Source organism: Sarcophilus harrisii, chromosome 3 (genome assembly GCF_902635505.1).
Source record: "Sarcophilus harrisii chromosome 3, mSarHar1.11, whole genome shotgun sequence".
Classification (NCBI taxonomy): domain Eukaryota; kingdom Metazoa; phylum Chordata; class Mammalia; order Dasyuromorphia; family Dasyuridae; genus Sarcophilus; species Sarcophilus harrisii.
Genome location: NC_045428.1, coordinates 534,374,555 through 534,446,643, shown reverse-complemented (window position 1 = coordinate 534,446,643; position 72,089 = coordinate 534,374,555). Strand labels below are relative to the sequence as shown.

Here is a 72,089-nt window from a genome sequence, read left to right as displayed (position 1 = left end):
ATTGGTTGGTTCACTTTTTTTTTTTTTTAATGAGAAGTATTAGTATGGGCACCTCTAATCATGGGGTAATATTGCCTCTAGCTTCACTTAAACTCTCTCATCTGACTTGGAATCCCAAAACAACAACTCTATCCTCCTGCAGAGCCAGCAGCATCCCTGCCTCTCTGCTTTTGAACTAATGGTTCTCTCTGTAGTACATCTGGGACTGATGTTCCTGATCAGCAAAGGTTCCCTTAGTCTTCCAGCTCTCAGACCTGAAAACAGTTCAGGAGGTGAAAGTTTCTGTGGTTCTAACTGAAGCTCTAGTCAAAACCAGCCACCCCTAGTGTTCCCATTTGCTGCCTTCGTGGAACTATACTGGAGATGTTTGCATTTCACATGGGGTTAATCCTCAAGTCTTCTTGTCTTGTACTAGCAGAACCTCTGCTCTGCCCCAAGTCTTCTTAGTTTTTCCCCAGTCTATGTTCACCCTGAGGTACAAATTTATCCTGTTTTGTAAGAAGTCTAGATAATTAGAAATGTATTGACCTACTTTGCCATATTCCCAGAATCCTCCTCTGATTAGAAATTTCAAAATAATTTTTCCAAAGAAACTATTACCTTCATCACCTAATTTTCCAGATCCACTCTATTCCTCATATGTTTTGTATCAATTCCAATTCCCTTTAAACTCTGAATTTCCTTATTCCTTTGATTGAATCATAGAACTTAAAGTTGGAAAGAATTCTAGAAATCATTGAATCCAACATATACCAAACAGAATTCTCTCTACAACTTTCCCAGTAAGTATCATAGTATCCTAGTCATTGATGGAACACTTCCAGTGATTCAGAAAATAGAACATTGAGCAGGAGTTAAGAACTCATGAGTTCAAATCTAGTGTCAAATGCATACCAGTAGTATGATCCTGAACAAGTCAATAAACCAATCTGCCTCAATTTCCTTATTTGTAAAATGGAGATAATAATAAAACTCATCTCCCCATGGGTATTATACTCTCTTGAGATATCTACTTCTCACAAGATAGCAGAAAATGCTTATGAAGTACTTTGTAAATCATAAACAGATATAAGAGCTATTATCATATTCATTGTAATAATAGTTACAATAATAATAATAAATAATATATCCTGAGGCATCATATTCCATTTATGATAACTTGAATTGTTAGGCACATTTTCCTTCTAATGAGTCTAATTCTGCTTCATTGCAATTTCCATTCATGATTCCTGTTTCTTCTTAATGCTAATCTTTATTACACATGGCAAAGCTTTCAGTAACTGAAGAGTTATCATGTCTCTCCCTAAATATTTTCTGCCCTATGTTAACCTCCCTAGTTCGTTTAATTAATCCTCCTATATAGTAAGTTTACAATCCACTAAGCATCCTATTTGACCTTTTCTAATATACTCTAATATGTATTTCATTCTTAAGCAAGGATGTGAAGATAATACTCAGATGTGCACTGGGCAAGGTAAAATACACAAATTTCCAGAATTACCTTATTCATTTTCTGCTCCACAGTTTTCTTTATATCTTCTAAGTGTATATGATACTCTTGACTCCTGTAAGACCTCGGTTTCAATTAAATTTAGACATTATTGCCTACTATATTTTATTACTAAAGTAATGATCATGATAAAGTATGATCATGATTTTTCTTTGTAAATGAATTACTATCTCCTACTTTTCCTATTCTCTGCTTATAATAGTTGATTTTTAACCTAATTATAAGCCCATATATCTCAACTAAATGTAATTTTATTAATTCTACCCTCTTGTTCTAACTTTTCAAGTTCAGTTTGAATTTCAACTCACTTGAACTATATATGCTATTTTCTCTTGGTTTTATGTCACCTGAAATTTCATATGCATGCAATTTATATCTTTATCCAAATCATTAATAAAAATGTTGAACAACAGATAATTTCTTGCCTTTTTTTCCCATTCTCCTCACTCTACTCTCACATAATTCTTTCCCCTACCTCCTGAGGTATCCTTTCCACTCATATACTCACTTGATCGCAGTAAGATGATTGTTTTGAGCCAAGTTAAGTATATCCTGAACTGTGGATTTGGTATATATATATATATATATATATATATATATTTTTTTTTTTCCTGGGAATCTCAAGAGAGTATAAAGTCATGATAGAATCCCAAAGTTGTAAGTAACCATAAATCAAGCATAACTTACCTTTCTTATCCCAGAGGGGAGAACTTTCTATAGCAATATTGAGAGAATAATGGGGAGCTCTTACTGAGAAAAACTCTTATTGAGTGTTTATAACAACACTCATCTCTATTTCTCTTTTCAGGTTCTTATTCTCAGTTAACCATACTTTTGCAAGGGGGCAATTATTATTAATCATGTACTGAGATTATAACATAAAAATGAAAGTCTCTTGTCTCTTATACATTATATTGGGGAAAACAAATTCATAAATATGTATATGCAATATAGATATAATATTCATAAAAGGTGATTTAGAAGAATGGCATGAACAGTGAGGGAATAAGGAAAGGAATTATATTGAAGACAGAACTTCAATAAAGTCTTGGGAATTCTAAGATTTGAAAGTAAAGAAGGAATGCACTTTATGTAAGATTTTTCCATATAAAAGCAGGCACATGGAATTAGAGTATCATTTATGAAAAGAAAGAAGGTTAATTGGAGATGACCACAAGTAATATGAAATGTGCAATGTTTAATAGGAATAAGAATATTAATAGGTGTCAGATTTTGATAATCTTTACATACTAAACAGAACAGTTTATATATTGTCTTAGAAGTAACTGAAAGTCATTGAAGTTTCTTTTTGGGTTTTTTTGTTTGTTTGTTTTTTGGAAAAAGGTTAGAACTACAATTTAAAGAAAATTATTCTGGCAGCTCTAAGGGAGATAAACTAGAGTGTGAAGAGATTTGAAGCATAGCATTCTGGAGGTAGGCACTCAAAGTCTAAGGGAAAGATGATAAGAACATAAACTAGGGTGGTGATTATGTGAATGGAGAAAAGAGATATCTTGTAAGAGATATCATAAATGCAGGAGAAAAAGATCTAGCAACTGACATGTACCCTAGAACATTATAATAGAATATCACATTGAGCTAGGTGATACCTTAGAGATTATCAAGCACAATAAGTGACTTATGGAAGGTGACTGATGCATCCACAAATAACAGCTGAGTTTAACCAAGTTTTCTGATTCTAAATTCAGTTTCCTTTTCACTGTATAAAGGTTTCTGAAATCAATTTTAAATAAGCATGTACTATGTGCCCAAACCTGAGTACTGTGATGGGAGCAGAAAAAGCATCACATAGAGTGTGTGAAAGAGACAGGTATTAAAAATAGATTTTTCTTGACTGACTATATGGCTAGCTTTTTTTTCTCTCACTCAATTCTGCCTTTTAAATACATGATCCTATTAGATAACTGACAAAAAATAAAATGGAATAATATTTATAAAGGACTTTGCAATTGCAATGGCCAATTTGAATGTTTCTTATTAAGGAGAATTTAGAAATCATAATTTGCATAAGTTACAGTGTAATTGTCACAGAATCCCATTTATGATAAGGAATTTGATCCAGATGTTGGCAGAGGTTAATGGAAACAAATTGGAAACAAAGAAATTCCATTTCAAATAACTGTTGATAGTATAAAATATTTGGGAATCTATCTGCCAAGGGAAAGTCAGGAACTATGAGAAAACAACAAAACACTTTCCACACAAATTTTATAGACCAATCTCCTAATGAGTATTGATGCAAAAATCTTAAATAAAACCTTAACAAAAAGATTACAGAACATCATCTCCAGGATAATACACCATGCCCAAGTAGGATTTATACCAGGAATGCAGGGCTGGTTCAATATTAGGAAAATTATTAGCATAATTGACTATATCAATAACCAAATTAATAAAAACCATATGATCATCTCAATAGATGCAAAAAGCATTTGATAAAATCCAGCATCCATTCCTATTTAAAAAACACTAAGAGTGTAAGAATAAATGGACTTTTCTTTAAAATAGTCAGTAGCATCTATTTAAAACCATCAGTAAGCATTATATGTAATGGTGATAAACTGGTACCATTCCCAATAAAATTAGGAGTGAAACAAGATTACCCACTTTCACCATTACTATTCAATATTGTATTAGAAATGCTAGCTTTGTCAATAAGAGTTGAGAAAGAGATTACAGGAATTAGAGTAGGTAATGAGGAAACCAACTTATCACTCTTTTGCTGATGATATGATAGTATACTTAGAGAACCCCAGAGATTCTATTAAAAGCTATTAGAAATAATCCACACCTTTTAGAAAAGTTGAAGGATACAAAATAAACCCACATAAATCATTAGCATTCTTATATATTACTAACAAAATCCAACAGTTAGAGTTAAAAAGAGAAATTCCATTTAAAAGTAACTACAGATAGTATAAAATATTTAGGAATCTATCTGCCAAGGGAAAGTCAGGAACTATATGAGCAAAACTACAAAACACTTTCCACATGAATAAAGTCAGATCTAAACAATTGGAAAATATCAAGTGCTCTTGGATAGGTTCAGCAAACATAATAAAGATGACAATAGCATCTAAAATAATCTATTTATTTAGGGCCATACCATTCAGATTCCCAAAAACTATTTCAATGACCTAGAAAAAATAACAACAAATTCAACTGGAAAACAAAAGGTCAAGAATTTCAAGGGAACTAATGGAAAAAAAAAAAAAAACATCTAATGAAGGTGGCCCAGCTGTGCCAGATCTAAAACTATATTACAAAGCAGTGGTAATCAATTGGCTAAGAAATAGACTAGTTGATCAGTGGAATAGGGTAGGTTCCCAGGATAAAATAGTGAATAACTATAGCAATCTAGTGTTTGATAAACCCAAAGACCCCAGCTTTTGGGATAAGGAATCACTATTTGACAAAAACTGCTAGGAAAATTAGAAACTAGTATGGCAGAAACTAGGCATTGATTGACCCCACAAAACATTATACCAAGATAAGGTTGAAATGGATTCATGATCTAGACATAAAGAATGACATTATAAACAAATTATAAAAATATAGGATAGTTTACCTCTCAGAACTGTGGAGGAGGAAGGAATTTGGGACCAAAGAAGAACTAGAGATCATTATTGATCACAAAATAGATAACTTTGATTATATTAAGTTAAAAAGCTTTTGTAAAACAAAACTAATGCAGACAACATTAGAAGGGAAGCAATAAACTGAGGAAACATTTTACATTCAAAGGATCTGATAAAGGCCTTATTTCTAAAATGTATAGAGAATTGACTCTAATTTATAAGAAATCAAGCCATTCTCCAATTGATAAATGGTCAAAGCACATGAACAGACAATTTTCAGATGAAGAAATTGAAACTATTTCTAGTCAAATAAAAGGTTCTCCAAATCACTATTAATCAGAGAAATGCAAATTAAGACAACTCTGAGATCCCACTACACACTTGTCAGATTGGCTAAGATGACAGGAAAAGATAATGACAAATATTGGAAGGGATATGGAAAAACTGGGACACTGATACATTGTTGGTGAAACTGAGAATGGATCCAACCATTCTGAGAGCAGTTTGAAACTATGGGCTCAAAATGTTATCAAGCTATGCATATCTCTTTGATCCAGCAGTGTTTCTGCTAGGCTTATATCCTAAAGACATCTTAAAGGAGGGAAAGAAACTCCCTGTGTGCAAAAATGTTTGTGGCAGCCTTTTTCATATTGGCTAGAAAGTGGAAATTGAATGGATACCCATCAATTGGAGAATGTCTGAATAAATTGTGGTATGTGAATGTTATAGAATATTATTGTTCTATAAGAAATGACCAGCAGGATGAATTCAGAGAGGCTTGGAGAGATTTACATGAACTGATGCTAAGTGAAATGAGCAGAACCAGGAGATCATTATATACTTCAACAACAATTCTATGTGAGGATCAATTCTGGTGGATGTAGCTCTCTTCAACAAGGAGAGAATCCAAATCAGTTCCAATTGATCAGTAATGAATAGCCAGAAACATTTTTGAACATGTGTGTCCCTTTCCTTCCTTTAAATCTCTTTGGATATAAACACAGTAGAAACACTGCTGGATCAAAGAGTATGCAGATTTTGATAGCCCTTGTGCATAGTACCAAATTGCTCTCCAGAACAGTTGAATCCTTTCACAACACCACCAATAATGTATTAGTATCCCAGTTTTCCTACATCCCTCCAACAAACATCATTATCTTTTCCTATCATCTTAATCAATCTCAGAGGTGTATAGGGATACCTCGAGTTGTGTTAATTTGTAATGCTCTGAACAATAGTGATTTAAAACATCTTTTCAAATAACTAGAAATTGTTTTAATTTCTTCATCTGAAAATTGTCATATCCTTTGACCATTTATCAATTGGAAAATTCATCTTGAATTCTTATAGATTTGAGTTCATTTTATATATTTTAGAAATGAGGCCTTTATCAAAACTTTTAAAGGTAAAAATATTTTGGCAGTTTATTGTTTCCTTTCTAATCTTGTCTGCATTAATTTTGTTTGAACAAAACTTTTAACTTAATATAATCAAAATTATCTATTTTGTGTTCAATCATGAACTATAGTTCTTCTTTGCACAAATTCCTTCCATCCTCACAAATCTGAAAGGTAAGCAATCCTTTGTTATTCTAATTTCCATATAATATCACTTTTAATATCTAAATCATGAACCCATTTTGACCTTACCTTGGTTTATGATGTTAGGTATGGGTCAACGTCTAGTTTCTGCCATACTAGTTTCCAATTTTCCCAGCAGTTCCAGAGCTCCTAGTGAGTTCTTATCCCAAAACTGGGGTCTTTGTGATTTTGAAACACTAGATTGCTATAGTTATTGACTATTTTGTCCTGTAAACATAATCTATTCAACTGATTGACTACTCTGTTTCTTCACCAATGCCAAATATTTTGATTACCACTGCTTTATAATATAGTTTTGGGTCTGGCACAGCTAGGCTACCTTCACTGACATTTTGTTTTATTAATTCCCTTGAAATTCTTGACCTTATGTTCTTCCAGATGAATTTTGTTATTTTTCTGTATCTGTAAAACAATTTCTTGGGTTGATTGGTGTGTCACTGAATAAGTAGATTATTTTAAGTAGTATTGTCATTTTATTATATTTGCTTGGCCTATCCACAAGCACTTGATATTTTCCAATTGCCATGTAAGCAGAGCTAGGAAAACAATTTGCACAATAATAGCAACTCTAAAGAAAAACAACTTTAAATTCTGAATCCAGGCCAACAATAATAAAAATATGAATCATAGGGACTGATCATGAAACACATAGCCTACCTCTTGCCCAAGAGGTGATAACTTAAAATGAAGATGTTCATTTTTTCACAATGCTAACGTAAGTTTATTTTAATGATAATGGATATTTGGTATGGTGATATATTTTTCTTTTTCTTAGTTTAATTTGAAGTGGGTATGGAAGGCAGAAGTAATTAATATTTGCAAAATAAATATACATATATTTTATAACCTTTTATTTTGTTTAAAGACTTGTTAAACTGAGCTAGATTAAGTAGAGTTGGATTTGAATGAGATCAGCAAAAGTGTTAACCTTTTACTGAAATTAAGAGGCCAGCAAATAGATTCACTTAAATACTCAGTCCCATATTTCTCACTCTGAACATGCAATTCTCATCTCTCAAGAGGATAGAGGCAATTAGTATGACAGGATATGGAAAAATTTTCAAGAATTTTCCCTTAAGGGTCTGAGATTCTCGATTGCTATAATCATCTGAAGGTCCACCTCACACAGTCCAGAGTCAAATTAACATCTGCAGTCAAATGTGCTCCCTATGCCTGAATTCTCCAGATCTTGGATGTCTTTCAGGGCCTCTAAACCTCTTGGCATTAAGTCCTGAATGAAGGTGAGTCCCTACTGATATTTGGCAGCCTAAGAGTAGATATTATTTGCCAATAGGGCAAGAGGAATGGTATGTCACCAAAGTGGTTTATTCTTTGTTTTCGACCTATATAAGGAAAACAAATGTGGCTTTGTAATGTTATATTAGGTCTAACCATCAAGTTTTTTCTTCCCTAGATATCTCCTTCATTGGCCTAGAAAACATGATTGAAATTCCACCATTAGAGATCAACTTAAGTTTTTTTTTTCCATTTGGTTGTTTTGTTTTGTTTTTGTTTTGTTTATTAATTCTTTCCATTTTCTCTTGGTTTTATATAGAATGATACCACATTCAGTTCTCCCTTTCAGTCAATTTTCAAGAGATTTTCCTTGCTAACAACAGAAAAAAGAAGGACCACAGGAGAAAATCATCTGAAAGGTAAGACTGAGAAGGTCCTGTGTGTTAGTATTTATGGAGAAAGGGCTAGAACACTAAAGGAAAATATGCATTCTTTCCAGAAATGATCTCATTTTGAACAAGAGATATCAGCTTTTTATGTTTTTAAATTTTTGAGATAATTTCTCATGTACTTCCTTGCACCAGTCTAATGTCAGAAGCTGTGCCTCAGAAGAAACCTCCTGTCACATAATACAAAGAATGTATATTAAACATATTTTCTTTGGTCACAGAAAATAGGAGCAACATATGAAAGTTAGGAAAAGAAAGTTTAAGTTTGATACAAAGGAGAAAATAGAATGGACTCAAAAGCTAGCAGGTTTTTGCCATTGGAGATAATCATCACCAAAACTTGAATGGCCCCACCTTAGCTATGTTATTAAAGGGATTATCTTTCAGGTATGGGTTGTTCTTAATGTCTCTGTTGTTCCTTGCAACACTGAAATTTTATTTCCGTGAAAATGAAAAAAAACCCTATAGTTTGTGAAGGATCATTTGTAAACCATTTATTAAACATTTTTATTCTGTGTTCTTTATCTCCACCTTTTTACATTTACTTTATAAATCCACTTTATACATTCTAAAAGGTTGGTATAATATTTTCTAGAAGAAAGCTAAAATAGGGTGAAGGAATATCTTCATTCTCCTTTCAGAGAATGTGTACCCTAGTACATTTAGTTTAATCCTAGTTAGGTTCTGAAGTGTGAAAGCAATTTGAATTTTAAATTTTGTACCCTGTGACCTATACCAAGGGCCATTTGGTCTATACCTAGCTTTCATTCTTTTTTTTTTTTTTAATTTTCAACATTCACTCTTGCAAAACTTTGTGTTCCAAAATTTGTTCTCCCTCCTTTCCTCCATCTTCTCCCAGGTGGCAAGTAACAGAATATATGTTAAGCATGTGAAATACATATTTCACAATTATCATAGTGCACAGGAAAAATTAGATCAGTAAGGAAAAAATGAGAAAACAAAATGCAAGCAAACAATAACAAAAAGGTGAAAATACTATGTTGTGATCCACAGCCCTCTCTCTGGGTGCAGATGGCTCTGTCCATCATAAGACCATTGGAACTGGTCTGAATTACCAGTTATTTAAAGGAGCCACATTCATCAGAATTGATCATCACATAGCCTTGTTGTTGCTGTACTCTTGCATAGCTTTCTAAGAGAAGAGACTAAATGAGTCTGGATACATGCCATGGGAAAATAAGCTGTTGCAAGATACTCACCACAACTATTAATTCAGTGAAATTAAATAGTCTCCCTCTTCTATATCCCTCTATTATTATGTTCTCTCCATCCAGTATCATGCCCATTTCCAGAACTGAAGGTCTTTTATTTATTGTCCTGCACAACATTCACATCAATTCTGAGGGTAATCATTGATTCCTGAATCCCATTCAGTGGATTTTCCCTCCAGAGGCATCAACAAAATCAAAACATTCATCTTAAGGAATGGAATTTGGGATATCAGTTCATGTATAGAGATGGCTAGATTCTGCGTGGGTATGTGTGTGTGCATGTTGAACATTATGACCTTACTAATAGTAAACATCATGTCAGTCAACAGTGTAGATTAGCTAAGGCTTGGGGTGTCTTGCTCTAAAGGTATACTTATATGCATAAATTAAACCCTTTCTGTTGCCTCCCTTTTTAAATGGTTGTTGCCACAGTGTTGGGTTGCAAGAAATAGCTAGATCAAGTGGAAGCCAATTGTTCTTAATTTTCTTATATAGTAGTCATGTATTGATTCAGACTTATGTGTCAGATGCCTTCTCTACAAGTGAGATAAAATATTCAAGTGGGCAGTACTAGTCTGGACCTCACTTGATTCCAATGCACTGTGTGGAGAAACCTAACCAAAATTGTGAACTGAAACTGATCTTCATAAGTGCCTCTGTGAATCATAATGAAAACTTAAGGGATAGAGAATTAAGCCAACAGAATATACCCACCATATAACAATTTCTTCCAGCTCAATTTGCATTCACTCAACTTCTCTCACCAAGCAATGGTGGGTTTGATACAAGATATTGGGTTCCTTTAAATATTCTAAAATTAATAGCAGAAAAATCAACTGCCACTAAGTTCAACTGGTTTCTAGAGGTCTAAGACTTATAAGGGATTGTTCTAAGAGAATCTCCCATGAAAGGAGAAAGCAAGGGATTCTATATTCTATTCTATTTTTTATTACTGATATTTTCAGGGATGCTTCTCCAGAATGTTTTTTTTTCAGGGAAAAGTATAGCAAATCATCTTAAATCTGAATTTTCACTCCTCATTTATCCCATTCTCAACCATTTCACTCTCTGGATGCTTAAGGCCTCCTTAAGACATCTCATATTCTGACAGGATGAAAGAACAGAGTTTTTGAAGTAAGAAGACTTCCTAGGAGTCTTCCTTTAGACTGTGATCAGCCTCCAAGAACTACTCTCAAGACCTAAGACTATCAAACAGCTGACATGGCTAATTTTCCAAGTATTTGTTCAGTGGCTGAATGATAATTTCTCAGGTATATAAAACAAGTAATTCTGCTTTCATTAGGAATTGTACTAAAATACTCCCTTCATACCTCCCTCATTTCTTCATCCCTTATCTGTAATTTTTCAGTTTAAGGAATATCTAATGTGGAAATTCCTTCTCCCAATATAGATCAATAGCATATCCATAATGTATGCAGTCATGGAATGTTTCCTGGAACACTGAGAGGTTAATAGATTTTTCCATACTTATAATGTTAGTAAACATCAGGGAAGGAAGTGAACTCTGTTTTTCTTATGCTAAGTTCAATTGCATATCCACTATACTATAATGCCCACACTAGCTCCTGGAGGGCCTCAGGATCAACCAGAATCAGGATAAATCAAAGTTCTTGATCTTTAGGGGAGAAGTGAAAGAAGCAAGCAAGCTGCCATGCAGCTTGCCAAAGATATATCCTGGATTCTGAGTCTGGAGTCTCTAGCCTCTCTCCTCCTCATCCTGCCACCAAGTGACTCTGACTTCTCTCCCCAGCCCTCCAATCCTTGCCTATGATCTCAACACAAACATTTAGCAAGCACCAATGGTGAGGAGAGCCATCACATCACCATCTCATCTAAATATGTATAGAGCCATTATCTCACATCTAATAGTTTATTAGTCTTAAGTGCTGGGTTGTCTGATTCAAGCATACCTTTTGGAGTTTCACCCTCTACACTATACCATATTACATCTTTTAACATGTCTTGTCAATTTAAAATAGCATTTATTCCTGGAAGGAAAGTCAGCAGTGGGAAGAGAAACTCACTTGCCAATTGTGCTTATTTCCTAAGGAAGAATTAACAGCAAATTACTTAAAGGGACTGCACGCACACATACCCCTTCTCCCTCTCCCTCCCTCCCCATCCTTCTCTCTCTCTCTCTCTCTCTTTCTGTCTCTCTCTCTCTCCTCTCTCTCTGTCTCTCACCTCTCTTCTCCTATTTCCATGTATTGCCAGAGTCAAGTAAAACAAAGCAGAAACAAGAAAGAAGATTGGATTTGATCCCTAGATTGGTTCTTGCTTTAGTCTTTTCAATAATTGTGAATTATGTGAAAGTCTGTGTTTAGAGAACTTACTTTCCAAATGGACTGGAAGATCCAGTAAACAATGCATAAGGAGAAAGATATGCAGTCAGTTGTCCAAATGTGAAAAGGATAAATGAGGAATAAGAGAAAGTGAGCTGGGAAGCAGAATATGTCATAGAAAACATAGACATATGTCTATGTCTATAGAATCTATATGCCATAGATTCTAGCAATCTAGAAGGGCTTGGTAGGCAATAATTGATCTGGGTAAGTTAAGTATGGAGAGGAGACAATTGTGAGAGGGGAACCAAAAGAACTTCTAATATAGTCATGTTCCTGATTGGGGTAGAGTTAACTTGAAATATATAGAAAGAGAGTTGTTAAGAATAAAAAAAACCGGCTTATTTTGATTATTATAATCTCAGGGATCAGCATGGTTATAAAGAAAACTAGGAAAAACTATAAACCCAAGAAATTTCAAGAGAAATTAATATGGAGGGTAGGACCTGGATTTAGGGGTACTTACTATAGGGTCTTTGACTTATTCATGTCCTGAATGAGAAAAACAGATCTTTTGTTTACAATGCTTTGTACTCTAGTAGTTGCTAAACCAATTAGATCAAAAGTATGTCACTTCTTATGAGTACAGAGAAATCCATATAAATGAGAGGCCTGAGCATAATTATGCTATTTAAGCATTACTATAGAAACAGATAAAAGCAATAGAAAAGGGTAAAGGGATAGAGGTAATTAGACTAATTTGATGAGGGAAATGAAGATGAACTATAAAATAAAGGAATTTGAGGATGAAGGTCTAGGACAATAGAATAAAGGACATGGTAGCATTGATAATATGGCAGATGAAATGATGGATAAAGATGAAAACTGGAGAATATAATAGTAGACCAAAGATATAAGGGATATTCTAGAAGTCATAGAACTAAGGCAGCCCACTAATTTCCATAATAATGGCAGCAGAATAATATTGGAGAATTTTGGAACTAAAACTTCAGTTATACAGGGAATGATAGGCACTAAAGAAAAGTTAGACAGGACCAACTAGATCAAAATGTCACTTCTTATGAGTACAGAGAAATTTATGTACATCTAATAAGACCTGCAATTCATATGTAAAATGAGAACCTCTTATTTTTAAGTCAACAGATCAGACAAAGAAAGAGAAAATTATAAAGCAATCCCTCTTAGAAGTTGTGGTTCTTCAGTTCAAGCTTGACATTAACCATGGTAATGACCAATGGCACAGTCTTTATGCCATCCATACTGATACTGATTGGATTCCTGGCTTGAGTCTGTGCAGTGCTGGATTGGGATTCCATTCTGTGGTATATATGTAATTGCCCTTATTGGGAATTATGTCCTTCTGGTGATCATTAAATCTGAGCATTCTCTCCACAAGCCCATGTACCTCTTTCTGGCTATGTTGGGAATCACTGACATAGCTCTTAGCACTTGCATCCTTCCCAAGATGTTGGGTGTCTTTTGGTTTCATATGCAGGAGATCCAATTTGATGTATGTCTACTACAGATGTGGTTAATTCACACATTCCAGTGCATAGAGTCTGGCATCCTCTTGGCCATGGCTATGGACCGCTATGTAGCCATCTGTGACCCCTGAGACATGCCACCATATTCACTTCTCAACTCCTCACTCAGATAGGAATTGGGGTCACTCTAAGAGCAGGTATCCTAATGGCCCCATGCCTTTTGCTCATCAAATGTCAGCTAAAATATTACCAAACCACTGTCATCTCTCATTCATACTGGAACATATGGCCATTGTGAAGCTAGCTGCTGGAGACATTCAAGTTAACAAGGCTTATGGTCTTTTGTGGCTTTTTCCATCCTGGGATTTGATGTCATTTTAATTCTTTGTCCTATATCCGGATCTTTATTGCAGTCTTCCATCTGCCCCAGAAGGAGGCTCGACTCAAGGCCTTCAATACTTGCATTGCCCACATTTTTGTCTTTTGGAGTTCTACATTCTTGCGTTCTTCTCCTTTTTACTCATAGGTTTGGGTTCCATATTCCTCCCTATGTCCACATCCTTCTCTCTAACCTCTATCTCCTAGTTCCACCTCTTCTTAACCCTATTGTTTATGGAGTAAAGACCAAGGAAATTAGGGATCAGGTAATGAAACTCATCACTTTCAAGAACCCAGCATAATTCTTTGCCTTTCAAATAGTGTAAAAAAATAATAAAAGGTAGCTAGATAAAAAGATAGATAATGTTCTAAGTCTATTCTTTCCTTAGTTATGTGGATCCTGAGATATATTACTTTTGCCAGAGTTTTCTTGCTAAGAGTAATGAGCACAGTGACTATCATGTTTAATTACTCCAAGGAAACTTGATGGTTAAATGAATATAGAGCTATAACTTCATGCATGGGTTGGTCAGGGCTCATACCAAATTATCATCATGGTTGTTGTTTGCCTTTATATTCCAGATCAAAAGGTTCCTGTTCTCTCTTGTAACTGATGATAACATGGATACTTAGGGGTTGTCTCAACTAAAAATATTGGCCTCCAAGAACCAATATCATCTCTCATGGTACCTTGCAGAATTCATTTAGTCCAGGGTTTTGACTCATAAATCTACTCATTATCTTAAAACAGAGATTTAGAGCTGACACATCATCCTGACACTGAAAGCCCTTCTCATTTAAGCCCCCGCTACTTTTTTCTCTTTATGAAATCTCCATTTTACTTTTCCTTAAAATAATCAGCAGTATCTATTTAAAACCATCAGTAAGCATCATATGTAATGGAGACAAACTGCAACCATTCCCAATAAGATCTGAGTGAAACAAGGTTGCCCACTATCACTGTTACTATTTAATATTGTATTAGAAACGCTAGCTTTAGCAATAAGAGCTGAGAAAGAGATTAAAGGAATAAGAATAGGCAATGAGGAAACCAAATTATCACTCTTTGACGATGACATGATGGTATACTTAGAGAACCCCAGAGATTCTACTAAAAGTTATTAGAAATAATCCACAACTTTAGCAAAGTAGCTGGTTATAAAATAAACCCACATAAGTCATCAGCATTCTTATATATCACTAACAAAATCCAACAGTCAGAGTTACAAAGAGAAATTCCATTTAAAGTAACTACTGATAATATAAAATATTTAGGAATCTATCTGCCAAGGGAAAATCAGAAACTTTATGAGCAAAATTACAGACCACTTTTCACACAAATTAAGTCTGATCTAACCAATTGGAAAAATATTAAATGCTCTTGGATAGGGCGAGCAAATATAATAAAAGATGACAATATTACCTAAACTAATCTATTTATTTAGCGCTATACCAATCAGACTCCCAAAAACTATTTTAATGACCTAGAAAAATAACAACAAAGTTCATATGGAAAAACAAAGGTCAAGAATTTCAAGGAATTAATGAAAAAAACCAAATGAAGGTGGCTTAGCTGTACCAGATCTAAAATTATATTATAGAGCAGCAGTTACCAAAACTATTTGGTATTGGGTAAGGAACAGATTAGTTGATCAGTGGAATAGATTAGGTTCAAGGGATAAAACAGTCAACAAATATAGCAACCTAGTCTTTGACAAACCCAAAGATCCCAGCTTTTGGGATAAGAACTTACTGTTTGATAAAAATTGCTGGGAAAATTGGAAACTAATATGGCAGAAAATAGGCATTGATCCATACTTAACGCCGTACACCAAGATAAGGTCAAAATGGGTTCATGACCTAGGCATAAAGAATGAAATTATTAATAAATTAGAGGAACACAGGATAGTTTACCTCTCAGACCTGTGGAAGGGGAAGGTCTTTATGACCAAAGCAGAACTAGAGATCATTACTGATCACAAAATAGAAAATTTCGATTATACAAACTGAAAAGTTTTGTACAAACAAAACTAATGCAGACAAGATTAGAAGGAAGCAATAAACTGGGAAAATATTTTTACAGTCAAAGGTTCTGATAAAGGCCTCATTTCCAAAATATATAGAGAATTAACTGTAATTTATAAAAATCAAGCCATTCTCCAATTGAAAAATGGTCAAAGGATATGAACAGACAATTCTCAGATAAAGAAATGGAAACTATTTCTAGTCATATGAAAAGATGCTCCAAATCATTATTAATTACAGAAATGCAAATTAAGACAACTCTAAGATACCACTACACACCTGTCAGATTGGCTAAGATGACAGGAAAATAATGATGATTGTTGGAGGGATGCGGGAAAACTGGGACATTGATGCATTGTTGGTGGAGTTGTGAACGAATCCAACCATTTTGGAGAGTAGTTTGGAACTATGCTCAAAAAGTTATCAAACTGTGCATACCCTTTGATCCAGCAGTGTTACTACTGGGCTTATATCCCAAAGAGATTATAAAGAAGGAAAGGGACCTGTATGTGCACGAATGTTTGTGGCAGCCCTTTTGTAGTGGCTAAAAACTGAAACTGAATGGATGTCCATCAGTTGGAGAATGGCTGAATAAATTGTGGTATATGAATATTATGGAATATTACTGTTCTGTAAGAAATGACCAACAGGATGATTTCAGAAAGGCCTGAGAGACTTACACGAACTGATGCTGAGTGAAATGAGCAGTACCAGGAGATCATTATACTTCAACAACAATACTATATGATGACCAGTTCTGAGGGACCAGGCCATCCTCAGCAACAAGATCAACCAAATCATTTACAATGGAGCAGTAATGAACTGAACCAGCTATGCCCAGAAAAAGAACTCTGGGAGATGACTAAAAACCATTACATTGAATTCCCAATCCCTATATTTATGCACACCTGCATTTTGATTTCCTTCACAAGCTAATTGTATAATATTTCAGAGTCTGATTCTTTTGTACAGCAAAATAACGTTTTGGTCATGTATACTTATTGTGTATCTAATTTATATTTTAATGTGTTTAACATCTACTGGTCATCCTGCCATCTAGGGAGGGTGGGGGGTAAGAGGTGAAAAATTGGAACAAGAGGTTTGGCAATTGTTAATGCTGTAAAGTTACCCATGTATATATCCTGTAAATAAATAAAAGTCTATTAAAAAAAAAAAAAGAAAAGAAATGACCAACAGGATGATTTCAGAAAGGCCTGGAGAGACTTACACGAACTGATGCTGAGTGAAATGAGCAGGACCAGGAGATCATTATATACTTCAACAACAATACTATATGATGACCAGTTCTGATGGACCAGGCCATCCTCAGCAACGAGATCAACCAAATCATTTCTAATGGAGCAGTAATGAACTGAACCAGCTATGCCCAGAAAAGAACTCTGGAGATGACTAAAACCATTACATTGAATTCCTAATCCCTATATTTATGCACACCTGCATTTTTGATTTCCTTCACAAGCTAATTGTACAATATTTCAGAGTCTGATTCTTTTTGTACAGCAAAATAACGTTTTGGTCATGTATACTTATTGTGTATCTAATTTATATTTTAACATCTACTGGTCATCCTGCCATCTAGGGGAGGGGTTGGGGGTAAGAGGTGAAAAATTGGAACAAGAGGTTTGGCAATTGTTAATGCTGTAAAGTTACCATGCATATATCCTGTAAATAAAAGGCTATTAAATTAAAAAAAAGGAAAAAAAATGAAATCTCCATTTTAGTCAAGTAGGTCTGATGGTTATTTCCATAAATGAGATTCCTTATTCTGCCTCCTTGATTTTTTGAATAGATACTTTAAAATGTACTTGTTCCTCCCCTGTGATGACTGCATATTTTAAAATCAGCTGGAGTCAGGAATTCAGGTTAAGGGAAAATCTTCAATCTTTATTCTCAGTAGAGATGAAGGAGGATCAGAGGTGAAGGGGGATCACAATTGCAATGTGTGCAGCTGAGTCAAGAAGCCAGCCAGACCAGAAGCCAGACAGCCTTCTCTTTCCGCTCCTCTCTTCACCCTCTGCCTCCACCCACCAAAATCGTCAATTCCTATACAACACATCAGGACTTGCACAGAGAGTGGTGGGACCATTCTTTCTCCAAGCATATATATTAATAGAATATGGTCCAATTACTATTTAGCTTCATGTGCTTGGGACCTCAGTGCATCAACTCAAGCTTCAGCCCATTACACTCCCTCCTAATCCCCTTTAAAGTATCATTCTGGTGTTATTTCTTCCATAAGGCCTTCCCTCTTAAAATTACTTTGTTTAAACTTCTTTTTGTGTTATTTGTTTACTTTTCTAGCTTCAAGATGTACCCTCTCCATTAGAATATAAATTCCTCAAAGAGAAAAACTCTTTCTTTTGGCCTTATTTCTCCCATAATGCATCATTCCTTGTCAAAACAGACCCTTGAAAATTCAGATCATAGATTTGCATATAGAATCATAGATCTGAAGAGGTAAGGACTTCAGAAACCATTGCTCTCTCATTTGCACAAATAAGAAAACTGAGACCCAGGGAAGAAAAGTGACTTGAATAAAGTATTAATTATTAATTAATTAATTAATACCTTAGAAGCAGACTTTTAAAGCAAGCAGAAGGACTAAGAAAATGAGCACTGATTTTGAAAGATCAGCTCTAAATCACTTTCAAAAGACCAGAATTAAAATTCTACCTCTCGTTGTCTACTATAGAAAATTATTTGTGAAAGTCTGTTTCTCTTTCTTTTTTTTAATAACTTTTTATTGACAGAGCCCATGCCAGGGTAATTTTTAGACATTATCCCTTGCACTCACTTCTGTTCCGATTTTTCCCTCCTCTCCTTTACTCCCTCCCCAGATGGCAAACAGTCCTAAACATGCTAAATAGGTTACAGTAGAAGTTGGATACAATATATGTGTGCAGAACCGAATAGTTCTCTTGTTGCTCAGGGAGAATTGGATTTAGAAGGTATAAATAACCCAGGAGGAAGAAAAAAATGCAAGCAGTTTACATTCATTTCCTAGTGTTCTTTCTTTGGGTGTAGCTGCTTCTGTACATCCTTGATCAATTGAAACTGAGCTAGATCTTCTCTTTGTCAAAGAAATCCACTTCTATCAGAATACATCCTCATACAGTATCGTTGTTGAGGTATATAATGATCTGCTTCTGCTCATTTCACTCAGCATCAGTTCATGTAAGTCTCGCCAATCCTCTCTGTATTCATCTTGCTGGTCGTTTCTTACAGAACAATAATATTCCATAACATTCATATACCACAATTTATTCAGCCATTCTCCAATTGATGGGCATCCATTCATTTTCCAGCTTCTAGCCACTACAAACAGGACTGCCACAAACATTTTGCCACATACTGTTTCTCTTTCTTGTATTTTCATTAAGGATAGGATTACAGGTTATTTCATAAAGGTTCTGTGAAGATGAAAAAGTAGGCATAGGAATAATTAATTATGGATTAACTGGCATATCTCTTGTCTACCTCATATAGTAGTAATATAGTCTATATTTTCCCCATTTCTTTTTTTTTTTCATTTTTTTGTAAGGCAATTGGGATTAAGTGACTTGCCCAGGGTCACACAGCTAGGAAGTGTTAAGTGTTTTATACTAGATTTGAACTCAGGACCTCCTGACTTCAGGGCTGGTACTTTATGCACTGCACCACCTAGTTGTTCCTCTCCATATCTTTTGTACATTTGTGTTTCTGACACCTCTGTAAAATTACCTCATTATGTTGCCAAGACTATGTGACATTAGCATGAATTTACTTCATGTATGTTTAACCAGTCTAACTGGGGAGAACAGAAAAAGATCTCCTTTCTAGAAATTTCTTCTATGAATGGAGTTGGAAAGATATAGTTATATTGCATGTGTCATAGATTTCTTTTCCATTGTTTTTCACTATTATGTGAAATATTGTGACTCATTATCTTCTGTCAAATTCATTCAATGTAATTGATGAATGAGTCTATTTTCACTTGTACATTGGGTTTTGACTAATGCTTACTTGATTCTTTTGTCCTTCTTATGAAAGTGACTGTTTTTTAATGGTTAAGTTTCAGAAAGAAATAGTGACAAACAGCATAAATGTCTTAGTTACTTTTCAGGGTTTTTGCATCAATAGTTTGTTTAAATAATTCTGTTTGAAACAATTTTGTACAGTTTCCTCTGTAAGCCTTTTTCTATTTTTGTGGCAATTTCCCCTTTTGCTTCAATAAATTTTTAAGTCATGCAAAAATATTTTCATATTAGTCACATTGCTAAAATAAACATATATGTGCCCTAAGAAAAATAAAGTTTAAAAATAAATAGCAAGTTATATTTTTTAAAGTATGGTACCAGTAACTGCATTGATTTCATTTTTAACAAGTTTGTTTTCTCTACAGATAGGAAGCTGTTCTGTTCTGTGGGAGGATCATAAAATAGGCTGGGTGAACATTATTTTTGCAAAATAAAAAGAAGCAATCAAGATTAAAGCAAAAGTCAAATGTGCATAGCAAAACCTCAAAGGTTATAATTTACTAATGTGTGTTACAGTTATGTACTATTAAGCTTGGCAAAAATCTTGTTCTGATCACAAAGAAAAGCTTCAAAGGAGTGGCAACACTTAAATTATGCCTAAAAAGTTCATAATATTTTGATAAGCTGAAATGGTAATGGAATTCTGAGGAAAAGAATGACTTGAGCATTCTTGAGCATTGAGACTTGAGCACTGAGAATGGGGGAAAATAATGTTCAGGGAATTACTGAAGTATGGCACACTTAGAATATTGGGCATACACAACACCAGATTATGTAAGGAAGGTTAGCTCTAATTCTGACATTGTAGATCTTAATCAAATAGCAACCTTTTGGGGTTTTGGAATCCTCTTATATAAAAAGGAGAGAAAAGGGGGCAGGGGACAGAGAAAATAACAGGAAAGAGAAGGAGGGAAGTGGAGAAGCAGGGAAGGGAATCAATTAATTGGTCAATCAATTAATGATCTAGCACAGGCAATGGAGTCTGATGCTTCCATGCCCATAAAACAGTTATTTTTTTTTCCTCTGTGAAAATCAATTCCCTCTCTTCATGCTATTGCTCTGTACTAAGTAGTACCAAGGATACCAAAAATGGTCCAAAATGTCCTTATCTCAAAGAGCCTATAGTTTATTGGAACATACAACATCCAAAATATATGCAAACAAGATTTTTTAAAAGAATGAATTGGGGATAGTCTTGGAAGAAAGGTGCTAAAAGATAAGGAAGGCTGAAAAAGTTACTGCAGAAAGCAGGACTTGAGCCAAAATTTGAAAGAAAAACAGGCAAGTTTGAAGTAGGATTGAGGAAGAGTAGCACTTTACAGATGGGAAGTAGCTAAAAAAATTTTTCGAGTTGGGAGATGGAATATTATGTTTATGAAACATCAATAGCAGTGACATCACAGAATACATGAAAAATTGTAAGGCCTAAGAATATTTAAAAGGAAGGGTCTATGAAGGCATTTAAAAGAACAAAAATATTTGATCTTGGACAAGTAAGTGATAAGAAGTCATTGTGGTTTATGATTCCATAAGAAGGTGATATAATCAGACTTGCATTTTAAGGAGATCAATATGATAATTGAGTAAATGATGGATTGGACTGGGAAGAGACATGTGGCAGGGTAAAATGTTGCAACAGTTCAGGCTTGAACTGCTAGGAATCTACAAAACAGTGATGGAAATGTCAGAGGCATGAAGGAAGCTTATATGAAAGATAATATCAATACAGAAGCAACCAAACATGACAATTTATTGGCTATGAGGAGTAAGAGTAAGGAGTTGAGCATTTTACTCCATTTAGCCCTCTCTCCTCCCCTTTTTTTTTTTTTTTTTAACAATGAAATCAATGATATCAGTGATATCAGTGATAATCAATGATAATAAATATAAGCACAAATACACACATTTTAAATGATAATCAACTCCCCACACCCACCACTCTGAAGGCTTCTGCTTCAAAGTAGAATGATATGCAAAATTCAGGGCTTAATTCAAATTTTCCAACTCCTTCTGGTTTGGGAAGAGGAGATACTGACTAATCACAATGGCCAAAGACTAAAACCTAAATTGGATTCAATTTTGAATATTCTCTTTACTGCTCTTTCTTGCTCAAAGACAAGTCCAGGTATCCAGAAGATAAAATCTGTGAGTAGTCCAGACCCACAAGAGCAGGCAGGGCCAGACTAGCATACAGGCAATATAATGATCAGACATAATCATAAATCCATTGCTGGAAACATGGCCAAATTAGTAACTACATAGCCAATATTCTACCCAGCAATCAAAATAAGGGCCTGAGTAATCTATACCCAAAATTCCGTAGGAGTCAAAACAATATCCAGGGACCCAAGTACCCATGTAGACATGCCCAGACCCCAGAAGGAGCTACAGAAGGAGAAAGAACTGCAGAAGTGAATAATGTATGGTAATGTAAGGTGTTGCAATCAATAATATCTAGTTGGCACCTATTAGCATAGTAGCTATTCTAGGTAGGTTCAAGACTGATCAAGGAAAGGGGAAAGGGACAGGATGAATGTCAAAACCTAAGTTTGTTGACTAGGAGACTGAGGAAAAATATACAAAGTTCTGCAGAGTATGGGTCCTTAGGTGCTGAAATTAGTATAAAGCAGGATTTGTACACACACACTCACACACACACACACACACACACACACACACACGTTGGAAGGAGAATTGTAGAAAGCCCCAATTCAGAAACTGAGACAGTAGAAAATGTCTACCACATTGAAGAAATATAATAGACTGAGGACAACTAACTAGAAAAAAAAAAAAAAAAGCAAAAAGAGAAAAATAACAGAAAAGAAGCTCAAACAAAGGCTCAGCAGGAAAGTGGCCAAAAGAATGCCTGGAAAAAGTGAAATAAGAGATCTAAAATGAAAAGTTAAATGAAATGAGACCTAGAGAAAAAAGAAGAAAAAGAGAATAAATGGTTTAAAGAAGGTTATAAAATTTACTTAAACTGGACTCTTTTTTTTCAGAGGTCTATCATTTTATTTTTGAACTGGACTTTTAAAATTAGAATTTTGCCATCTTGTTTGAGAGTCATGATACTACCAGCTGTGGACAGAGTCCCAGGTCTACTAGCCCCAAGAGCCAAGACCTCTCAGGCTTGTTTTCTTCTTTCTTTCTTTTTCATACACAGATGCCTTATTGTAAAAATTAAGATAAGTCTTTGAGCTTCAGTTAAAAATAAACTAGGTAGTGAAATGGGATAAAAATCTGAAATCAACAGAAGCTTATACTATATTCCATAATGGTAGTGACAATTTTCATAGATCCTAACAGAAAATAGAGAATAACTGAATATTTTTATTCAACTTTGATGACAGGGAAGCTGGAAAAATTCAGGAGAGCAAGACTAAAACTACAATTTTATTGAAATCTTTAGGAGACATAATCCCTTATAAAAGGCCAAATATTATTGAATCATTTCATTCAGAAAATCTATAGCATGAAATTTTTAAGTAGTATCCATGGACGTTAGCAGGATATCTAGACATAACTATACTTATGTTTCTGGAAATAGTAAATAAATCAGAATGGAAAGAAATCACAAGGTAACAAGCATTCATAGAATCCATTTTAAAAGTCCTGAGGAAAATAAATGAGATGAAAGAAAACATCACACAGAAAAAGTCACTGGTATTTTGGAAAACAAAAAGAACCCTTTTTCTAATAAACTGAATATAGACAATGAGTTATTTCAGTTTTACAAAACAATCCAGGAGCTTGAGAGTGAAAAGATAATTTGGAAAATAATTGTCAGGATTTTAAATTTCCTCAGGAACAATTTATTTTATATTATAAAGACCATTGCAATAACAATTTAAAGTCTGATGAAGAAAAGAAAGATACTTGGTTTAGTACTATACCTTCACCTCCTGATGTTTTAGTAATGAGCCAGTTGGTTGGAACACTGACTACTCAGTTAATGGACAAGTGGAACCTATATTTTATTAACAACCTAGTTCCTTTCTTTAGGTCTGAATAGCAACTAATAGAATACTTTTTAGTTTCTCATGGACTTTTTCTTTCTGTGTTCAATTATCATTAAAATGTTCAAAGATTTAATATTCTATCTCCACCACCAAATGTTTTCCTCTCAAGATGTTAAATTATGAGACATGTACAATGATATAATGTTAACAGTGGCAACACAAATTGGAATGTTCTAATATTTGGTCAGACTAACTAGATATTTTGATTTTAGTGGGAGAAACAGTAGCATACAGGCCTCTAGAACTGGCCACAATGAATAAGTTGGATTAGAAAGTAATAATTTATGTGAAACAAAGAAGAATCTTGGGAAGACCATCTCTGTTCCAGATGGAGAAAACAGACAGGCTTATAAACGAGCAATTCCAAAAGAGAAGCTAAGGAGGCTATTTATTCTTTTAAAGAGAACTACCTGACTAAGGGAAAGAACACTGGTTTTCTGCTTGGTCAGAATCACAATGACATTGTCTGCAATACTGATGATTATTTTGGCATCAAATTGGATACACATGTAATGTTAGACAACTTGAGTGATGCCTTTGACTGGAACTAGAGCAGAGCAAAGAAAGCTATTGGTCAGCGAAGATCTCCAATTATAGTAGATAACTATTAAAGAAAATGAAACCTATGTGGAAAAAGGATATCGAATGAAATTCAAGAACCTAAACATAGCAGAAATTTCGTCCTAAGGAATTAGAAAAGAGGAATAAACATGGGGTATCACATGAAAAGATTATTCAGATGTTGGATCATTACAAATATAAAATGCCTATCTCTATTGTAATGAATTGAGTAGAACCTCCAATACAAGGTCTGAGAGACTCCAAAGACAGTGCTAGGGAGGTTCTTTACACTCATGGAATTACTTTGGTATTGCAAAATAACTAATATTCAGTCTACTTTCAACTAAAATGAGCTTGTGGCTAACCCTAAAAATAAGCATTGAGATATTCTGAAAGTTTTTAAATAGATTCTAGTCTAATAAAAAAAATCACTATCACAGTAATTTTTTATAGAAAACTGTTTAAATATTAAAATGTAAATAAAAATTAGTATATGAAATTGTACATTATTTTAAAATAGTTTTATTGTACTAATTTTGGTTTTAATAAAGCATCTGAATAGTGAAAAAATAAAGATTTGAATCAGAGAAACAGAAAATTATGACTGTGAAACAAATAGTTTAACCAAGAAAGAATGAACAGCTAGAAGAAAACACGTTATAGATTTTTTTAATTGCCTAGATGAAGCTTATAGAAAATAATATAAGAATCAATGTGCTCTGAAATTTATAACCAAAAACATTTTTTAAGCTTTTAACTGTCTTTATGTTAAGATCAATTTGTAGAAATTTCTTTGCAGAGAACAGGATTTCTGCAAGTGACCTGAATCAGAGAAGAACTGCTCTGAGATCATGAAAAACTAAATTGCTGCATTAGATATATCCACAGAACCAAAGGAAAGAGACTTTTATTTTACCATTGTATTTTCCCTATGTGCTTATCTGTAACATCCACTTATTAAAGGATTGCCCCATTGAATTTGTCAAAATGTTACCAAAGGGGATTGCTCCTCTCTATTTTGTCAAAGAACCTGTACATCTTTCTGATTTTCCCCTTTCATTGTTTTCTCTTCATAAGTCCTATATTGAGGAGCCCTTGATGGGATGTTTGTCATATCAATTAGTGATTTGTTGAGAATGCTACACCTCCCAAAGAATGAAATGGGGAATTAGAGAAAGTATTATATAACCAATGATTTGGGGATATACAGATTTCTTCTTGGCCCTAATACCTTTTTCAAAAGTCCTGATTTTAAAAACAGCTTCTTGAAGGGCTAAATATCCTACCCAGTGAAGATATCAATTGTGTTTTTCTCAGAGTTGGCTGGAGCATTTTTTTTTTTTTTTTGGTCTTAATTGCCTAATGCTGAGGGGAGTCCAAGTATAGATATAATCTCTCTGTTCAAGAATGAAATAATGTCATTTTCAGCCCCTCTTTGTAATATCCAACCTTTATTAATTATTATCCAATCACACTTTTCCAATCACTGCCATTCTTTTGAACATTTTCTTTCAAAAGAACATATGACTTTGAGCTCAGCTAGTCCTGTTGTTCTGGTCTAAAAAGAAGACTAGGGCCAAATGATCAGCCTTTTATTAAAATGCTGACATGGATAATAAAGTGATTACATTGCCAATACACACACAAAAAATTGATGTAAGATCACTACAAAATCAGAATGCTATGACTTATTATAACCTACCAAAGTTATAAGCTACAAAACTGAGAACATAAAAGAAATTAAGGAATACTTCAAAAACATATATGCTTAAAATTAAAGAAGGTAAAATAGAGATCATAAGAAAGCTAACATCAAAATAAGAATTAGAATTGGCTGAAATTCAACAGTCCAAAGGGATAAAGGAAATTCCTGGTCCAAATTGATTTGTAGGAGAATTTTTTTCTGAATTTCATTCAGATAAGACCTTTAGTATGTCACAGATATGTAATGTTTCTTTTCACCTCTATTTAAGAGATAAAATTCATTGTCTCATCTTGTGGTCCCTTTTATATGTGCCTCTTGATATGATTTTCATTGTTTAATTTTTATGAAGAGTGATACTACTCATCTTCTTATATAATCACCTTTTAGGAATTAATGAAAAATAAACCACTTGATTATATAGTTAGATGTGTTTTTCATCCATCAAACTTCTTACTTTTCTATGTGATTTTGCATTCTAACTTCTCTACTTGAATATTTTATTTAACTTTAGTAAAATTTTACTTGACATAACACAGTGACTAGTACATAGTAAGCAGTTCATATTTATTGATTGTTTGAGGTAATTCTTTGGGACTAAACTGAAAGGGGATGTAGGCTGTGGTGTTAAGTAAGTGGAACAATACAAATAAAGGAGAATTATTATGTGGAAGAACAGAGAATTATTCTTTAGACCTAGATTATAATATAGAACTCAGGTCACTAAGAAAAGTCTACATGGTTAGGTGAAGTGAGTTGGCATAGTTGTATTAAGCAGAATAATGGAGAGAACATCAGAATTCAAATCCTGGCTTGTTCCAGTGTTTAATACCTTTTGAAAAATCATTTACCAGAACTAATAAAATTATATATACAATGACTAGAATAGTTAAATGGAAAGACAGCAGCAATAAAATTTTATTTAAAAAAACTATGAAGGTTGTTTAAGTGTGATTAGAGCAAAACAATTTTCTTGTGTATTTCTTCTGACAGTGTTTCACCTATACTGATCTTGGCCACATTAGCAAATAGATTGACATCCCTGGAGGTAATTTATTGGGCTTCTGGTCTCCATTTAAGGTTTTCTTGAGAGCTTGAATTTATCCCCCTCTAAGCATCAATTGTACCTATTTCCCCCTCAAAAATATTATTTTATCTATTCCCACATTACCAGACCCCATATGAAGCTTTGCTGACAACTTTTCATTTCCCCATAGATTTCTATTATTCTTGTAAGGATCTTTATGCATTTTGGCCTATTGGGCTACCATCATATTCCCCAAAGGAGTTTAAACTCCTATGCCAACCTGGACTTGTCCCTGAGGCAGTCAGTCCAGAATGACAGAAACAGCAAATTAAGTAGACACCAGGGAAAAGAGCTGTTGGATAAACCTTGGACTCAAAGAATTTACAGTTGCAGGAAAGCAGTCTGGGGCTATCATACCTATTAGTCTGTCTTTGATTTCCAGCCTTATTTCTTCTTCCACCTATAAGTTGTTCCATGGATGTGAGAAATAGAAGAAACAGCACAGGATCATCCTGTAGTCAGCAAAATGGCTTTCAGGGACAATTCCCATTACAAAGTATACTCTTCCCACTTGGGCTGTCCATATAGAGTTCTCTGCTTAGTGATTGGCTGCTCCCTTAAGTCTGCAAATGACACTTGGGTAAGTAAATAGATCTGAGACTGGATGAGGATGGAGCATGTTAGGAAGAGCCAGAATATTCAGAGATATGTCATTCCTATAAGCCAAATGAAGACACTGTATTTAAAATATGCTTTTTAAAACATAGAATAGTAAATGCTCATGTTTATTTGACATTAGAGGTCATATTGCATGATGAGTAAAGAATCCGTCTCTTATTCAGGAAGATATAAATTGAAATTCTGCCTCTCAGGCATCCTCTGTCATCCTGGAACATTGACTTAATTTCTTTGTGCCACAGGCAAATCTCTAGTATTTTAAGGTGTACCCAGAAAGGCTTATCTGCATTGATAAAAAGATTTAATTCAGATGGAACTCCATACACACATATATACATATTCTGTATGCATATTCATATATAAATACTCATATTCATATTGATATTCTATATATGCATACCATACATTTTTGTCATAAGCATATATGTATATGTAAATACATACAAACATATATATATACATATATATATGTCTATATACATATATGTGTATATATATATATATATATATATACACGTCTTTACAATACAAATATATTTGACTCTTCAAGACTTAAAAGTGCTTTTTTGTTCTGCTCAGCCCAGAGTACAAGAAGAAAAGTGAATGGAAGCACAAAGCCAGGTGTCATGAAGAATTCTAGACAATATGAGCAGACAGAAAATAATTGAGGGAGGTACTAGGTAGGGTGGTAAGGATGTGTTCAAGCAAAAGCTAGATTAATTCTTCTTAGCATCTTGGTGAATTTTATGGAAGACAGCACCTCTATTAGATGTAGGAGTTCCTCAGTGTAGTTGTGATTGGGTTCTCAATGAATTGACCAATAATTGTTTATTGTTCATGATCTCTGAAACTAACCGGTGCTTAGCTGTGCTGCAAAGAGATGATGCTCCTCCAAGTATTCAAATATTTTTTGGGGAGGTGGATAAAACAATATATGAGGTGACAGAGAAAACAGAATGTGCCCAAAACCATAAACAAAATGGTTCACACTGAGGAACAGCCCATAAATGATATATAGGAACTATTTTTGTCCCTTTTGCTTAGATGAATTTGTGTGTGATTTACTCAAAGACCATAGTGCAATGTTCTTTTCTTTCCTGATATCTGCCAATAGCACTCAATCTAACACTCTAGATAATGTAGGTTAAGTGTAAGGAATATAGCATGCCAAGATGATGGTCTGTTGAGCAATCATCTTTGACAAAACAATGTACAAAGAAAAACAGAGTGTGTCAGGCAGTCTCATTTCTCACACTGAACAGGTAATCATCCTAAAATGGAGAATTCAAAATAGGGAGATTTCTTTTGTTCAGTGGCAGAATGAATAGGATACTTTCTATCCAATATTATAAGGATCCAGTTCTTTGAGTACAGGTGAAAATCGATCCATTGAAAGAATAAAGTAAGTTGGATTAACAGGATAGCAAGCTCTGAGGTCTAAGGTATGATCTAAATGACAGTCCAGGAATTAGAATAAAAGATCTTAAATGATTACCAATTAAATGCTTTGTAAACTCTAAGATGTTTTTTTATAAATATCTCTTAATGATAATAATAATAACATAACCATCAAGCAAGCAAATATTCATTAAGCAACTATTATTTTCCAAGCATTATCCAAGTATTAGGGATACAAATATAAAGAAGGAAAAAAGAATAAACCATTTTATCTCTCAAGAAACTTACAATTTAATGGAGGAGCTAAAAAGTACATATACAAATATAAGCATATATAATAGATATAAATATGGATACATTTAAAAAGTGTAATTTACAAAGTACTTAGGGAATGAAAGCATGAATATTTGGCAGGGAGAAGTCAGAAAAAATGTCTTTAATGTCATCAACACCTTGCGGATCATTAATTTAAAGAAAAATGGGACCTTGGATGTCATTAAATTCAATCTCATTTTATAAATGAGGACACCAAATCAGAAAATTTGAATGACCTGTTCTGTTACATGTGTGACATGACATATCAATGTTTTCTGTTAAAATCAGCACTCTTTCCTGTGATCACATATGTGAATTTTTCATAAAAATAAGCTTATCCTCTTCTCGTAATTGCATTTAAGTTTTAACTAATTTGGAATCAAATCTTTGAAAATTTCTCTGCCTTAGGAAATAATGAATAATTAGCATATTTATATTCTTTATAGAGACTCTTTTCCTCATTATAAGCTACATTTTCAGACTCTGTGATCTATTTATGATGGTGGGGCTAATAAGGATAGAAAATGCACCTTGAGGGAGCCAATGAAGTATTCATCCTCTGCATAAGGATCAAAAGTTATTTCAAAAGTGCAGAAAACAACTATTTGACAAAAGATCCCCAGGTTACCATTACTGAGGCATACTTTTGGATGCGAAGACTTGAATTTCAAGGGATAATTTATGACATCCTATCATAATGAGGCCATAGTGGAATGGATCTCTATAGTTCCTTTTTCACTGTCTTTCCAGCTCAGCCTTCAAAATGGACAGCTATCAGGCTGTTCTTAGGGCTACTACAACCTCTTACCCCAATGCACCAAAATTCAGCCTTTCCTTGGGAGTACTATTTTCCAACCCTCCTCACCTAAATAAGTGAATTTTCCCAAGACACTAGTTATAAGCTCTGATGGCTACGAATACTTTTTATTCATTAATTCTAAACAGTTGGGTATTTAAGGTTCTTTTGTCTGCTTTTTTATACTGCTATTTATTGTATTGAGCTACCATTTTACATCTTTTTATAAGAGTTTCCCTGACATCAACTACAGTTTCCCTATGGTTTTCTAATTCACTCTCTCTGCAATTCATTCTCTGCCATAATATGATATCATTGTGTATATGTGTTAGTTCTCCATTCCTCTATATAGGTTACAAACATTAAAGATTGTTGAAATATGATTGATCTTTCCTCTAACCAAATGTTTCCCCATGTTCTAAAAGTCCAGTCCAACTCAATGAGCCTTTGTTAAGCACCTATGTGAAAAGCAGAGCATAGTATAATATTTAGGGACTTGGTCACAAAGCTAGCAAGACCTGGCTCAGTTCTCTTTGTGCCACATAGCTAACAGTTAGAGTCTGGGCAACTCACCTAATGTATTGGTGTTCCAGACATACCTCTGAGACTAGAAGCTGCAGAGAAAGTACCACCTGAATTGATGGGAGGAGTTTCTTATTTGGAACTTTTCTGTCTCAATAGAATCCAAGTCTATTTTAATCTTGTTTTTACATGGAATATTTGATAATAGGTGCTGGGATACAAAGAAAAATAGTTATTATTCTGAAGTAGCTTACAATTCACTGAGAGAGGAAGGGGAACAACATCACATGTAAACTATATGTTTTCATGAAGTCAGATGTGCACCTATATATGTATAAATGTATGCATAAACATATGGTACATATGTGTACATATGCATAGATATAAATATATGCAATTATTGGAAAAGAGAAAAAACTAATAAATGCATTAAGGAAAACAACAGCTTAATAAGAAAAGAAGACAATGATACAATGTCTTGGAAAAAAAACATTGGAAATAATTCATCCTGTCAATTCTTTGTGCATTACAACAATGTAAAAATTTAACTAAGAAATCAGAGATCCTGGTTTCAAATATTAGTTATAATCTTTATTTCCTGTGTGACTAGAACATCCAATCTCAAAGAGCCTCAGTGTTATTGTTTGTAAAATGAAAAAATTGGACTACTACCTCTGAGAACCTTTCCATCCCTCTAGCTATGATCCCATAGCTATAGAGGAAGATACAGTCAATTTGCATTGTGTCATAATATTCTATGTACCCAGAATGCTTTTTTCTACAATAGTATGTTTCATTAAAATTAAAGTAGCAACTGAAACAATCATCCCCTGAAGAAGAGTATTTTGAAAAACTACACATAAGGAGGAATTTGTGAAATACATGTTTTTTGTTGCCTTTATTTCAAGGTTGATTAATCTTTACAGATTCATCTTCACTTTCATATTTAGGAAGAAAAGTCCTGAGGGTCTCTCTCATCATGGGGCTCTGAAAAGTGTAATAACTAGTCAATATTTTCACAGGCTTCAAGGACATTGGTTCTAACCCAACAGACTCTAATATTTTGTTCACCTATGTGTCTGTTTGTGTTATTCTCCATCCTTCTGTATAGTACTGAAATCGTACCAGATACATAGAACCTGAGCATGCTGTCCCTGAAGTCTCATCATGATAAAAAACACCACAGAACGCAGCTTCTCAGCTTTTTTCCTGGTGGGGATTCCTGGCCTAGAGGCCTTTCACTACTGGCTGAGTATTCCCGTGTTCCTCCTGTATATTATGACTCTCCTGGGGAATGCCCTCATCATCCTCACTGTCAAGCTGGAGCCTACTCTTCATCAGCCCATGTTTTACTTTCTCTGTATGCTGGGTCTCAATGATGTGGCTGTCGCTTCAGTCACAGCCCCAAGATGCTCAACATCTTTTGGCTGGATACTCACCTTATTGCATTTGATGAGTGCCTGGCACAGATGTACTTTATCCATACTTTCTGCATCATCTCATCTGCCTTATTGGTCTCCATGGCCTTTGACCTGATATGTGGCAATCTGCCACCCACTACACTATACCACTATTCTAACCAACCCTTTGGTCATTAGGATGGGATTGGCTGGGGCTGCCAGAGCCATTGTCATGGTCCTTCCTTGTCCACTTCTCATATTAAGACTACCCTTCTGCACCAAGTACATCATTAAACATGCCTATTGTGAGCACATGGCCATAGTTAAATTGGCATGTGCCAACACCCTCATCAACCGAGCATATGGCATTTGTGTTGCACTTTCTGTTATGATACTAGACCTAACACTTATAACCATATCCTACATCAAAATCCTCCAGGCGTCTTCAGGTTGTCCTCTAAGGATGCCCGCTCCAAAGCCCTGGGCACATGTGCTGCACATGTTTCTACAATTTTGGTCTCCTACATACCTAGCCCTTTTAGCTTCCTCAGTCATCGTATTGGCAAGAAAGTGCCCTATCTGTTCACATCATTTTTGCTTGCATATATCTTCTGGTACCTCCTGCAGTAAATCCCTTAATCTATGGTGTGAAAACAAAACAGATCCGTGATCAAGTAATAGAACTTATGGCCAAACCAAATGACTGAGAAACATTCATGGATATAAGTAGGAATAGATGATAATAGAGATAGTGAAAGGATAAACATCCCATTTAGTAAATATTTATTAAAGCTCAACTAAGTTCAAGTTATAGTGTAAGGTGTAATCTCAGATTGATTTGAGATCTCTTTGCATTAGAAATTCTTTCTAGAAGTCCAGGATGGAACTCAACTCTATTAACCTATTCAATGTGACTCTTCTACATGTCCTCTCATATATTTGACCCATTGTTTAAGGGGTTTTGCTTATATATTTTCATACCACAAGCTTACTAGTGGAACCCTCTGAGACGTTGCATTGGTCATCCATCACCCTTCCATCTAAACAATTCAACTTCTTTTCTATCATGCAGCTAAATTATGATGATTTTTACTCCTGTTCTTCAGAAATCACTGAATCTAGATTGCAGCCTGTTCACACTCAATCATGTGACTTTCCATTGTACTCTGAATGATATACATTTTTTATTCTTTTTTTTATTTTTATTCTTCACAAATTATTGGATTCCATGTCTTCCTACTATATGGAAAAATGTTGGTATTAAAAAGATGGGTCTTTATTTTCATGAAAAGTTTGGAGTCATTGAAGGAATTTATCAATTGTCTAAAGGCAATCTAGCCTATGCTCCTCTTGTATCTCCAATATAGGCCCGATTCATTTTCTGTCTATAAGGTCCATTACAGATATAGTTTCTGATAGATACATTTCATGTTTTTATTCAAATGTTGTTCTATTGTGGGAAAAAGACATTCTTTATCCCTTGGTATTTATTCTGTGGATGAATAGGTCAAGTTTTTCAGTGAATATTCATCTCTTCTCAGACCCTCTGAAATGTTCTAGAGATTCATGGAATCAACATTGTACCATTCCTAAAAAGGAGCATCTGGAAGATTGGATCATTTACAAAAAAAATCTTCCCCAACTTGTATCTGGACCCTTCCTATATTTCCAGTCTTCTTGCCAATAAATCCCACAATGATTAAGTCCAGTGTATACCTCCTTGCTCTTCATTACATAAATCATTCTATCTTCTCACTCTATGATTTTTAACTGATTATTGACAATGTTTCAAATTCCTTATTACTCTTTTCTACTTTCTTGCTTCCTTTAAATCCTCATTAAACTCCTACTGCCCACAAAAGCAATTCCTTATCCCACTTAATTTTAGTGTTCCTTCTGTTGATTATCTTCAACATCCTATTTGTAATTAATACATTCTAAGTTTCCTTCCCCATTTAGTTAGTAAGCTCCTTGAGATCATAGACTGCTTATTAAACCTTTTGTTTTATTTTGAATTCATTTATTTTCCCAGTGATTAACACAGTGTCTCCAACACAGTAGTGCTTCTTGACTTGACTTTATTTGACATGTCTCTTCCTTTTATGGTGTCACTGATATCTATGAGCAGAGTCATTGAAGAGAGTATTGTTATACCTTTCAATGCATGATTTTGATTTATAAATGGTATGCATAATATTGTAAAAAGAACTTGCATTTTTAATGTAGATACTATTAAATTTTTCATAACAAATAAACAATAATCACAGTGAGATCTTATATTCCCTACATCTTTCATTTAATTATGAAGTGCTTAATATATTCTACTGCTGAATATTATTTACAAAAGTCTGTTCTCTATTATTTCACTTGTCAAGGACTCCTTTGATTTGTATTTAAATTATATAGGTTAGAAAGGGTATAGACTGATAATTATTGACAATCTCTTACTCTACATTCCCTATGTATGGGAGACATAGAAATAAAAGAATAATCTATTATTTAAGAGATGTTCTGTTTCTGAGCCTCTCTGTTTTCTCAGACTTTTAAATATAAATACAAACCAGTAAGAAAATATACTTCTCACCCCTGCTCACACTCAACATGTGCCAATTCATATGCCACCCCAATCGACATAGAATAAATCCTATAGCATTATACTTGATAGATTTTTATGCCTGAGTAGAAAGAGTCCAAAATCAAAACTTCCATGAGTAACTTATGTGAAAAGTCTTAACTAGACAAGAAGAGAGAGTGCATCTGTATAAACATATTTATAGCAACTATTTTTTTGTAGTGGCAAAAAAACCTACAAGCTAGTTAAGTTGAAGACTGGTGGAAGAAGGCATGGTATTTGAATGTATTAGAATATGTTGTGCTGTTAGAAATAATAAAAGAGATAATTTCAAAAAAAGTCCATTATTTACATAATCCAGCAAGACAAAGTCCCACATTGATTACATACAAGTGTTTAAGATAGAAAATGCAAATGGATAGAGAATTGCCTTTGCTTTTCTTGCCATTGTCTAAGGTCACATTTGAACTCAGGTCTTCCTGACTCCAAACTTAGTGCTCTATTCACTGAGCAACCCCATTGCCTCTAATCTGCAATATCTAGTTACCTCTAATTGATACCCCAAACACACATTGAACTTCAAATTTCATAAGACAAATGAACAGATTACATTACTTCTCTCACAAGTAAATGAACTTAAGATCACCATTGGTATTTCTCAATCACCTGTAACTTGACCTTCACCATTATACACTAAGTTCTACATCTAGAAATGCTTGTCATTCATATTTTGAAACTTTTTGGATGCATTGTCAAGTATTCTTGTTGATTCCCCATATTTTATCAAAGAATTAGCTCAGTACAAGAATTCTGATGATTCTCCATAATTTATCAAAGAAGTATCTCAGTACAATGAATTTTTCTGTGTTAACTAAGGGATTTAAAAATATGTATATAAGAAGAGAATTTGATTAGGACAGATAATTAATTTTCACAGTCAGTATCATGTGCTTGCTTCTTATTCCCCTTTTGGCAGGATTCAAAGTTTCATTTTAAGAAAGGTAGATAATGCTCAAAAAGTTATCAAACTGTTTATACCCTTTGATCCAGCAGTGTTACTTCTGGGATTATATCCCAAAGAGATTATAAAGAAGGGAAAGGGACCTGCATGTGCACGAATGTTTGTGGCAGCCCTTTTTGTAGTGGCTAGAAACTGGAAACTGAATGGATGCCCATCAGTTGGAGAATGGCTGAATAAATTGTGGTATATGAATATTATGGAATATTACTGTTCTGTAAGAAATGACCAACAGGATGATTTCAGAAAGGTTACACGAACTGATGCTGAGTGAAATGAGCAGGACCAGGAGATCATTATATACTCCAACAACAATACTATATGATGACCAGTTCTGATGGACCTGGCCATCGTCAGCAACGAGATCAACCAAATCATTTCCAATGCAGCAGTAATGAACTGAACCAGCTATGCCCAGAAAAAGAACTCTGGGAGATGACTAAAAACCATTACATTGAATTCCCAATCCCTATATTTATGCACACATGCATTTTTGATTTCCTTCACAAGCTAATTGTACAATATTTCAGAGTCTGATTCTTTTTGTACAGCAAAATAACGTTTTAGTCATGTATACTTATTGTGTATCTAATTTATATTTTAATATATTTAACATCTACTGGTCATCCTGCCATCTAGGGGAGGGGTGGGGGTGTAAGAGGTAAAAAATTGGAACAAGAGGTTTGGCAATTGTTAATGCTGTAAAGTTACCCATGCATATATCCTGTAAATAAAAGGCTATTAAATAAAAAAAAAAAAGAGAGGTAGATAAGAATCCAGAGATATCTATAAATGACTCCCTGAAAGTCACATTTAAACAACTCAGGTGAATATATACACAAAGTACGTAAACATCACACAGCTCATATATATATATATATATATATATATATATATATATATATAATTTGTATGTAAGATAAATATATATGTATGTATTTATATACATATATACATCTAAATTTTAAAAATCCTATTATCCTTCTGAAAAGATCAAGTGATCAAAACTAGTGAATCACACAGTTAAGGATATTCAGTACAATTTAAATGACTTAACCCAAATTATATTCATTAATATATTCATATCAATCTGAGGAGAAATTGCTCGAGAACCATAAGAGATATATACAGATAAACAAAGAAATACATAGATAGATGATAGATAGCTAGAAGTGTATGTATATGTGTGTGTATGGGGATGTAGGTGCATATGTTATATGTGCATGCATATGTTATGTTATGTATTCATGTTAATGTATATATATATATCTATATCTATACATCTGTATGTTTTTTGATCATGTGTTCTTCAGCATTTTTATCAATGATTTGAATGAAAACTCATTGCATCCATATTAAACCATGTGGTTTAAATCGTTTAATGTGATTTAAATCATATGAAAGGAAGTTTGAAGGCATAGTAATTAGTTTTTGACAAAGTTAAGATCGAAAGAGATCTTAAAAGACTAGCATGTATGTCCATTTATATCAAAATAATATTTATTAGAGATAATTTTAAATCTTTCTACTTGAATTCTAAGAATCAGGATGGGTGAGGCATGAAAAGATGTATGTAAAAGACTGGTAGACAACAAGTTTCAAGCTTTATGAGATTTAGATGTGAAATGACAACCAAAAAAAAATTTCCATCTTAAACTCTTTTTAAGAGAAAGCAAGGCCTAGAATTGGAAAGGAAAGAGCTTCTTTGTATTTATGCTAATCACACCATATCTTGAATAATATATTCCATTCTAAAAGCCATTAATATGTATAGCTATTTACAAATTATACACATTTAGATGGGGATGACTAAGACAATAGTATTGACTAGAAGAAGACTAGCTCTGTTCTTTATTACATGCATGATCTTGAGGAAATGATAACTTCTCAGTTTCCTTTTCTGTAAAGTGGATGGTCTCTGAGAATGCTTTAAGCTCTTTGTCTCTGTAACATTAAATGCTATGTTGAAAGAATCTGTGCTTCCTTTATTAAAGTCACCAATTTATAAGCCTGTTTGGACACATATGTGAGAAGCAGAATTGTGGGACATTTAGGCAGGTAATTAGGTGCCTCCATTCTTTAGTCTAGAATGTAGTCCTGAACCAAACATGTTGAAAATATCCATAGAGTTGTGTGTTTTAGAAACATTTTCCTTTCTTAATGTGGATGTTAGCAATCAAACATACATTTATTACACACATATGTATGTTTTGTCTACTTGAGCTGTGCTAGAGCCAGCTCATACTAGCTGGAGGAAGAACAAATTATTAAATTCTCCATGTAAATATCTGAAAGTTTAAAAATGTTACACATTAGAGCTTGATTTATTGGTTTTTAGACACTCAATAAAACAATTTGATGGAAGATGAACCTATTTAGAGTCTAGGTAGCAATTGAGGCAAAGAATCTCCTCTTTCACCTAGTCAAAAAGAAATAAATAAATGAATCTGGAAGGGGAAGATCCTGGGTGATCTGGGTGCAGTATCGGCAATGAGCCCATTGCTCAATACACTATGAGTTCACAACTAAATATAGTTAACCCGTTTAAATTGTGGAGGATTTGGGGCATGATTTCTCCAATGATCAAGGAAATCCATGTAAAATGGTTTGGTACCTCCTGTAAAATAGAGAAAAAAATATGATTTTTTTTCTTTTATGAGTTGTTTAGAGTACCTCGTTATAAAATTTATGTTGATATTATATAATACTTTACATTTATTTTATGCATTTTTGAGTTTTTAAATTTTTTTTTGAGTCATTTGATACCTTTTATTTCTCATCTACAGCTTTCATAAAACTCTAAAAAAATTCACATATCCACATATATCTGGAAATTGTAATGGGGAATGTAGCAATGGGGAAAGAATGATAGTATTCCTAATAGGGGATAACACCAAGTTTAATGACAATGAGGTTTAGAACAGTAACATTATTCTGGATTAGTTTTAATGAGAATAGACTATGAGTATTAGGACAATAAAAGGGAAACCATGTCCCCTTTCATCCTTCACCAGAGGTTCCTGAATCCCACACTGTGAACCACATGGAGAAAGAGAGGCACTTGGTACTAGGGAAAGATTGCTGCATTTGGTATTTGGGGACTTGGGTTCAAACCCTTGCTAAGTCACTTATTAGTCTTGTGATCGCCAGGTTTTTGCATGGACCTCAAAGATGATCTAATGCATGCCTCCTTTTTCATAGAAGCAAAATCAGATTCAAGAAAGACAGTGCATTTGCCCAAAGTATAAGATGAAAAAACCAGGATTCAGACACAAACTTTTGACTACAAATACTGTTTCTTTTAAAAACTCCAACCACTTCATTTCATTTTTCTCCTTCATAAAAAGGAAGGTATTAATAACTGTGATGGTGGTACAGTGGAGAAAGTTCCAAGACTCGAGTCAAAATGACTCATTTTCCTGAATTCAAATTTGACCTCTAACACATACTAGATGTGTAACCCTGAGCAAATGATTTAACATTATTTGCCTCAGTTTCTTCATCTGCAAAATAATCTGGGGAAAGAAATCACTGGCAGAGACAACATGGCAGAGAGAACACATGTTTCTTTCTGATCTTCTCCCTTGACTCTCACACTAATTACCAAATCCAGCCTCTGAATTAGGTCTGGACTGGCAGAATCCACAAATATTGGGAATTTAACAAATTCCCAGCAGAAGATAATTTTGAAGATCACCAGAAAAGGTCTGTTTCAATCGAGTACAGAGGGAGGCAGGCCAAGGCCAAGCAGGCCAAGCACAGATACCAGTGCCAGCAGTGCAGACCTGGGGTGGTGCAGGTTTTGTGTGCTAAGAGAATCTATTGAGAGGAATCTCCAATGTTGGCTCCTCTGCACAGGCTCAGATAGCCACTGCCACTTGTAAAGGAATCTTGGAAAACCTCCCCTGCCCTAAAAGCAGATCTCAACTTTTAAAAAATAAGTAAAAAAGCAAAAAGAACTCTGACCATAGTTTGAGAGAAGAACAGATTTCAGACCCTGAGGAGACTAAAAGCAGATAGTCTTCAGATGAAGCCTCAAAGGATGATATAAATTGGTTCCTATCACACAAGGCTATTCTAGAAGAAATTATAAAAAAAGATCTTAAAAGAGAGCTGGAAGAAAAATGGGAAAAGGAAATGAGAACTTTACAAGAGGGTTTGGAAAAGAAAACACAGAAATTATCTGAAGAAAATTCACTACAAAATAGTAATGAAATGGAAGCATATAACTCCTTTAATAATAGAGTTGACAAAATGGAAAAAGAAAACAACTCTGAAAAACAGAATTTATGAAATGGAAAAGGAAATTAACTACTTAAAAAACAGAATTTGTGAAATAGAACAAAGCAACTCATTTAAAAATTCAATTGAACAAATACAATAAGGAGTAAAAAAGTAAATGAAGAACATAATTCACTAAAAATCAGAACTGCAAAATTGGAAATGAATGACTCAATGATACATCAAGAATCAGTCAAGCAAAACTAAAAAGTTGAAAAAATAGGAAAAAATGTAAAATGCCTTCTTGGGAAAACTACTGACCTGGAAAAAAAGATCTAGGAGAGACAATCTTAGGATTATTGGACTTCCTGAAAATCATGATTAAAAAAAGAGCCCAGACATTATACTTAAGGAAATCATTAATAAAACTGCCTTGATGTTCTATAACCAGAAGGTAAACGTGCCATTGAAAGAATTCACCGAACATCTCCTAAAAGAGACCACAAAATTAAAACTGCAAGGAATATTGTGGCTAAATTTCAGAACTATGAGACAAAGGAAAAAAAATACAATCAGCAAGAAAAAAAAAGCAATTCAAATACCAAGGAGACACAATAAGAATTCCTCAGGATCTAACAGCTTCCACCTTAAAGGATTGAAGGGCCTGGAATCTGACATTCTGAAAGGCAAAGGAACTTGGAATGCAGTCAAGAATAAACTACCTCACTAAAATGAGCGCTTTCTTCCAGGAAAGAAGAGGGACATTCAATGAAACAGGTGGATTCCATTCACTTCTAATGAAAAGACAATAGCTAAAGAAAAAAATTTGACCTCCAAATATAGAACTCAAGAGAAGCATAAAAAGATAAAAAGAAAAGAACTCTTGAGAACTGTATTTATGTTATGGGTATATATTGAGAGTGCATGTATAATTTGATTTTACTGTTATCATATAAAAAAGAAATTGTAGATGGAAAAGTGATTGTACCAGAAAAAGGAAAAAGTGGAGGTAAAGTGAGGGAAATTACATCACATTAAGAGGAAAAGAAAATCTATTATATTTGAGGGAAAGAAATGAGGGGGATGAGCATTGTGTGAATCTTACTGTCATCACATTTGGCTCAAAGAGAAAATATTAGACATACTTGGTTTCACAAAGAAACTTCTCTCATAGAAAAGTGGGAGTGGAAAGGTAAAAAGGAAAGTGGTAAGCTACGTAGAAGGGAAAACAGAAATAGTAGGTGAAAAGTACAAGAAAGGGGGGGAATTCTAAAGGGAGAGGGCAGGTTGAAGCAAGTGGTGCTCATAAGTAAAATGCTTGGAAGAAGATAAAGGGGGAAAAGAAAAGTAAAATTTGGGGTTAATAACATGGCAGGAAATAAAGAATTAGTAGTTTTAACTGTGAATGTGAATAGAGTGAACTGTCCCATAAAGTGGAAGTGGATAGCAGACTGGATTAAAAGCCAGAATCCTATAATATGTTGTTTACAAGAAACACATTTAAAGCAGAGCAATATATACAGAGTAAAGGTGAAAAGTTTAGAGCAAAATCTATTATGCTTCAGGTGAAGTAAAAAACAACAACAAAAAAAAGCAGGAGTAGCCATCCTGATCTCAGATCAAGCAAAAGCAAAACTTGATCTAATTAAAAGAGATAAGGAATGAAACTATATATTGGGAAAGTATACCATAGATAATAAAGCAATATCAATACTAAACATATATGCACCAAGTAGTATAGCATGGAAACTCCTAAAAAGAAATTGAGAGCTGCAAGAAGAAATAGACAACAAAACTATAATAGTGGGAGATTTCAATTTTGTTCTCTCAGAGCTAGATAAGTCAAATCACAAAATAAATAAGAAAGAAGTGAAAGAGGTAAATAGAATACTAGAAAAATTAGGTACAATAGACCTTTGGAGAAAATTGAATAGAGACAGAAAGCACACTTTCTTCTTGGAAGTTCATGGAACTTATACAAAAATTGACCATATATTAGGACATAAAGACCTCAAAATCAAATGCAGAAAGGCAGAAATAGTAAATGCATTTTTCAGATCACTATGAAATAAAATTGCCTTCAATAAAAGGCCAGAGGAAAATAGATTAAAGAGTAATTGGAAACAAAATAATCTCATCCTAAAGAATGAATGGATGAAATAGCAAATCATACACACATTGAGAACATAACAATGAGATACCATACCAAAATTTGTGGGATGCAGCCATGCAGTAATAAGAGGAATTTTATATCTCTAGAGGCTTACTTCCATAAAATAGAGAAGAGAAAATCAATGAATTAGATTTGCAATTAAAAAGCTAGAAAAAGAACAAATTAAAACCTCCCAATCAAATACCAAACTTGAAATTCTAAAAATAAAAGGAGAGATTAATAAAATTGAAAGTAAAACTTATTGAATTAAAAAATAAAACTAAGAGTTGCTTTTATGAAAAAACAATAAAATATATAAACCTTCAGTTAATTTGATTAAAAAAGGAAAGAAGAAAATCAAATTGTTAGTCTCAAAAATGAAAAGGAACGTTCCACCAATGAAGAGGAAATTAGAGCAATAATTAGGAGTGACTTTGCCCAACTTTATGCCAATAAATTTGATAACCTAAGTAAAGTGGAGGTACCTACAAAAATATAAATTGCCCAGATTAACAGAAGAGGAAATAAATTACTTAAATAGTCCCATTTTAGAAAAGAAATAGAACAAGCTGTGATGACCGTATTTTAAAATCAGCCAGAGTCAGGAATTCAGAGTAGGGGAAAATCGTCAATCTCTATTCTTAGCAGAGATGAAGAATGGTCAGAGGTAGAAGGAATAGGCAATAGTAATGAGCAGCTGAGTCAGGAAGCTAAGCTAGACCAGAAGCCAGGAGACCAGCAGCTACCAGAACAGAACCCAGACAACAATCTCTCCCAGCCTCTCTTCCTGTCTCTGTGCTTCCACCCACCAAAATTGTCATTTCTATACAACACATCAGAACTTGCACAGAGAGTGGGTGGGGCCATTCTTTCTCCAAGCATGTATATTAATAGAGTATAATCCAATTACTATTTAACCTCATATGCTTGGGACCTCAGTATATCCACTCAAGCCTCAGCCCATACAACAAGCTATTAACCAACTCCCTAAGAAAAAATCCCCAGGACCAGATGGATTTACATGTGACTTCTACCAAACATTTAAAAACAATTAGTTTCAATACTATATAAACTATTTGAAAAAATAGGAAACAAGGACCCCTACCAAATTCCTTTTATAACACAGACATGGTACTGATACCTAAACCAGGCAGAATGAAAACAAAGAAAGAAAATTATAGATCAATCTCTGTAATGAATATTGATGCAAAAATCTTAAGTAAAATATGAGCAAAGAGATTATAGAGAAGGAAACCAATAAAGCAGCTTTTTCAAGAAAATCCCAAAAGGGTTGTGAAGAAACAAACGTGACTGAAAACCACTGAACAATGGCAAAAATTGTTGTGATGCTTGTTTCAAAGGTCAGTGTGATACAAGTACTTTTACATCCCTTAAAAAGTTGTAGAAATGTGTACTTGTATAACTACCCTTCCCTGTGAACCACCAGCTTTTTCTAACTGCTATATACAAGGGCATGATCACAGGAAGTTTCCTCCTCCCTCCAGAACCTCCACTCTCCCCTTCCCTAAGCAGAGTCACTTTATAAACATTTTAACCTGCAGATTCTAGATAATCTGTTCTTATGGTTTGTGTCTATGCTAGAATATATGATATAGCTCATATGCTTCCTCATGTTCTCACAGGAATTGAGGAAGGGAAGGCAGGAAGATCTTCAGGATTTCTATTCATTTGAGCTTGTGGGACTACTATTCATTTGAAGTTCTTTGTTTGAGAATAATTTCATGACCTGGGAGCTAGGAAACAGAGGATAATAGTAGGGAGCAAAGCTATGGCCCTATGGGAAGTGGAACTGCAGCTGGGAGTGGAAGATGAACTGGCCAAACCAAAGTACTTTAATCTGCATATACAATTGTATGGACATGCTCCAATATTCATCACTTGGAATGCCATCTGTCAAGATCTTTTTCTACTGATATCAGTCTATTCATGTTCAGGAACAGAATTCTTTGAGCTACATTCAGGCCTGCAGCCTAAAGAATTTTTCTGTTATATTTAGTAAGAACCTGTATGTTTTAGAGGAAAAGGATAATTGCACAAAAGAACTGCATCTCTGTTTTTTCCTGAATTGTACTATGAAAGTAGACCTGCACCCTTCCTACCAGTCATACATTTTCATAAAGGTTTAGATTTAATGACATAATTTATATGAAGCATGACTGTCTCTGTGTTAAGACCGATTAGAATTTTTGTAGCTGAGAATAAGATTTCTATAAGTGACCTGAACCATAGAAGAACTGCTCTGATACCATGTCCAAGCCAAAAAGCTGCAGCAAACATATCCACAGACCCAAAGGAATGAGACTTTTATTTTATCAATGTATTTTTCCCTACATGCCTCTTGTCTATAACATTCACTTATTAAAAGGTATTTCCCATATTGATTTTATCAAAATGTTACCAAAGGGTTTGCTCCCTCTGTTTTGTCAAAACACTTGTACATCTTTCCATTTTCCCCTTTCATTGTTTTTCTTCATTAAATCCCATATTTAGAAGTCTTTGATAAGATGTTTGTCCTATTAGTTAGTGATTTACAGAAGATACTGCACTTTCCAATTAGAATTAAATAAGGAATCAGATAAATTATTATTAATAACCAATAATTTGGGAAATAAAGAGGTCCTCTTATACCTGATGCTTTTACTAAAGTTCTGATTTTTAAAGTTCAGTCTTTTGGAAGACATTGCTGATTGGAAGAGGAGGTTGGATTAAATTTTACCTTCAAAAACAATGAAGGATAACTAATGTGTTTTGATTGGGTTTAGGTAGAGCATGATTTTTTGTCTTAAAAACCTAAGGCTGGGGGTGGTCTGGGTATAGGGATAGTCTCTGTCCAAGGATAATATAATGTCACTTTCAGCCCCTCATTGTAACATCCATTCACTCAATCACAGCTTACTGCCATTCATTTGAGCGCTTCTCTTCCCAAAGAACATACAAGCTTTCAGCTCAACAGACCTGTTGTCTTGTTCTAAGAGAGAGAGGGGGCCAAATTACCGTTTTATTAAAATACTGACATCGTTAATTGTTGTGATATGGGAGCCACCTGCCAGTGGCTGCTGGAGGCCTAACTCAGACCTGTAGAATGGATCTCTTCATGTGAGAGGATGATGATGATACAAGGAGACTGAGAGGCAATTGTGTTCTCTGACCTCTACTGAGAGGCAGTTGTGTTGTTTAACCTCTCTCCTCTTCCCTCTTCCCTCCAATTTATTTCATTCCCAATACACAGGGAACATCTTCAAAGGCTGCTTTGCAACTCCTTCAAGTTAATGATTAACAGCTGTGGAGGCTCTAGGAGAATTGACCTGCCCTTTCACTTAGGCATGGTCCTTAACAATTAATAAAGTGATTACATTACCCACACAAAAACAGACATAAGATCACCACAAAATAAGAATGCTTGACTTAATATAACCTCCCAAACAAAATTATAAGCTACCAAAACTGAGAACACAAAAGAAGTTCAGGAAAATCAAAAATATAAAATGTTTAAAATAAGAGAAGAAAAAATAAAGATCACAAATAACTTAATATCATAATAAGAATTAGAATCAGCTAAATTTGTACCTATTCCCCCAAAACATCACATTACACAGGTACCATGTAAAGCTTTTCTGATAACTTTTTTCTTTTCTCCACAGTTTCCTATTATTCTACAGGGATCTTTCTGCAGTCTGGCCTCTTGGGGCTGCCATCATATTCTACAAAGAAGTTTAACCCCCTGTACAATCCCTGTACAGTCAATTCCAGAGTGATTGAAATAGCAAATTAGGTGCACACCAGCGAAAATCGGTCTTGGATGAATCATGGACCCCAAGGAATTTATACTGGTAGGAAAGCAATCGGGGGTTATCATAGCTATTAGTCAGTCCTTTATCTCCAGCCTTACTATTTGCTCCATGGGTATGAGAAACAGCAGAGATGGCCCAGGATCTTTCTGTAGCCAGGAAAATAGCTTTAAGGGACATTTCCCATTAGAAAGTATACTCTTCCTATGTGCGTTGTCCAAATAGAGTTCTTAGATGCTTAGTGGTTGGATGCTCTTTTAATCCTGAAAATGACTCTTAGGTAAGTAAATAGATCTGAGACTGGAAGAAGATGGAGGATGTTAGGAAGAGCCAGGATATTCGGATATGTCTGGAGGTCATTCATTCCTATGAGCCAAATGCAAGATATAATATTTAAAATTAGTTTAACATAGACTAGTAAATGTTCATGTTTATATCACATGAGAGATCATGTTGCATGATGAATAGTGAATCAGTCTCTGATTCAGGAAGATATAAATTCAAATTCTGCCTCTCACATATCCTGTATGACCTTGGATCATTGACTTAATCTCTCTGTGCCACAGACAAATCTCTAATATTTTAAACTGTACCCAGTAAAGGCTGATTTGCATTGATACAGGGTGTTAATTCAGATAGAACTCCATATACACATACATACATAGATATGTATGAGTGTGTGTATATATATATATATATATATATATATATATATATAATGTGTGTATGTATATCATATATTTATATCATGTGCATATATGCATATGTGAATACATATAGATATATATTACATATATATATATATATATATATATATATATCTTTACAAGTACAAATATATTTGACCCTTCAAGGCTTACAAAGTACTTTTTTTTTTTTAAATTCTTCTTGGCCCCAGAGTAGAAGAAGAAAAAGTGAATGGAAGTCACAGTCAGAGGTCATGAAGAACTACAGAACAATATAAGCAGGAAGAAGGATAATCTCTAGGCAGGTACCAGGTAAGGTAGTGAAGATGTGTCCAAAAAAAAGCTAGATTAATTCTCCTCAACATTTTGGTGAATGCTATGGGTGATAGCACATCATCAGATGTAGGAGTTAGGCTAGAAATTAATTGTTTTAAATTTTTTAATTATAAGATTTCATGATTTTATATAAATACTGAGTTTCTAGAATTTTGTGCTTCAAGATGAGCCTGAAATAATAGTCAGGTATAAGGAAATTCTTGGAATATTGTAAAAAATATATTTTGTACAACAAAACTTGCTCTATATAGACTTTGATCAATAAGCATTTTTAAGCACCTACGTTGTACCAGGTACTATGCTAAGTGCTGAGTTAGAGAAAAAGATCATGTTACATTTTGTGGTCTGTTAATTTTCCTGCTTACTCTTCCTGATGTCTTCCTATGCTCTTTCTTCTTTTTACCTATGCAATAACAAACCTCAGTATGGTTGTGATTGGATTTTCAATGAATTGACCAATAATCATTTGCAGTACATAATTTCTGAACCTAGCCTGGTTCATAGCTGTGCTGCACAAGACATAAGAGATAAGGGCAAAAACAGAATATGACCAAAACCATAAACAAAATGACATACACTGAGGAACAGCCTATAAATGATATATAGAAACTATTTTTGTCCTTTGTACTTAGTTGAATTTGTGTGTGAATTGGTCAAAAACCACAGTACCACGTATTCTCTTTTCTTGGTATCTGCCAACAGGACTCTGTCTAGCACTCTAGACAATGTAGGTTAAGTGTAGGGAATATAGGGTACCTAGATGATGTTCTATAAAGCAATCACCTTTTGTCCAAAACAATATAGAAAGCAGGGCCAGAGTGTGCTGGCAACTCAATCCTCACACTGAACAGATGCTGATCTGAAAATAAAAAATTCATAATTGGAACAGTTTTTGTTCAGCAACAGAATGAAAAATATACCTCGAGCAGCTACTCAATTTAAAATAAATAGGATAGAAGATGGAGAAAAAATGCCCAAGCATCCTTGTCATGAAGATCCAGTCCCTTGGGTTGAGGGTAAGCTGATATGTATAAGGAACAATAAAGTATGATTTACATGATAGTAAACTCTGAGGTCTAAGGTATGATCTAGATGACAGTTCAGGAGTTAGAATAAAAGATCTTAAATGAGTTTACCATTTAAACACTTTATAAACTCTTAAATGTTTTTACAAATATCATTTAATGATAACAATAACAACAATAACAATAACCATCAAGCAAGGAAACATTTACTATTACAGATATTATTAGGTAGTAGGCATACAAATATAAAAAGTGAAAAAAAAGAATGAAACATTCTAACTCTCAAGAAACTTACATTTTAATGGAGGAGCCAAAAATACTTATACAAATTTGTGTAGAATACACATAAATATGGATACTTTAAAAAGTAGTGTAATTTACAATGGATTTATGGAAGTAGAGCATAACTATTTGGCAGGAGGAAATCAGGAAAATGTTATCAATGACATCAACACCTGGCTTTTTGAGGATCAAAAAGCTTTCAAAAATTATATGAGAAAAGGATTATTAATTTACATGAAAATGAGATGTCAGATGTCATCAAATTCAGTCTCCTCATTTTATAAATAAGGACAGCAACTCAGAATATTTGAATGACCTATTCTAAGTTACAAAAGTGTGAAATGACATAACAAGGTTTTCTGTTTAAAATCAGCACTTGTTTTGGAAATATGTGATCACATAAAGAAATTTTTAATATAAATAAGCTTATCCCCTTCTAGTGCTAGCATTTTAAGATTTTTTTATATAGTCTTTTATTTACAATTTATATGCATGGTTAATTTTACAGCATTGACAATTGCCAAACCTTTTGTTCCAATTTTTCCCCTTCTTTCTCCCACCCCCTCCCCTAGATGGCAAGTTTACCAATACATGTTAAATATGTCAAAGTATGAATTAAATACAATATAAGTATACATGTCCAAACAATTATTTTGATATACAAAAAGAATCGGACTTTGAAATAGCATATAATTAGCCTGTGAAAAAAATAAAAAATGCAGGTGGACAAAAATTAAGGGACTGGGAATTCTATGTAGTGGTTCATAGTCATCTCCCAGAGTTCTTTTGCTGGTTGTAGCTGGTTCAATTCATTACTGCTCTATTGGAACTGATTTGGCTCATCTCATTGGTGAAGATGGCCATGTCCATCAGAATTGATCATCATATAGTATTGTTGTTGAAGTATATAATGATCTCCTAGTCCGCTCATTTCATTCAGCATCAGTTCATGTAAGTCTCCCAAGGCCTTTCTGAAATCATCCTGCTGATCATTTCTTACAGAACAATAATATTCTATAATATTCATATACCACAATTTATTCAGCCATTCTCCAATTGATGGGCATCCACTTAATTTCCAGTTTCTGACCAATACAAAGAGGACTGCCACAAACAATCTTGCACATACAGGTCCCTTTCCTTTCTTTAAAATCTCTTTGGGATATAGGCCCAGTAGTAACACTGCTGGATCAAAGGGTATGCACAGTTTGATAACTTTTTGATCATAGTTCCAAATTACTCTCTAGAATGGCTGGATGTATTCACAATTCCACCCACAATGTATCAGTGTCCCTGTTTTCCCACATCCCCTCCAACATTCCGCCTTATCTTTTCCTGTCATTCTAGCCAATCTGACAGATGTGTAGTAGTATCTCAGAGCTGTCTTAATTTGCATTTCTGTGAATAATAATTACTTGGAGCATCTTTTCATATGGCTAGAAATAGTTTCAATTTCTTCATCTGAGAATTGTTTGTTCATATCCTTTGATCATTTATTAATTGGAGAATGGCTTGATTTCTTATAAATTAGAGTCAATTCTCTATATATTTTGGAAATGAGGCCTTTATCAGAACCTTAAACTGTGAATATGTTTTCTCAGTTTGTTGCTTACTTTCTTTATGCACCTGAAGTAAGCCTCCCTCCCCTCTGGGCTATGGTTTTGCAATCCTGCTCAACTACATAAGTAAATTTGCTCATTACACTGGTTACAATGCTTTTGCATTCATTAATTCTAAAAAGTTGGGCATTTAAGATTCTTGTGTCTGCTTTTCATGCTATTTCTTGCAGTGAGCCACCATTTTTCATCTTTGTATAAGAGTTTCTCTACCATCAATTATATTTTCCCTCTGCTTTTCTAATTCCCTCTCTCTGCAAAGAATTCTCTGTCCTAACATGGTATCATTGGTTATGTGTGTATGATCTTCATCCCTGTGTATAGTTGTCAACATTAAAGATTGTTGAAATATGATTGATCTTTCTTCTAACCAAATGTTGACACACGCTCTAAAAGTCCGTAGATATTCAAGTTCAATTCAAGAAGCATTTATTAAGCACCTATTATTTGAAAGGCAGCATAATATAATGATTAGGGAGTAGGTCACAAAGCTAGCCAGACATGGGCTCAATTCACTCTTGTGCTACATGCTAACAGTGGTAACTCTGGGCAAGTCACTTAACATATTAGTGTTTGAGACAGTCTCTAAGATCAGAAGTTGCAAAGAATTGATGGAAGGAGTTTCCTTATTTGGAAGCTTTCTATAACAATATAATCACAAGTCTGTTTATTAACACTGTATTTACATAGAATATTTGGTGATAGGTGCTGGGATGAAAAGAAAAACAGTCAATATCCTGAAGCAGTTTACAGTTCACTGAGAGGCAAGGGGAACCATATCACATATAAATGAAATATATGTTTCATGAAATCAGACATGCACCTATATATATGTATATATATATATGTGTGTGTGTGTGCATATATACATACACATGTCATATATGTTTGCATATGCATAGGTCTAACTATATGCATATGGAAAAGGAAAGAATAAGGGGATTAAGGAAAACAGCAGCTTGATAAGAAAAGAAGATAATGACATATCTTGGAAAAACCATTGGAAATAATTCACCATGACAATTCTTTGTGTAGTACATCAATATAAAAATTTGAGTAACACTAAAATCAAAGATTCTGGGCTCAAATATTAGTTATAATCTTTATTTTCTGTGTAACTAGAACATCCAATCTCCAAGGGCCTGAGTGTTGTTATTTGTAAATTGAAGGAGTTGGACTACTACTTCTGAGCATCTTTCCATCCTCTTAGCTGGGATCCTATAGCTGTAGAGGAAGAAGCAGTCAATTTGCATTGTATCCTATTGTTTTGTGGGGCCAGAATGTTTCTTTCTCTAATACTATGTTTCATTTACCACTGAACATGAAGTGGAAATTAAAGCAGCAAATAAAACAATCATACACTGAAAAAGATAAGTTGAAAAACTACACATAAGGAGGAATTTGTGAAATACAGCTTTTCTGTTGCCTTTATTTCAAGGATGATTAATCTTTATCAGTTTCATCTTTACCTTCATTCTTAGGATTAGAAGTACTGAGGGTTTCTCTTATCATGGGGCTCTGAAAAGTACAGTAACTAGTAACTATTTTCTCAGGCTTCAAGGACATTGATTCTAGCACAACAGGCTCTAATATTTTGTTCACCTATGTGTCTGTTTGTGTTATTCTCCATCTTTTTGTGTAGTTTTGAACCCAGACCAGACACTTAAAACCTGAGCATGCTGTTCCTGAAGTCTCATCATGATAAAAAACACCACAGAACGCAGCTTCTCAGCTTTTTTCCTGGTGGGGATTCCTGGCCTAGAGGCCTTTCACTACTGGCTGAGTATTCCCGTGTTCCTCCTGTATATTATGACTCTCCTGGGGAATGCCCTCATCATCCTCACTGTCAAGCTGGAGCCTACTCTTCATCAGCCCATGTTTTACTTTCTCTGTATGCTGGGTCTCAATGATGTGGCCATTGCTTCTGTCACAGCCCCCAAGATGCTCAGCATCTTTTGGCTGGATACTCACCTTATTGCATTTGATGAGTGCCTGGCACAGATGTACTTTATCCATACTTTCTGCATCATCTCATCTGCCTTATTGGTCTCCATGGCCTTTGACCGATATGTGGCAATCTGCCACCCACTACACTATACCACTATTCTAACCAACCCTTTGGTCATTAGGATGGGATTGGCTGGGGCTGCCAGAGCCATTGTCATGGTCCTTCCTTGTCCACTTCTCATATTAAGACTACCCTTCTGCACCAAGTACATCATTAAACATGCCTATTGTGAGCACATGGCCATAGTTAAATTGGCATGTGCCAACACCCTCATCAACCGAGCATATGGCATCTGTGTTGCACTTTCTGTTATGATACTAGACCTAACACTTATAACCATATCCTACATCAAAATCCTCCAGGCAGTCTTCAGGTTGTCCTCTAAGGATGCCCGCTCCAAAGCCCTGGGCACATGTGCTGCACATGTTTCCACAATTTTGGTCTCCTACACACCTGCCCTTTTTAGCTTCCTCACTCATCGAATTGGCAAGAAAGTACCTCCATCCATTCACATCATCTTTGCTAGCATATACCTTCTAGTACCTCCTACAGTAAACCCCTTAATCTATGGTGTGAAAACAAAACAGATCCGTGATAAAGTAATGGAACTCTTCTGCCCAAACCAAAAGTATGGGAAACACTAGGATTCATAAGAAATAAGTAGGAATAGATCATATAGAGATGAACAAAGGATAAACATCTCATTTTGTAAATATTTATTAAAGTTCTACTAAGTTAAAAGATATAGTGTGAGGTGGGTATACTCAATAATCTCAGATTGATCTGAGATTTCAACAAATTAGAAATTATCTCTAGAAAGACAGGACACAACTCTATTTGCGTATTCTGTGTGACTCTTATACAAGTCTTCTCATATACATACACCCATTTTTCAGGGGTTCTTGCTTATATATTTTTTTGATACTACAAGGTTACTAGTGAAACTTTCTGGATATTTTATTGGTCATCCATTGCCCTTCCATGTGAACAACTTCTTTATCTATCAAGCATTACATTATGGCAACTTTTACTCCTCTTCCTCAGAAATCTTCACTTGATATAGATTGCACCCTGCTCACGTTCAACATGTGACTTTCCATTGTGTTCTGAATGATATACATTTTTTATTCTTCACAAACTGTTGGATTCCACGTCTTCCTGCCATATGGCAGAATGTTGGTATTAAAAGATGGGTCTTTATTTTCATGAAAAGTTTGAAGTCATTGAAGGAGTTTGTCTGTTGTCTAAAGGCAATCCAATCTATGCTCCTTTTGTTCCTGCAATCTGGGCCCCACTCATTTTCCATCTGTAATGTCCATAACAGATGTAGTTACTGATAGATAAGTTCTATAAGTTTTTTTTTAATTCAAATATTGTCATATTGTGGGAAAGAACATTCTTTAGCCACTTGGCATGTATTGTTTGAATGAATAGATCAAGTTTCTTTGAGTTACTATTTATTTCTTCTCACAGCCTCTGCAATGTTCTAGCGATTGATGCAATCAACATTGTATGATTCCCCAAAAGAGCATCTGGAAGATTGGATCACTTACAAAAAGTTCTTCTCCAACTTGTATGTGAATTCTTTCTACTTTTCCTTTCTTCTTGCCACTTACTTCCCACAATGACTGAGTCCAGTGGTATGTCTCCTTGCTGTTCATTACATAATCCATTTTATCTTCTTACTCCATAAATTTCCCTGACTATTCACAATTTTTCAAATTACTTACCTCCTCATTTCTACCTTCTTGCATCCTCACTAAACTCCCACTGCCCACAAAAACCTATTCCTTATCTCACTTTACTGTTCCCTCTATTGTTTTTATCTCCAGCTTACCTAATTGTACTTAGTTAATTCCATGAACTTCTTTAAAATTCATTTAAATTAAATTAAATCAAAAAAATGATTTAAATTCATTAATTTTTTTCTTTTGCCTTTGTGTACATTCTCCAGCATAACAGTATTTTATATTGATGACTTAATTTGACATGTCTCTTCCTTTTATGTTGTCATTGATATCTATGGGCAGAGATTCATTGATCAGGGTGTTGTTACACCTTTTAAGAACTATTGAAAGATTTTTATTTATAAATGGTTTATATAATATTGTAAAAGAACTTGTAAAATGGCATTTTGTTATGTAGACATATATTTTCACAACAAAAAAAATTAGCACAATGAGATCTTATATTCTCTAATTCTTTCATGTAATTATGAAATGATGAATATATATGTTCCACTGCTGAATATTATTTACAAAGGTCTGTTTATTCTTGACTAATATACTTATTAATGACTCCCTTGATTTGTATTTATATTACATAGGTTGAAAAGAATATGGGTTGATAGTTATTGATAATTTCTTAGTTCACAATCCTTAGGTATCTGGGATATAGAAATAAATGAATAATCTAGTATTTCAGAGATGTTCTGTTTGTGAGCCTCTCTGTTTTCTCCGGCTTTTAAGTATAACAAGTAAATATAACTCTCACACCAATAGACATAGAATAAATCCTATGGCACTACACTTAAAAGATTTTTATGCATGGATAGGAAAAGACAAAGTCAAAACTTCCCTGAGTAATTTACATGAAAAGTCTCTACTTGGGCAAGAAGAGAGACTACATCTATATAAAAATATTTATAGTAATTGTTTTTTGTACTGGCAAAAACTACAAAGTAAGTAAATTGAGGACTGATGGAACAAAGCACGATATTTGTTAATATTGGAATTGTTAGAATTGATCAAAAAGATTGTTTCTAAAAAACATTCTTGTAACAAATATACATAGTCAGGAAAAGTTCCATATTGGATACATCCAAGTGATTAATATAGCAAATGCATAGATAGAGAATTGCCTTTGTTTTCCCTGACCATGTCTAAAGTCACATTTAAGTTCAGGTCTTCTTAACTCCAATTTAGCTGCCTCAAATCTGAACAATCTAGCTATCTCTAATAAGTACCTAAACACATACTGAACTCCAAATTTCATAAGAACAAATAAACAGATCTATAAAACATAATATATTCACAGTACTACTCTCAGAAGGAAATAAGCTCAATATCACCATTGGGACTGGTATTTCTCAATCACCTGTAACTTTGCTTCACCATTGTACACTGAGTTCTATATCCAGAAATGCTTGTCATTCACATTCTGTCAATTTTTAGCTATATTGTTGAATATTTGACACTCCTCATGATTCCCCATATTTTATTAAAGAAGTAGTTAACACAATGAATTTTTCTATGCTAACTAAGGCATTTAAAATGTGTATATAAGAAAATAATTTGATTAGGACACATAATTAATTTTCACAGTCAGTCTCATATCCTCGTTTCCCATTTCCTTTAGGCAGTTTAGGCAGAAAATCAACGTTTCATTTTGAGAGAGGTGGGCAAGAATCCAGAGAAAGCTATCAATATCTATGTCCTTAAAAGTCCATATTGGATATATCCAAGTGATTAATATAGCAAATGCATAGATAGAGAATTGCCTTTGTTTTCCCTGCCCATGTCTTAAGTCACATTTAAGTTCAGGTCTTCCTCTCAAGACGCAATTCTCAGCATAGAATGGAGGATAAAGAGGCAGGACATGATGATTCTTAGGGAGTCCACATCTCAGATTAATATGATCAAAGCCAGACCATACATGACATTGAAGGTGGTATCAGCAGAAGCCAACCTAATCATATCCTGCTGAAGTCAGAATGAGTAGCAAAGATCATTAGTCACAGAAGGGATACCACAAAAAAACGAATGAGTGAGGATGGTATGAGCAAAGTGCTTCTAGGGAGTAAAATTCCAGCCTGTGTGAATAATGCGCCATGGGATGAGGATGGTAGCATACCTCAGAAGATTGCAGATTGCTACATAGAGGTCATAGCCCATTGTCAGGAGCACAGATGAGTCTAGATAGACAGTGAATGAAAAACATTTAGATCACACAGACATCAAAGGTGATCTCATTGGCATTGAACCAGAAGATCCTGAACATAGTGGGAAAAGACATATCCATGTCAGTAAGAGACAGCATGGTGAGAAAGTAGTATATGGGCTCATGGAGGCCTGGGTCAATCCTAATGATGTAAAGGATAGTGCTATTACCAATTATCCCAATCAATAAAAGAGAAATAAGGAGTGAAAATTCAGCAGTGAGTCTCCTCATAGCCAGGAATGCCTGTGAGTTAGAAGTGGAGGACAGTACATTACTGCCACTGGAGCTGCCATGGAGCTGGCCACATGAACCATGGAGATCAATGGCTTCATAATCCTATCTCCCATTCTCAATTCCCTGGAAAAGAAAGAAAATATAACTATATCACAAGTCCCAGTCACATGGAAGTCTAGATTTATCCTTAAAAATTTAACTCCTTACTTATATATGATTTTTATGTTTTCCAAAACATTCTCTCTTCCATTATGTCAGTTGATCTTGGTGAAGTGGGTTAGAGCAAATATCATTTGACATATGAGGAAACTGAGGAAAGAGGGGTTAAGTGAGTTGCTCAAGATCATTCAATAGAAGCAGGATCTTGGAGTTCTCACTCCTTATTATCATTAAAGTTCTTTGTATAATTTTCTACTTGAAAATGTACCAATTATTCCCAAAACCGTGTAAAAGAGAGTCTAGAATTGTGTTTGATAAAGTTAGAAAGGAAAGTCAGAAAGAAAAAGAACAGAAATACCACTGAACAATTAAGCACTATGATGAATAAAAGAAGATTTGTCATTGTACAACAAAAGAAGGATAAATGAGAATGCTAGAAAGAAGAGTTGTCAGAGCTAAGAAGTTATAGGAACTTATCAGTATTCTTCTCTTTCATAAGAGTTATACCCCAGAAGATGTTCCTTTCTTGATAGAGTCAATTAAACTGAACCTTAGAGATAATTGTATACTAATCTTGATAATTGTATAATTAAAATCACTGTCCTCCACTCATGTAATTCCCTCTCTTTATACCAGGTTCCTCCTCCCTCATCTCTTGCCTCTCAATAGCTTAGAGAGGTTCCAGGAACGCTTATAGATTATATTTGCATGGTCAGTTTTATTTAGTTCATTTCAAAGACAGGAACTAAATACAAGTTTTTCTAAGGTTAATATTATATCTATCACACCATGCTATCTTGCTTTGTTTCATTTGGGGGACTGGAGGTAGGAAGAAAACTGCTAATATTTTTGCTTCGAAATTAAAATGACCTGGTTTTGCTCTAACAAAGCCTAGTTAGGAAAGTTTGCTCCAAACTCCAAAACTGACTTTTCATACTCCCAGCATCAATCACTTTATATGGCATCCCAAAAGCATGAGAAATAGCAAAACAACAGACCTGGTGTCAGAGAACTTATTCTTCATTGTCCCTGTATCTAATTCAACATTTATTCCCTTGCAGGTGTCCCAGGAGTAAAGTAAGAAAGAAAGACCAACCCCATTATGTTTAGTTTGTAAGGGCAAAGATTTTTTCATTTTGCAAGTAATTAGAATAGCTCTTACTATCTTCTATTATCAAGCTTCATTGTCTAATAAAATCAATCATACAAAATTGTTAGGGATTAATCATTTGAACCTTCTTTGAAAAGGAATTTTAAAAAGATTCCTGGGTAAGACAATATTTATTTAATCACTCCAGAGCAAAGACTTTGTTTAATGGAAGGATCACTGAGTTGACAAAATTCAAATACCAATTCTGAAATATACTTCTCTGTGCCTTCACTTCATCAGACTCAGCCTTGTTTTCTATCTGTGGAGTGAAAAATTGAACTAGTTCATTTTAAGATTTTCCCTCCACAAAATCTTAGATTTCAAGAAATGGTTATATGTGTTCCTATTAGAAATGGGCCAGAGGGAATTCATAATTTCATGCAAATTGCACTAGATTCCTTCTGATTCTGTTCTATTCTAGATTCTATGATTCTGCAAAGTCAAATGAATATGAGTGTTAAAGGATGATGGAGCAGCTTGATAGCACAAGGGATATTGTGACTATCCTGATTCCAGAGATATCAGGAAATGGTATAGGATAAATAGTTCAAGTCTGCCTTTGGATACTTATTAGATTCAATCCCTGGGCAGATCAGATCACTTAACTTTTTTTTTTTTTGCATCATTCTTCTATTTGTAAAATAGCTAAAATTCGCAAACTTTTATTATCTTTGCTTAGAAAAGCTCTAAATGGGGTCATAACGAGTTGCATACAATTGAAACAATCATTAAAAATTATGGATGACATCTCAACCAACATGGCAGTTAGAGGGAATCTATTTTTGTACTTCAGAGATAAGGGAGGCATCTCAATGAGCCCACTGCACAATCGACTATGAGTTCACAACTAAATATAGTTATGCCTTTTAAATTGTGGAGGATTAGAGGTATGGTATCCACATGATCAGGGAAATCCATGTAAAATGTTTTGGTCCTCCCTGTGAAACAGAGAAGAAATATTTTTCCTTTATGGGTTGTTTATATATAACTCACTAAAAATTTGCATTGATATTATATAATATTTTACATTTATTTTATGCATTTCTGAGTTTCAAATTTTTTCTAGTCATCTGATGACCTTTGTTTCTCATCTACAGCTTTCAGAAAACTCTCAAAAATTCACATTTAATTTCATATGCCAGCTGGGAATATCTGGAAACCACAATGGGCAACGTAGCAAGGGGGAAGGGATGATAATATTCTAATAGGGATAATACCAAGTTTGATGACAACTGGGTTTAGAACAGTAGCATCACTCTAAATTAGTCTTAAGGAGAATAGACTATGGTTGTTAGGACCATAAAAGGGAAACCATGGCCCTTTCTTCCTTTACCTGATGTTCCTGAATCTCACATTTTGAGCCACTTGTAGAAGAAGAGGCACTTGGCACTAGAGAAAGATCACTGAGTATCCGGGAACTTGGATTAATACCCTACTAAGACACTTATTAGTCTTGTGACTACCAGGTTTTTTCATGGACCTCAAAAATGATTGAATTCAGCCCACCTTTACATATTAGCAAAGTCAGATTCAAGAAAAGTAATATAATTTGCCCAAAATATTAGATGAAAAAACCAGGATTCAGATACAAAACTTCTGACTCAAATACTCTTTCTCTTTTAACTCCTCCAGCTACTTTACTTCATTTTTCTCCTTCATAAAAGGATGTTCTCCTTCTACTGTACCATCATCACAGTTATTAACATCCCTTAAAATCCTAGAGAGTCATCAGCATCCAGAAAGAGGACTGACTGGACTGAATGAAATCACAACCTTTTTTTCACCCTTTTAAAAATTGCTGTTTGCTTTTTTCCCCCTCATTTTTTCCCTTTTAGTTTGATTTTTCTTCAGCAGCTTAATAATTGTGGAAGTATGTATCAAAGAATTGTACATGTTAAAAATACTTTGGACTACTTGCTGTCTAGGGGAGAAGGTGGAGGAAGGGAGAAAAAAATTGGAACAACATTTTACAAGAGTGAATGTTGAAAATTATCTTTTCATGTATTATGAAAATAAAATTTTATTATTAAAAATTCCTATAAAAATGGAACCCCCAAATTCTGCCTTCAGGCCCTTCTCTACTTGATCACAAACCCAGAATTCCCTAGTATTTTCAACTTCCAATTGAAGTAACTCTATGTGCTTTTCTCCCTTCCATCATTTCCCTATTCTGTCTCCCTCTACCATCCATTCATATTTATTAGATACTAGCCACTTGACAGTAGTTGCTAAAGCTCCAACCCAGACCTGCAGAATGGATGCCTTAGTTTCTATTCCTCTGTAGTAACTTCTAAGAGAAAAAAGGTCACTTCCCATGAAATTTCTCTAAGTCTTGTTATTTATAGTTGTAGAATGAATGATAGACTAAAAATTTCATTGAGAAATCTTCCCTCTTTTGAAAGATGAAATTTTGGTAAATCTCAAAATTACCTATTTCAATTAAGGGTGTTATAGAACCCCAGAACTTGTCTGGAAAAAAATCTGTCCCCTAATGACTGCCTTATGTTTCTTTGCCAGTCTTGTGATCATTTGTATTTCCTAAATCGCTCACTTCTTTTCTCTGTCATTTATAGTATTACCTTTATCTATCCTTCTCTTTGTCCCTCTCCTTCAAAAACTTAAATGAACCTCTTCTCCTGGCAACTATTAATGGAAGCAAACTGAAACATTGCACTCATGGGCAACTTTTATACCTTAATTAAACTGGAGAGTTGAGGGTATCTCTGATATTAAAGAAATCTATGAAAAGTTTTATTTCCTAATGGGAGGGCTTACAGAAGAGAAACAAATTGCCATACGATAGATGAATACACAAGTGTAGCAAACAAATTTTCATTTATTCCTAAAAAGCAGTGTGATTATTTAGAAAAAGAATTTTCATTCTACAATGGAATAAAAGATGAATTTGAATAAAGGGACACATAAGAGATGACTGACAATTTGGGGCAATGAATTCAGTCCCTTATATGTTGTTTCATAGAATAGTATTAACTCAAGGAAAGACTAAATATGTGATATGCATTGAAGGAAATTGCAAGACTTTTGAAGTTAAGATAGTAATTGGATAATACATTTATTTCTACATGGGATCTCTGACGAATATGAAACTTTGCCTTATGATTGAATCCTTTCCCACACATATCACATAAATAAATATAGCTTCTCTCCCATGTGGTGTCTAAGATGATCATTAAGAACTTATTTTTAATACAATCCCTTTCCACATTCATCACATATAAGTCTCTGTCCTGTGTGACCTCTCCTATTAATGCAAAAAGAATCCTTTGAACAAAATCGTTTCCCTCAGCCTTCACATGTATGCAGATTCTGTCCTATGTTATGAACTTTCTCATAAACATCAAATGCTGATATATTTGGAAGTATTCTTTCCCACATTAATGCCCTGCAGATGGTTTCTCTTCTTTGGGGACCATCTGATGAACATGGCAATTTGTATGGTATTGGAAACTCTTCCTATACACATCACATATGTAGGAGTTCTATACTGCATGGAGTCTGTGATGAATAACTAGATTTGCGTTAGAAGTGAAACTCTTCCCATATTTATCACATAAGGTATGGTTTCTCTCCTGTGTGCACTCTGTGATAAATATATAAACTTCTCTTATTCTTGAGGCTTTTTCTACACCCATCATAGATATATGGTTTCTCTCCTGTATGGACTTTCTGATGAGTATGTAGATTTACCTTTTGACTGAAACTCCTCTCACACTTATCACATATGTATTGTGGACTCTGAAATGAAGAAGTAGACTTTTCCTATGACTGAAACTTTTCCTGTACTCATCATATATGTAGGTAATTTTTGATGAATATTCAGTTCTGATTTACAACTGAACCTTTTCACACCATTGTTACACTTATTATTTCTCTTTACTTTCTAGTTTCTTATCTTCATGGATTTGGGACAAGTCAAGAAAATACTTTCTAAAGATTGAATATTTTTATTTTTGACACAAGGGAATTTTTGAATACACAAGCCACTGGAATTTTCAAATGGAAATTGTTTATCCTTTCCATACCCATAGCTTTCTGTTTCACAGAATTTCTCTGTTGCTTATTGATACAGATTTCCTTTTCTTTGCTTCTTGGGATGCTTGTTATACCAAGTGAGATAAGGGCAGTATATTTATCTGCTCAGAACAATTTTCCATGGACGAATGTTTTCTCCATTTCAATTTTTTACTAATAGATTTCTCACTGATTTTCATGAAGAACAGTGCTTCCATTGTTGTGCAAAAGTTCATCTTGATGTGCCACATGCCTTGGAATTTCTCTTTGTAGATTCAGCAACTTTTTCTCAATCCTAGACATATTAGTGGCCATCTTCCCAAAAATTTCAAATAGTGATCCTTTTCTTTTCCTATAGGTCTTGAAAAATTTCCCTTAGAAAATCAGAAACTTTATGAGCAAAACTACAAAACACTTTCCACACAAATTAAGTCTGATCTAACCAATTGGAAAAATATTAAATGCTCTTGTATTGGGCAAGCAAATATAATAAATATGACAATACTACCTAATCTATTTATTTAGCTCTAAACAAATCAGAGTCCCAAAAACTATTTTAATGACCTAGAAAAAATAACATATGAACAAAAAAGTTCAAATGAAAAAACAAAAAGTCAAGAATTTCAAGGGAATTAATGAAAAAAAAATCAAATGAAGGTGGCCTAGCTGTACCATATCTAAAATTATATTATAAAGCAGTGGTTACCAAAACCATGTGGTATTGGCTAAGAAAGAGACTACTTGACCAAAGGTTATGTTCAAAGGACAAAATAGTCAATAATCTAGTGTTTGACAAACCCAAAAACCCCAGTTTTTTGGGGATAAGAATGCATTATTTGACAAAAATTGCTGGGAAAATTGGAAATTAGTATGGCAGAAACTAGGCTTTGACCCACACTTAACACCATACACCAAGATAAGGTCGAAATGGGTTCATGACCTAGGCATGAAGAATGAGATTATAAATAAATTGGAAGAGCATAGAATAGTTTACCTCTCAGACCTGTGGAAGAGGAAGGAATTTCTGACCAAAGAAGAACTAGAGATCATTATTGACTACAAAATAGAAAATTTTGATTATATCAAATTGAAAAGTTTTTGTACAAACAAAACTAATGCAGACAAGGTTAGAAGGGAAGCAATAAACTGGGGAAACATTTTTACAGTTAAAAGTTCTTATAAAGGCCTAATTTTCCAAAATATATAGAGAATTAACTCTAATTTATAAGAAATCAAGCCATTCTCCAATTGGTAAATGGTCAAAGGACATAAACAGACAATTCTCAGATGAAGAAATTGATACTATTTCTAGCCATATGAAAAGATGCTCTAAATTATTATTAATCAGAGAAATGCAAATTAAGACAACTCTGAGATACACACTACACACCTATCAGATTGGCCTAGAATGACAGGGAAAGATAATGCAGAATGTTGGAAGGGATGTGGGAAAACAGGGGCACTGATACATTGTTGGTGGAATTGCGAACACATCCAACCATTCTGGAGAGCAATTTGGAACTAAGCTCAAAAAGCTATCAAATTGTACATATCCTTTGATCCAGCATTGTTTCTACTGGACTTATATCCCAAAGAGATACTAAAGAAGGGAAAGGGACCTGTATGTGCCAAAATGTTTGTGGCAGCCCTGTTTGTAGTGGCTAGAAGCTGGAAAATGAATGGATGCCCATCAATTGGAGAAAGGCTGAATAACTTGTGGTATATGAATGTTATGGAATACTATTGTTCTGTAAGAAATGACCAGCAGGATGAATACAGAGAGGATTGGCGAGACTCACGTGAACTGATGCTAAGTGAAATGAGCAGAACCAGGAGATCATTATATACCTCAACAATAATACTGTATAAAAATGTATTCTGATGGAAGTAGATTTCTTCGACAAAGAGAAGATATAACTCAGTTTCAATTGATAAAGGATTGACAGAAGCAGCTAAACCCAAAGAAAGAACACTGGGAAATGAATGTAAACTGTTTGCATTTTTGTCTTTCTTCCAGGTTATTTTTACCTTCTGAATCCAATTCTTCCTGTGCAATAAGAGAACTGTTTGGTTCTGCACACATATATTCTATCTAGGATACACTGTGACATATTTAACATGTATAGGACTGCTTGCCATCTGGGAGAGGGGGTGAAGGGAGGGAGGGGAGCAGTCAGAACAAAAGTGAGTGCAAGGGATAATGTTGTAAAAGAAATTACCCTGGCATGGGCTATGTTGATAAAAAGTTATAATAAAAAATAAATAAAATAAAATTTAACAAAAAAAGAAAAGACAAATTTCCCTTAGTATTCAGTACATCATTCTCAAGCCTAAGATTATTCATGGTTACAGTGTCATAACTTGAGGCTTCCAAGTTTGAGAAGCTGCTCCTTGGAGAATGACAGTTTTGTTGTGATTTCCAGTATTTTCATGTTTTCTTCTTGTTGCCTACATTTTGTATTTTAAAATATATTCACTTGATTAATCTTTTTGTACATTTCATCTACTTTTCCTAAAATTAAAGCATAAAAGATGTTAATTAGAAATGATAATTTTCAGTTATTCCAAGTAACCCATTCACTCCTCCATGGTATGTTGGTAATCAATAGTAACTGAATTAATTCAGTTGAATAATTTTAAGTACTTACTAAAGGAAGGGAATAAATAACTCTAAGGGTAATCAAAGAATAACTATGTGCCCATAAACCTAAATATAATACAATACCAAAGGAAATAAACATATAAATGAAATGAAATATAATGAAATATAAATGAAAATGTGTATATTTCATTTATAAAGTAAATAAAAATAAATATTTCCTGACTGGAGTAGAACCACAGAAAATTTTACCTCCTGGACTGTCTGTGCAGTTGGTGTATAAGCCCAGAAAGATTGAGTGAGCTTCAGTTGATTGGGAACACCAGGTCTGCTTGTCCTACCTCTGTAGGACAGAGGATGCAACCCTGGGTGAGAAGGAATCGGGACAACTGTAAATGCAGAGACGGTGGGGCAGGGACTTTATTGGCTGCAAGCACTTGCTGGAGAAAGGAGCTCTTGATATAGGGTTCCTGATCAGAGGAGAGAGTTGAGGTGAAGCCAGAGGTAACCTTCCCCCCATCCTAGAATTAGAAGAGTTTACACTAATACCTCTTATTTTAAAAAATGAACCAGCAAAGAAGCAACCCTACCATAGAAACATGTTATGGGAACAGGGAAGGCCAGGGTTCATCTTCAGAAAATACTGAAGTAAAAAAAAAAAAAAAAAAAAAACTTTTTCCCCAAAGGGTAACATGAAATGACTCCTAGAGAAAATTCCTAGAAGAACTTTAAAAATAAATTAAAATCAAATGAGAAACATTGAAGAAAAACTAAAAAAAAAAAAAACAAGAAAAACAAGAAGATTATGGGGAAAATTGTCATTGAACTAAAAAAGGAGGTATAGAGAATCAAACACAAAAATAACTCTTTGAAAATTAGAATTGGGCAAGGGTAAGCCAGTGAAGCTTGAGAGACCAAGGAATAACAAAAGAGATTATAAAGAATGAAAAAATTGAACAGAATATGAAACATCTTATAAGAAATAGGACAGTTCCTGAGAACAGATCAAGAAGAAAAAAATATAAGAATAATTGGATGGCCTGAAGGTTGTAACTAAGAAAAGGACCTTGACATAATAATGTGAGAAATAATCCAAGAAAAATGTAGTAATAGAACATGAGGAGAAAGTAGAAAGGAAAAAAAATCCACTGATCATTACTTCAATGAGATTTTATGTGGAAAACACATAAAAACATTATTTCCAAATTTTGAAACTCCCAGATCAAATTTTAAAAATAGCAAGAAACAAGAGAAAAACAACTGAAATATGCTGAAGATATGATTAGAAATGTACAGAATTAATCAGCAGCAATAATAAAAGACAGCAGGTCCTGGAATCATATCTATCAATAATGAAAAGAACTAGGTCTGTGGTCAAAAAATGTCATGTCCAGCAAAATTATCCATAATATTGAATGATAAAAAATGGATATTCAACTAACTTGCAGATTTTCAGGATTTTCTGTCAATCTAGAAAATTTAACATAAGAGACATTACCAAAGATCAGTTTCAAGGAATTCAACATGAACAAATTGTTTATTTTTTACATGGGCAATTTATCCTATATGTTTAAGATGGACATCAACAATAGGACTGCTAAAAAGAAAAAACTGGGGCAGAGTTAAGCTAAAATAGTAATCATGTTATACAAATGAGGTACAGAGGAAGAATAGACACAAAGACAATAAAGGTGAGGCTTGAAAACCTCATTTCAGAAATGTGTTAAATAGGGATATTTATATACCTACATATATACCATAAAGGAGACCAGGATGCAAAGGGTATGGGAAGAAAACAAGGAAGGGATGCAAGAGTGGGGAGATGTTAAGTAGTAGCAAGGCAAGTTAGTTAGGAGCAGAATTAAAGCAAATAATCAACAGGGATAGAGAAAGATATGTGTGTATGTGTATATTATATATAAACATATATATATATATATAAGCACATATGTATATATAAACATATCTTTTTTAAACTATAGCCTCCTTAGAAGTGGGAGAGATGATGAAATGAGGAAAATAAGAATAAACTAAAAAAGATGAGCAGCAGAGAATAAAAACAATTTACAAGGAAGTAAAGAAAAAAAGACATTCATGATTATAATTTCTTCTATTAATATATATATATATATGTTATATATATTTTTTTTCTTGATCTTTTAATTTTTTGTAACATATTTTGAATCCTCCCTGATGTTCTACTGGGCACATGACAATATTTAGTTTTGTTTCATTTTGTTTTGTATTCCTTTTCTGTTTTTCTTTTTCTTATTCTGTTTTTAATAAAATAAATATAAAAGAAAAAATTCATAAAAATATTATAATTTTTAAATAGAAAAATAATTTTTGATAAAGGTAACATTCAACAAAGTCATTTTTAAAGGGTAACATTTGTCAGATCACTTTTTCTCAATGTACTTTTCAGGCATAAAGAAAGTTGAGTGCAAGGTAATCATTTAGCAGGTACAAGGGACATTCTGTGTTGATTGGTAGTAGAAGAATATTGTAGAATATAAGTTTCAAGATAGGGATGATATTGCATCTCTCTATATTCAAGCACCTAATCCAACAGTTTGCCATCAGGAAATGATTAATAAGTGCTTGTCGAATTAAATTGAAAAAAGTGTTCACATAGGAAGTAATGTAATGATAAATGTTTTAATAACTATGTGAAAGTATTAGGAAAGAGAAGCCAATGAGAGACTAAATTGTTTAAGGAAGACGTAAATAAGTTCAAGTCCAATGTATCCTAGGCAGTAAAAACAGGAGAGACTGAATTTTAAAAGAATGTGACTAACAGGGTGAAGGCTGCTAGAGGAAGGCCCACACATTGCATCCATTCAACAAGGCATAGAAAATCACATAAACATATAATCAGGGAGTTCCAGGGAAAGATGTTTCTAAGCAAGGAATAAAGTAAAAAGTGTATAAGTTGAAGAGGTTTAGGTGCAAGAAGAGTTTAACTATGGAGCATTAGAAATCAAAATGGAAACCGTGGAATAGGAGAGTAGAGATTTATCAATAGTGAAGCCAAGAAGTCTAGACAGGAGAGGATATAAGCTACTGAATCTTAGCTCATCTAGGCATAGAGCAACTGGAATATTGAATTCCTTCCTTTAAAAATCTTTAAGAGGAGGTGGAGCCAAGATTTCAAAGAGCAGACAGGACTTTCTGTGATCTCCTCTGATTTTCTCTCAAATTTTAGTTAAATTGATTACAAAAAGGAAAGGAGAAAATCAAATTGTTAGTCTCAAAAATGAAAAAGGAGAACTTTCCACCAAAGAAGAGGAAATTAGAGTAATAATTACGAGTTATTTTGCCCAAATATGCTAACAAACTTGATAATCTAAGTAAAAGGGAGGGATATCTACAAAAATATAGATTGCCCAGGTTAACAGAAGAGGAAATAAATTATTTAAATAGTCCCATTAAAAAAAAAAATACAACAAGCTATTAATCAACTCCCTAAGAAAAACAATCCAGGGCCAAATGGATTTACATGTAAATTCTACCAATCTTTTAAAGGACAATAAATTCCCATACTATACAAAGTGCTTAAAACAATAGGGAAAGAAGGAGTCCTACCAAATTCCTTTTATGACACAGATATGGTGCTGATAGCTATACCAGGCAGCTGAACACAGAGAAAGACCAATTTTCCTAATGAATATTGATGCAAAAATCTTAAATAAAGATTTAGCAATGAGATAACACAAAGGCATCCCCAAGATAATACAATATGATCAAGTAGGATTTATACTAGCCTTGGATAGTTCAATATTAGGAATAACTATACTTAAGTTTCTGGAAATAGTAAATAAATCAGAATGGAAACAAATCACAAGGTAACAAGCATTCATAGAACCTATTTTTAAAAGTCCTTAGGAAAATAAATGAGATGAAAGAAAACATCACACAGAAAAAAGTCACTGGTATTCTGGAAAACAAACAGAACTCTTTTTCTAATAAACTGAATATAGACAATGAGTTATTTAAGTTTTACAACAATCCAGGAGCTTGAGAGTGAAAAAGATAATTTGGAAAATAATTGTCAGAATTTTAAACCTCCTTTGGAACAATTTATTTTATATTATCAAGACCATTGCAATAACAATTTAAAGTCTGATGAAGAAAAGAAAAATACTTGGTTTAGTACTATACCTTCATCTCCTGATGTTTTAGAAATGAGCCAGTTGGTTGGAACTATGCATTGGTTGGAACATTAACTATGCAGTTAATGGACAAGTGGAACCTACATTTTATTAGCAACCCAGTTCCTTTCTTTAGGTCTGAATAGCAACTAATAGAATACTCTTTAGTTTCTCGTGGACTTTTTCTTTCTGTGTTCAATTATCATTAAAATGTTCAAAGATTTAATCTTCATCTCCACCACCAAATGTTTTCCATGCTCAAGATGTTAAATTATGAGACATGTACAATGGATATAATGTTAACAGTGGCAACACAAATTGGAATTGTCTAATATTTGGTCAGACTAATAGATATTTTGATTTTAGTGGGAGAAACAGTAGCATACAGGCCTCTAGAAATGGCCGCAATGAACAAGTTGGATTAGAAAGTAATAATTTATGTGAAACAAAAGAAGAATCTTGGGAAGACTCCTCTCTGTTCCAGATGGAGAAAACAGACAGGCTTATAAACGAGCAATTCCAAAAAGAGAAGCTAAGGAGGCTATTTATTCTTTTAAAAGTTCTACCTGGCTAAGGGAAAAGAACACTGGTATTCTGCTTGGTCAGAATCACAATGACATTGTCTGCAATACTGATGATTATTTTTGGCATCAAATTGGATACACATGTAATGTTAGACAACTTGGTGATGCCCTTGACTGGAACTAGAGCAGAGCAAAGAAAGCTATTGGTCAGCGAAGATCTCCAACTATAGTAGATAACTATTAAAGAGAAATGAAACCTATGTGGAAAAGGATATCGAGTGGAATTCAAGAACCTGAAACATAGCAGAAATTTTATCCTGAGGAATTAGAAAAGAGGAATAAACATGGGGTATCACATGAAAAGATTATTCAGATGTTGGATCATTACAAATATTAAAAAAAATCTCTATTGTAATGAATTGTGTGGAACCTCCATATACAAGGTCTGAGAGACTCCAAAGACAGTGCTAGGAAGGTTCGTTAGACTCATGGAATTACTTTGGTGTTGCAAAATAACAAATATTCAGTCTACTTCCAACTAAAATGAGATTGTGGCTTAACCCTAAAAAATAAGCATTGAGATATTCTGAAAGTTTTTAAATAGATTCTAGTCTAATAAAATATCACTATCACAGTAATTTTTATGAGAAAACTGTTTAAATATTAAAATGTAAATAAAAATTAGTATATGAACTTGTACATTATTTTAAAAATAGTTTTATTGTACTAATTTTGGTTTTAATAAAGCATCTGAATAGTGAAAAAATGAAAAAAAATAAAGATTTGAATTAGAGAAACAGAAAATTATGATTGTGAAACAAATAGTTTAACCAAGAAAGAATGAACAGCTAGAAGAAAATATGTTATAGATTTTTTTTAATTGCCTAGATGAAAGCTTATAGAAAAATAATATAAGAATCAATGTGCTTGAAATTTATAACCAAAAACATTTTTTAAGCTTTTAACTGTCTTTATGTTAAGATCAATTTTGTAGAAATTTCTTTTGCAGAGAACAGGATTTCTACAAGTGACCTGAATCAGAGAAGAACTGCTCTGAGACCATGAAAAACCAAAGAGCTGCATCAGATATATCCACAGAACCAAAGGAAAGAGACTTTTATTTTACCATTGTATTTTTCCCTATGTGCTTATCTGTAACATCCACTTATTAAAGGATTGCCCCCATTGAATTTGTCAAAATGTTACCAAAGGGGATTGCTCCCTCTGTTTTTGTCAAAGAACCTGTACATCTTTCGATTTTCCCCTTTCATTGTTTTCCTTCATAAGTCCTATATTGAGGAGCCCTTGATGAGATGTTTGTCATATCAATTAGTGATTTGTTGAGAATGCTGCACCTCCCAATAGAATGAAATGGAGATTTAGAGAAAGTATTATTAATAACCAATGATTTGGGGATATACAGATTTCTTCTTGGCCCTAATCCTTTTTCTACAGTCCTGCTTTTAAAAGCAGTTTCTTGAAGGACTAAATATCCTACCCGGTAAAGATAACAATTGTGTTTTTCTCAGAGTTGGCTGGAGTATTTTTTTTTTGGTCTTAATTGCCTAATGCTGAGAGGAATCTAGGTATAGATATAATCTCTCTGTTCAAGAATGAAATAATGTCATTTTCAGCCCCTCTTTGTAATATCCAACCTTTCATTAATTATTATCCAATCACAGTTCACTGCCATTCTTTTGAACATTTTTCTTTCAAAAGAACATATAAGCTTTGAGCTCAGCAGTCCTGTTCTGGTCTAAAAGAAAGACAGAGCCAAATGATCAGCCTTTTATTAAAATGCTGACATGGATAATAAAATGATTACATTGCCCACACACGCAAAAAAAATTGATGTAAGATCACTACAAAATCAGAATGCTATGACTTATTATAACCTACCAAAGTTATAAGCTACCAAAACTGAGAACATAAAAGAAATTAAGGAATACTTCAAAAACATATATGCTTAAAATTAAAGAAGGTAAAATAGAGATCATAAGAAAGCTAACATCAAAATAAGAATTAGAATTGGCTGAAATTCAACAGTCCAAAGGGATAAAGGAAATTCCTGGTCCAAATTGATTTTAGGAGAATTTTTTTCTAATTTCATTCAGATAAGACCTTTAGTATGTCACAGGATATGTAATGTTTTTTTCACCTCTATTTAAGAGATAAAATTCATTGTCTCATCTTGTGGTCCCTTTTATATGTGCCTCTTGATATGATTTTCATTGTTTAATTTTTATGAAGAGTGATACTACTCATCTTCTTATATAATCACCTTTTTAGGAATTAATGAAAAATAAACCACTTGATTATATAGTTAGATGTGTTTTTCATCCATCACAACTTACTTCTTTTCTATGTGATTTTGCATTCTAACTTCTCTACTTGAATATTTTATTTAACTTTAGTAAAATTTTACTTGACATAACACAGTGACTAGTACATAGTAAGCAGTTCATATTTATTGATTGTTTGAGGTAATTCTTTGGGACTAAACTGAAAGGGGATGCAGGCTGTGGTGCTAAGTAAGTGGAACAATACAAATAAAGGAGAATTATTATGTGGAAGAACAGAGATTATTCTACGACCTAGATTATAATATAGAACTCAGGTCACTAAGAAAAGTCTACATGGTTAGGTGAAGTGAGTTGGCATAGTTGTATTAAGCAGAATAATGGAGAGAACATCAGAATTCAAATCCTGGCTTGTTCCAGTGTTTAATACCTTTTGAAAAATCATTTACCAGAACTAATAAAATTATATATACAATGACTAGAATAGTTAAATGGAAAAGACAGCAGCAATAAAATTTTATTTAAAAAAAACATGAAGGTTGTTTAAGTGTGATTAGAGCAAAACAATTTTCTTGTGTATTTCTTCTGACAGTGTTTCACCTATACTGATCTTGGCCACATTAGCAAATAGATTGACATCCCTGGAGGTAATTTATGTGGGCTTCTGGTCTCCATTTAAGGTTTTTCTTGAGAGCTTGAATTTATCCCCCTCTAAGCATCAATTGTACCTATTTCCCCCCCTCAAAAATATTATTTTATCTATTCCCCACATTACCCAGACCCCATATGAAGCTTTGCTGACAACTTTTTCATTTCCCCATAGATTTCTATTATTCTGTAAGGATCTTTATGCATTTTGGCCTATTGGGCTACCATCATATTCCCCAAAGGAGTTTAAACTCCTATGCCAACCTGGACTTGTCCCTGGGCAGTCAGTCCAGAATGACAGAAACAGCAAATTAAGTAGACACCAGGGAAAAGAG

General features: G+C 34.0%; 1 protein-coding gene and 2 pseudogenes across 1 annotated transcript; all 3 read left to right on the top strand.

Annotated features, from left to right (window-relative positions):
- Window positions 1-13,172: 13,172 nt before the first annotated feature.
- On the top strand, window positions 13,173-14,115 carry LOC116422119 (annotated as a pseudogene).
- Window positions 14,116-32,060: 17,945 nt separating this feature from the next.
- Window positions 32,061-33,000, top strand: LOC116422613 (annotated as a pseudogene).
- An 18,708-nt stretch (window positions 33,001-51,708) lies between these two features.
- Window positions 51,709-52,662, top strand: LOC116422118 (putative olfactory receptor 52P1). The gene has a single exon (XM_031957273.1). The coding sequence runs from the start codon at window positions 51,709-51,711 to the stop codon at window positions 52,660-52,662; it is 954 nt and encodes a 317-aa protein (XP_031813133.1).
- The last annotated feature ends 19,427 nt before the right edge of the window (window positions 52,663-72,089 follow it).

Excerpts from the sequence above, each read along its gene's own strand:
- LOC116422118 (XM_031957273.1), top strand. The coding sequence starts at position 51,709 with ATGATAAAAAACACCACAGAACGCAGCTTCTCAGCTTTTTTCCTGGTG.